Here is a 72,089-nt window from a genome sequence, read left to right as displayed (position 1 = left end):
GCCAAAATGCATGAATGTTGTGGAAATGATCATTCATTAGATTTTCTGCCTTAGTGAGCTGAGAAAGCGCGTTTGCTGCGTTCTTAGAGCTGTACGAGCTCAGGAAAGTGGTTTTCTCACACAACTAATGGATATTTATGTAAAACATACAAAATAAGTTTGTAAACATTTTTAAACAGCAAAATCTTAAAAATAATAAACAAAAATAGTTGTTTTTTAAGATGTATGCCAAAATGCATGAATGTTGTGGAAATGATCATTCATTCGATTTTCTAACTTAGTGAGCTGAGAAAGCGCGTTTGCTGCGTTCTTAGAGCTGTACGAGCTCAGGAAAGTGGTTTTCTCACACAACTAATGGATATTTATGTAAAACATACAAAATAAGTTTGTAAACATTTTTAAACAGCAAAATCTTAAAAATAATAAACAAAAATAGTTGTTTTTTAACATGTCATCCAAAATGCATGAATGTTGTGGAAATGATCATTCATTAGATTTTCTGCCTTAGTGAGCTGAGAAAGCGCGTTTGCTGCGTTCTTAGAGCTGTACGAGCTCAGGAAAGTGGTTTTCTCACACAACTAATGGATATTTATGTAAAACATACAAAATAAGTTTGTAAACATTTTTAAACAGCAAAATCTCAAAAATAATAAACAAAAAAGTTGTTTTTTAACATGTCATCCAAAATGCATGAATGTTGTGGAAATGATCATTCATTAGATTTTTTGCCTTGTTGAGCTGAGAAAACGCGTTTGCTGCGTTCTTAGAGCTGTACGAGCTCAGGAAAGTGGTTTTCTCACACAACTAATGGATATTTATGTAAAACATACAAAATAAGTTTGTAAACATTTTTAAACAGCAAAATCTCAAAAATAATAAACAAAAAAGTTGTTTTTTAACATGTCATCCAAAATGCATGAATGTTGTGGAAATGATCATTCATTAGATTTTTTGCCTTGTTGAGCTGAGAAAACGCGTTTGCTGCGTTCTTAGAGCTGTACGAGCTCAGGAAAGTGGTTTTCTCACACAACTAATGGATATTTATGTAAAACATACAAAATAAGTTTGTAAACATTTTTAAACAGCAAAATCTCAAAAATAATAAACAAAAAAGTTGTTTTTTAACATGTCATCCAAAATGCATGAATGTTGTGGAAATGATCATTCATTAGATTTTTTGCCTTGTTGAGCTGAGAAAACGCGTTTGCTGCGTTCTTAGAGCTGTACGAGCTCAGGAAAGTGGTTTTCTTACACAACTAATGGATATTTATGTAAAACATACAAAATAAGTTTGTAAACATTTTTAAACAGCAAAATCTCAAAAATAATAAACAAAAATAGTTGTTTTTTAAGATGTATGCCAAAATGCATGAATGTTGTGGAAATGATCATTCATTCGATTTTCTGCCTTAGTGAGCTGAGAAAGCGCGTTTGCTGCGTTCTTAGAGCTGTACGAGCTCAGGAAAGTGGTTTTCTCACACAACTAATGGATATTTATGTAAAACATACAAAATAAGTTTGTAAACATTTTTAAACAGCAAAATCTTAAAAATAATAAACAAAAATAGTTGTTTTTTAAGATGTATGCCAAAATGCATGAATGTTGTGGAAATGATCATTCATTCGATTTTCTGCCTTAGTGAGCTGAGAAAGCGCGTTTGCTGCGTTCTTAGAGCTGTACGAGCTCAGGAAAGTGGTTTTCTCACACAACTAATGGATATTTATGTAAAACATACAAAATAAGTTTGTAAACATTTTTAAACAGCAAAATCTTAAAAATAATAAACAAAAATAGTTGTTTTTTAAGATGTATGCCAAAATGCATGAATGTTGTGGAAATGATCATTCATTCGATTTTCTAACTTAGTGAGCTGAGAAAGCGCGTTTGCTGCGTTCTTAGAGCTGTACGAGCTCAGGAAAGTGGTTTTCTCACACAACTAATGGATATTTATGTAAAACATACAAAATAAGTTTGTAAACATTTTTAAACAGCAAAATCTTAAAAATAATAAACAAAAATAGTTGTTTTTTAACATGTCATCCAAAATGCATGAATGTTGTGGAAATGATCATTCATTAGATTTTCTGCCTTAGTGAGCTGAGAAAGCGCGTTTGCTGCGTTCTTAGAGCTGTACGAGCTCAGGAAAGTGGTTTTCTCACACAACTAATGGATATTTATGTAAAACATACAAAATAAGTTTGTAAACATTTTTAAACAGCAAAATCTTAAAAATAATAAACAAAAATAGTTGTTTTTTAAGATGTATGCCAAAATGCATGAATGTTGTGGAAATGATCATTCATTCGATTTTCTAACTTAGTGAGCTGAGAAAGCGCGTTTGCTGCGTTCTTAGAGCTGTACGAGCTCAGGAAAGTGGTTTTCTCACACAACTAATGGATATTTATGTAAAACATACAAAATAAGTTTGTAAACATTTTTAAACAGCAAAATCTTAAAAATAATAAACAAAAATAGTTGTTTTTTAAGATGTATGCCAAAATGCATGAATGTTGTGGAAATGATCATTCATTCGATTTTCTGCCTTAGTGAGCTGAGAAAGCGCGTTTGCTGCGTTCTTAGAGCTGTACGAGCTCAGGAAAGTGGTTTTCTCACACAACTAATGGATATTTATGTAAAACATACAAAATAAGTTTGTAAACATTTTTAAACAGCAAAATCTCAAAAATAATAAACAAAAAAGTTGTTTTTTAACATGTCATCCAAAATGCATGAATGTTGTGGAAATGATCATTCATTAGATTTTTTGCCTTGTTGAGCTGAGAAAACGCGTTTGCTGCGTTCTTAGAGCTGTACGAGCTCAGGAAAGTGGTTTTCTCACACAACTAATGGATATTTATGTAAAACATACAAAATAAGTTTGTAAACATTTTTAAACAGCAAAATCTCAAAAATAATAAACAAAAAAGTTGTTTTTTAACATGTCATCCAAAATGCATGAATGTTGTGGAAATGATCATTCATTAGATTTTTTGCCTTGTTGAGCTGAGAAAACGCGTTTGCTGCGTTCTTAGAGCTGTACGAGCTCAGGAAAGTGGTTTTCTTACACAACTAATGGATATTTATGTAAAACATACAAAATAAGTTTGTAAACATTTTTAAACAGCAAAATCTCAAAAATAATAAACAAAAATAGTTGTTTTTTAAGATGTATGCCAAAATGCATGAATATTGTGGAAATGATCATTCATTCGATTTTCTGCCTTAGTGAGCTGAGAAAGCGCGTTTGCTGCGTTCTTAGAGCTGTACGAGCTCAGGAAAGTGGTTTTCTCACACAACTAATGGATATTTATGTAAAACATACAAAATAAGTTTGTAAACATTTTTAAACAGCAAAATCTTAAAAATAATAAACAAAAATAGTTGTTTTTTAAGATGTATGCCAAAATGCATGAATGTTGTGGAAATGATCATTCATTCGATTTTCTGCCTTAGTGAGCTGAGAAAGCGCGTTTGCTGCGTTCTTAGAGCTGTACGAGCTCAGGAAAGTGGTTTTCTCACACAACTAATGGATATTTATGTAAAACATACAAAATAAGTTTGTAAACATTTTTAAACAGCAAAATCTTAAAAATAATAAACAAAAATAGTTGTTTTTTAAGATGTATGCCAAAATGCATGAATGTTGTGGAAATGATCATTCATTCGATTTTCTAACTTAGTGAGCTGAGAAAGCGCGTTTGCTGCGTTCTTAGAGCTGTACGAGCTCAGGAAAGTGGTTTTCTCACACAACTAATGGATATTTATGTAAAACATACAAAATAAGTTTGTAAACATTTTTAAACAGCAAAATCTTAAAAATAATAAACAAAAATAGTTGTTTTTTAACATGTCATCCAAAATGCATGAATGTTGTGGAAATGATCATTCATTAGATTTTCTGCCTTAGTGAGCTGAGAAAGCGCGTTTGCTGCGTTCTTAGAGCTGTACGAGCTCAGGAAAGTGGTTTTCTCACACAACTAATGGATATTTATGTAAAACATACAAAATAAGTTTGTAAACATTTTTAAACAGCAAAATCTTAAAAATAATAAACAAAAATAGTTGTTTTTTAAGATGTATGCCAAAATGCATGAATGTTGTGGAAATGATCATTCATTCGATTTTCTGCCTTAGTGAGCTGAGAAAGCGCGTTTGCTGCGTTCTTAGAGCTGTACGAGCTCAGGAAAGTGGTTTTCTCACACAACTAATGGATATTTATGTAAAACATACAAAATAAGTTTGTAAACATTTTTAAACAGCAAAATCTTAAAAATAATAAACAAAAATAGTTGTTTTTTAAGATGTATGCCAAAATGCATGAATGTTGTGGAAATGATCATTCATTCGATTTTCTGCCTTAGTGAGCTGAGAAAGCGCGTTTGCTGCGTTCTTAGAGCTGTACGAGCTCAGGAAAGTGGTTTTCTCACACAACTAATGGATATTTATGTAAAACATACAAAATAAGTTTGTAAACATTTTTAAACAGCAAAATCTCAAAAATAATAAACAAAAAAGTTGTTTTTTAACATGTCATCCAAAATGCATGAATGTTGTGGAAATGATCATTCATTAGATTTTTTGCCTTGTTGAGCTGAGAAAACGCGTTTGCTGCGTTCTTAGAGCTGTACGAGCTCAGGAAAGTGGTTTTCTCACACAACTAATGGATATTTATGTAAAACATACAAAATAAGTTTGTAAACATTTTTAAACAGCAAAAACTCAAAAATAATAAACAAAAAAGTTGTTTTTTAACATGTCATCCAAAATGCATGAATGTTGTGGAAATGATCATTCATTAGATTTTTTGCCTTGTTGAGCTGAAAAAACGCGTTTGCTGCGTTCTTAGAGCTGTACGAGCTCAGGAAAGTGGTTTTCTCACACAACTAATGGATATTTATGTAAAACATACAAAATAAGTTTGTAAACATTTTTAAACAGCAAAATCTCAAAAATAATAAACAAAAAAGTTGTTTTTTAACATGTCATCCAAAATGCATGAATGTTGTGGAAATGATCATTCATTAGATTTTTTGCCTTGTTGAGCTGAGAAAACGCGTTTGCTGCGTTCTTAGAGCTGTACGAGCTCAGGAAAGTGGTTTTCTTACACAACTAATGGATATTTATGTAAAACATACAAAATAAGTTTGTAAACATTTTTAAACAGCAAAATCTCAAAAATAATAAACAAAAATAGTTGTTTTTTAAGATGTATGCCAAAATGCATGAATGTTGTGGAAATGATCATTCATTCGATTTTCTGCCTTAGTGAGCTGAGAAAGCGCGTTTGCTGCGTTCTTAGAGCTGTACGAGCTCAGGAAAGTGGTTTTCTCACACAACTAATGGATACTTATGTAAAACATACAAAATAAGTTTGTAAACATTTTTAAACAGCAAAATCTCAAAAATAATAAACAAAAATAGTTGTTTTTTAAGATGTATGCCAAAATGCATGAATGTTGTGGAAATGATCATTCATTAGATTTTTTGCCTTGTTGAGCTGAGAAAACGCGTTTGCTGTGTTCTTAGAGCTGTACGAGCTCAGGAAAGTGGTTTTCTCTCACAACTAATGGATATTTATGTAAAACATACAAAATAAGTTTGTAAACATTTTTTAAACAGCAAAATCTCAAAAATAATAAACAAAAAAGTTGTTTTTTAACATGTCATCCAAAATGCATGAATGTTATGGAAATGATCATTTATTAGATTTTTTGCCTTGTTGAGCTGAGAAAACGCGTTTGCTGCGTTCTTAGAGCTGTACGAGCTCAGGAAAGTGGTTTTCTCTCACAACTAATGGATATTTATGTAAAACATACAAAATAAGTTTGTAAACATTTTTAAACAGCAAAATCTCAAAAATAATAAACAAAAAAGTTGTTTTTTAACATGTCATCCAAAATGCATGAATGTTATGGAAATGATCATTCATTTGATTTTTTGCCTTGTTGAGCTGAGAAAACGCGTTTGCTGCGTTCTTAGAGCTGTACGAGCTCAGGAAAGTGGTTTTCTCACACAACTAATGGATATTTATGTAAAACATACAAAATAAGTTTGTAAACATTTTTAAACAGCAAAATCTCAAAAATAATAAACAAAAAAGTTGTTTTTTAACATGTCATCCAAAATGCATGAATGTTGTGGAAATGATCATTCATTAGATTTTTTGCCTTGTTGAGCTGAGAAAACGCGTTTGCTGCGTTCTTAGAGCTGTACGAGCTCAGGAAAGTGGTTTTCTCACACAACTAATGGATATTTATGTAAAACATACAAAATAAGTTTGTAAACATTTTTAAAAAGCAAAATCTTAAAAATAATAAACAAAAATAGTTGTTTTTTAAGATGTATGCCAAAATGCATGAATGTTGTGGAAATGCTCATTCATTCGATTTTCTGCCTTAGTGAGCTGAGAAAGCGCGTTTGCTGCGTTCTTAGAGCTGTACGAGCTCAGGAAAGTGGTTTTCTCACACAACTAATGGATATTTATGTAAAACATACAAAATAAGTTTGTAAACATTTTTAAACAGCAAAATCTTAAAAATACTAAACAAAAATAGTTGTTTTTTAAGATGTATGCCAAAATGCATGAATGTTGTGGAAATGATCATTCATTCGATTTTCTGCCTTAGTGAGCTGAGAAAACGCGTTTGCTGCGTTCTTAGAGCTGTACGAGCTCAGGAAAGTGGTTTTCTCTCACAACTAATGGATATTTATGTAAAACATACAAAATAAGTTTGTAAACATTTTTAAACAGCAAAATCTCAAAAATAATAAACAAAAAAGTTGTTTTTTAACATGTCATCCAAAATGCATGAATGTTATGGAAATGATCATTCATTTGATTTTTTGCCTTGTTGAGCTGAGAAAACGCGTTTGCTGCGTTCTTAGAGCTGTACGAGCTCAGGAAAGTGGTTTTCTCACACAACTAATGGATATTTATGTAAAACATACAAAATAAGTTTGTAAACATTTTTAAACAGCAAAATCTCAAAAATAATAAACAAAAAAGTTGTTTTTTAACATGTCATCCAAAATGCATGAATGTTGTGGAAATGATCATTCATTAGATTTTTTGCCTTGTTGAGCTGAGAAAACGCGTTTGCTGCGTTCTTAGAGCTGTACGAGCTCAGGAAAGTGGTTTTCTCACACAACTAATGGATATTTATGTAAAACATACAAAATAAGTTTGTAAACATTTTTAAAAAGCAAAATCTTAAAAATAATAAACAAAAATAGTTGTTTTTTAAGATGTATGCCAAAATGCATGAATGTTGTGGAAATGCTCATTCATTCGATTTTCTGCCTTAGTGAGCTGAGAAAGCGCGTTTGCTGCGTTCTTAGAGCTGTACGAGCTCAGGAAAGTGGTTTTCTCACACAACTAATGGATATTTATGTAAAACATACAAAATAAGTTTGTAAACATTTTTAAACAGCAAAATCTTAAAAATACTAAACAAAAATAGTTGTTTTTTAAGATGTATGCCAAAATGCATGAATGTTGTGGAAATGATCATTCATTCGATTTTCTGCCTTAGTGAGCTGAGAAAGCGCGTTTGCTGCGTTCTTAGAGCTGTACGAGCTCAGGAAAGTGGTTTTCTCACACAACTAATGGATATTTATGTAAAACATACAAAATAAGTTTGTAAACATTTTTAAACAGCAAAATCTTAAAAATAATAAACAAAAATAGTTGTTTTTTAAGATGTATGCCAAAATGCATGAATGTTGTGGAAATGATCATTCATTCGATTTTCTGCCTTAGTGAGCTGAGAAAGCGCGTTTGCTGCGTTCTTAGAGCTGTACGAGCTCAGGAAAGTGGTTTTCTCACACAACTAATGGATATTTATGTAAAACATACAAAATAAGTTTGTAAACATTTTTAAACAGCAAAATCTTAAAAATAATAAACAAAAATAGTTGTTTTTTAACATGTCATCCAAAATGCATGAATGTTGTGGAAATGATCATTCATTAGATTTTTTGCCTTGTTGAGCTGAGAAAACGCGTTTGCTGCGTTCTTAGAGCTGTACGAGCTCAGGAAAGTGGTTTTCTCACACAACTAATGGATATTTATGTAAAACATACAAAATAAGTTTGTAAACATTTTTAAACAGCAAAATCTCAAAAATAATAAACAAAAAAGTTGTTTTTTAACATGTCATCCAAAATGCATGAATGTTGTGGAAATGATCATTCATTCGATTTTCAGCCTTAGTGAGCTGAGAAAGCGCGTTTGCTGCGTTCTTAGAGCTGTACGAGCTCAGGAAAGTGGTTTTCTCACACAACTAATGGATATTTATGTAAAACATACAAAATAAGTTTGTAAACATTTTTAAACAGCAAAATCTTAAAAATAATAAACAAAAATAGTTGTTTTTTAAGATGTATGCCAAAATGCATGAATGATGTGGAAATGATCATTCATTCGATTTTCTGCCTTAGTGAGCTGAGAAAGCGCGTTTGCTGCGTTCTTAGAGCTGTACGAGCTCAGGAAAGTGGTTTTCTCACACAACTAATGGATATTTATGTAAAACATACAAAATAAGTTTGTAAACATTTTTAAACAGCAAAATCTTAAAAATAATAAACAAAAATAGTTGTTTTTTAAGATGTATGCCAAAATGCATGAATGTTGTGGAAATGATCATTCATTCGATTTTCTGCCTTAGTGAGCTGAGAAAGCGCGTTTGCTGCGTTCTTAGAGCTGTACGAGCTCAGGAAAGTGGTTTTCTCACACAACTAATGGATATTTATGTAAAACATACAAAATAAGTTTGTAAACATTTTTAAACAGCAAAATCTTAAAAATAATAAACAAAAATAGTTGTTTTTTAAGATGTATGCCAAAATGCATGAATGTTGTGGAAATGATCATTCATTCGATTTTCTAACTTAGTGAGCTGAGAAAGCGCGTTTGCTGCGTTCTTAGAGCTGTACGAGCTCAGGAAAGTGGTTTTCTCACACAACTAATGGATATTTATGTAAAACATACAAAATAAGTTTGTAAACATTTTTAAACAGCAAAATCTTAAAAATAATAAACAAAAATAGTTGTTTTTTAACATGTCATCCAAAATGCATGAATGTTGTGGAAATGATCATTCATTCGATTTTCTGCCTTAGTGAGCTGAGAAAGCGCGTTTGCTGCGTTCTTAGAGCTGTACGAGCTCAGGAAAGTGGTTTTCTCACACAACTAATGGATATTTATGTAAAACATACAAAATAAGTTTGTAAACATTTTTAAACAGCAAAATCTTAAAAATAATAAACAAAAATAGTTGTTTTTTAAGATGTATGCCAAAATGCATGAATGATGTGGAAATGATCATTCATTCGATTTTCTGCCTTAGTGAGCTGAGAAAGCGCGTTTGCTGCGTTCTTAGAGCTGTACGAGCTCAGGAAAGTGGTTTTCTCACACAACTAATGGATATTTATGTAAAACATACAAAATAAGTTTGTAAACATTTTTAAACAGCAAAATCTTAAAAATAATAAACAAAAATAGTTGTTTTTTAAGATGTATGCCAAAATGCATGAATGTTGTGGAAATGATCATTCATTCGATTTTCTAACTTAGTGAGCTGAGAAAGCGCGTTTGCTGCGTTCTTAGAGCTGTACGAGCTCAGGAAAGTGGTTTTCTCACACAACTAATGGATATTTATGTAAAACATACAAAATAAGTTTGTAAACATTTTTAAACAGCAAAATCTTAAAAATAATAAACAAAAATAGTTGTTTTTTAACATGTCATCCAAAATGCATGAATGTTGTGGAAATGATCATTCATTCGATTTTCTGCCTTAGTGAGCTGAGAAAGCGCGTTTGCTGCGTTCTTAGAGCTGTACGAGCTCAGGAAAGTGGTTTTCTCACACAACTAATGGATATTTATGTAAAACATACAAAATAAGTTTGTAAACATTTTTAAACAGCAAAATCTTAAAAATAATAAACAAAAATAGTTGTTTTTTAAGATGTATGCCAAAATGCATGAATGTTGTGGAAATGATCATTCATTCGATTTTCTGCCTTAGTGAGCTGAGAAAGCGCGTTTGCTGCGTTCTTAGAGCTGTACGAGCTCAGGAAAGTGGTTTTCTCACACAACTAATGGATATTTATGTAAAACATACAAAATAAGTTTGTAAACATTTTTAAACAGCAAAATCTTAAAAATAATAAACAAAAATAGTTGTTTTTTAAGATGTATGCCAAAATGCATGAATGTTGTGGAAATGATCATTCATTCGATTTTCTGCCTTAGTGAGCTGAGAAAGCGCGTTTGCTGCGTTCTTAGAGCTGTACGAGCTCAGGAAAGTGGTTTTCTCACACAACTAATGGATATTTATGTAAAACATACAAAATAAGTTTGTAAACATTTTTAAACAGCAAAATCTCAAAAATAATAAACAAAAAAGTTGTTTTTTAACATGTCATCCAAAATGCATGAATGTTGTGGAAATGATCATTCATTAGATTTTTTGCCTTGTTGAGCTGAGAAAACGCGTTTGCTGCGTTCTTAGAGCTGTACGAGCTCAGGAAAGTGGTTTTCTCACACAACTAATGGATATTTATGTAAAACATACAAAATAAGTTTGTAAACATTTTTAAACAGCAAAATCTCAAAAATAATAAACAAAAAAGTTGTTTTTTAACATGTCATCCAAAATGCATGAATGTTGTGGAAATGATCATTCATTAGATTTTTTGCCTTGTTGAGCTGAGAAAACGCGTTTGCTGCGTTCTTAGAGCTGTACGAGCTCAGGAAAGTGGTTTTCTTACACAACTAATGGATATTTATGTAAAACATACAAAATAAGTTTGTAAACATTTTTAAACAGCAAAATCTCAAAAATAATAAACAAAAATAGTTGTTTTTTAAGATGTATGCCAAAATGCATGAATGTTGTGGAAATGATCATTCATTCGATTTTCTGCCTTAGTGAGCTGAGAAAGCGCGTTTGCTGCGTTCTTAGAGCTGTACGAGCTCAGGAAAGTGGTTTTCTCACACAACTAATGGATATTTATGTAAAACATACAAAATAAGTTTGTAAACATTTTTAAACAGCAAAATCTTAAAAATAATAAACAAAAATAGTTGTTTTTTAAGATGTATGCCAAAATGCATGAATGTTGTGGAAATTATCATTCATTCGATTTTCTGCCTTAGTGAGCTGAGAAAGCGCGTTTGCTGCGTTCTTAGAGCTGTACGAGCTCAGGAAAGTGGTTTTCTCACACAACTAATGGATATTTATGTAAAACATACAAAATAAGTTTGTAAACATTTTTAAACAGCAAAATCTTAAAAATAATAAACAAAAATAGTTGTTTTTTAAGATGTATGCCAAAATGCATGAATGTTGTGGAAATGATCATTCATTCGATTTTCTAACTTAGTGAGCTGAGAAAGCGCGTTTGCTGCGTTCTTAGAGCTGTACGAGCTCAGGAAAGTGGTTTTCTCACACAACTAATGGATATTTATGTAAAACATACAAAATAAGTTTGTAAACATTTTTAAACAGCAAAATCTTAAAAATAATAAACAAAAATAGTTGTTTTTTAACATGTCATCCAAAATGCATGAATGTTGTGGAAATGATCATTCATTAGATTTTCTGCCTTAGTGAGCTGAGAAAGCGCGTTTGCTGCGTTCTTAGAGCTGTACGAGCTCAGGAAAGTGGTTTTCTCACACAACTAATGGATATTTATGTAAAAAATACAAAATAAGTTTGTAAACATTTTTAAACAGCAAAATCTTAAAAATAATAAACAAAAATAGTTGTTTTTTAAGATGTATGCCAAAATGCATGAATGTTGTGGAAATGATCATTCATTCGATTTTCTGCCTTAGTGAGCTGAGAAAGCGCGTTTGCTGCGTTCTTAGAGCTGTACGAGCTCAGGAAAGTGGTTTTCTCACCCAACTAATGGATATTTATGTAAAACATACAAAATAAGTTTGTAAACATTTTTAAACAGCAAAATCTTAAAAATAATAAACAAAAATAGTTGTTTTTTAAGATGTATGCCAAAATGCATGAATGTTGTGGAAATGATCATTCATTCGATTTTCTGCCTTAGTGAGCTGAGAAAGCGCGTTTGCTGCGTTCTTAGAGCTGTACGAGCTCAGGAAAGTGGTTTTCTCACACAACTAATGGATATTTATGTAAAACATACAAAATAAGTTTGTAAACATTTTTAAACAGCAAAATCTCAAAAATAATAAACAAAAAAGTTGTTTTTTAACATGTCATCCAAAATGCATGAATGTTGTGGAAATGATCATTCATTAGATTTTTTGCCTTGTTGAGCTGAGAAAACGCGTTTGCTGCGTTCTTAGAGCTGTACGAGCTCAGGAAAGTGGTTTTCTCACACAACTAATGGATATTTATGTAAAACATACAAAATAAGTTTGTAAACATTTTTAAACAGCAAAATCTCAAAAATAATAAACAAAAAAGTTGTTTTTTAACATGTCATCCAAAATGCATGAATGTTGTGGAAATGATCATTCATTAGATTTTTTGCCTTGTTGAGCTGAGAAAACGCGTTTGCTGCGTTCTTAGAGCTGTACGAGCTCAGGAAAGTGGTTTTCTTACACAACTAATGGATATTTATGTAAAACATACAAAATAAGTTTGTAAACATTTTTAAACAGCAAAATCTCAAAAATAATAAACAAAAATAGTTGTTTTTTAAGATGTATGCCAAAATGCATGAATGTTGTGGAAATGATCATTCATTCGATTTTCTGCCTTAGTGAGCTGAGAAAGCGCGTTTGCTGCGTTCTTAGAGCTGTACGAGCTCAGGAAAGTGGTTTTCTCACACAACTAATGGATATTTATGTAAAACATACAAAATAAGTTTGTAAACATTTTTAAACAGCAAAATCTTAAAAATAATAAACAAAAAAGTTGTTTTTTAAGATGTATGCCAAAATGCATGAATGTTGTGGAAATGATCATTCATTCGATTTTCTGCCTTAGTGAGCTGAGAAAGCGCGTTTGCTGCGTTCTTAGAGCTGTACGAGCTCAGGAAAGTGGTTTTCTCACACAACTAATGGATATTTATGTAAAACATACAAAATAAGTTTGTAAACATTTTTAAACAGCAAAATCTCAAAAATAATAAACAAAAAAGTTGTTTTTTAACATGTCATCCAAAATGCATGAATGTTGTGGAAATGATCATTCATTAGATTTTTTGCCTTGTTGAGCTGAGAAAACGCGTTTGCTGCGTTCTTAGAGCTGTACGAGCTCAGGAAAGTGGTTTTCTTACACAACTAATGGATATTTATGTAAAACATACAAAATAAGTTTGTAAACATTTTTAAACAGCAAAATCTCAAAAATAATAAACAAAAATAGTTGTTTTTTAAGATGTATGCCAAAATGCATGAATATTGTGGAAATGATCATTCATTCGATTTTCTGCCTTAGTGAGCTGAGAAAGCGCGTTTGCTGCGTTCTTAGAGCTGTACGAGCTCAGGAAAGTGGTTTTCTCACACAACTAATGGATATTTATGTAAAACATACAAAATAAGTTTGTAAACATTTTTAAACAGCAAAATCTTAAAAATAATAAACAAAAATAGTTGTTTTTTAACATGTCATCCAAAATGCATGAATGTTGTGGAAATGATCATTCATTAGATTTTCTGCCTTAGTGAGCTGAGAAAGCGCGTTTGCTGCGTTCTTAGAGCTGTACGAGCTCAGGAAAGTGGTTTTCTCACACAACTAATGGATATTTATGTAAAACATACAAAATAAGTTTGTAAACATTTTTAAACAGCAAAATCTTAAAAATAATAAACAAAAATAGTTGTTTTTTAAGATGTATGCCAAAATGCATGAATGTTGTGGAAATGATCATTCATTCGATTTTCTGCCTTAGTGAGCTGAGAAAGCGCGTTTGCTGCGTTCTTAGAGCTGTACGAGCTCAGGAAAGTGGTTTTCTCACACAACTAATGGATATTTATGTAAAACATACAAAATAAGTTTGTAAACATTTTTAAACAGCAAAATCTTAAAAATAATAAACAAAAATAGTTGTTTTTTAAGATGTATGCCAAAATGCATGAATGTTGTGGAAATGATCATTCATTCGATTTTCTGCCTTAGTGAGCTGAGAAAGCGCGTTTGCTGCGTTCTTAGAGCTGTACGAGCTCAGGAAAGTGGTTTTCTCACACAACTAATGGATATTTATGTAAAACATACAAAATAAGTTTGTAAACATTTTTAAACAGCAAAATCTCAAAAATAATAAACAAAAAAGTTGTTTTTTAACATGTCATCCAAAATGCATGAATGTTGTGGAAATGATCATTCATTAGATTTTTTGCCTTGTTGAGCTGAGAAAACGCGTTTGCTGCGTTCTTAGAGCTGTACGAGCTCAGGAAAGTGGTTTTCTCACACAACTAATGGATATTTATGTAAAACATACAAAATAAGTTTGTAAACATTTTTAAACAGCAAAATCTCAAAAATAATAAACAAAAAAGTTGTTTTTTAACATGTCATCCAAAATGCATGAATGTTGTGGAAATGATCATTCATTAGATTTTTTGCCTTGTTGAGCTGAGAAAACGCGTTTGCTGCGTTCTTAGAGCTGTACGAGCTCAGGAAAGTGGTTTTCTCACACAACTAATGGATATTTATGTAAAACATACAAAATAAGTTTGTAAACATTTTTAAACAGCAAAATCTCAAAAATAATAAACAAAAAAGTTGTTTTTTAACATGTCATCCAAAATGCATGAATGTTGTGGAAATGATCATTCATTAGATTTTTTGCCTTGTTGAGCTGAGAAAACGCGTTTGCTGCGTTCTTAGAGCTGTACGAGCTCAGGAAAGTGGTTTTCTTACACAACTAATGGATATTTATGTAAAACATACAAAATAAGTTTGTAAACATTTTTAAACAGCAAAATCTCAAAAATAATAAACAAAAATAGTTGTTTTTTAAGATGTATGCCAAAATGCATGAATGTTGTGGAAATGATCATTCATTCGATTTTCTGCCTTAGTGAGCTGAGAAAGCGCGTTTGCTGCGTTCTTAGAGCTGTACGAGCTCAGGAAAGTGGTTTTCTCACACAACTAATGGATACTTATGTAAAACATACAAAATAAGTTTGTAAACATTTTTAAACAGCAAAATCTCAAAAATAATAAACAAAAATAGTTGTTTTTTAAGATGTATGCCAAAATGCATGAATGTTGTGGAAATGATCATTCATTAGATTTTTTGCCTTGTTGAGCTGAGAAAACGCGTTTGCTGTGTTCTTAGAGCTGTACGAGCTCAGGAAAGTGGTTTTCTCACACAACTAATGGATATTTATGTAAAACATACAAAATAAGTTTGTAAACATTTTTAAACAGCAAAATCTCAAAAATAATAAACAAAAAAGTTGTTTTTTAACATGTCATCCAAAATGCATGAATGTTGTGGAAATGATCATTCATTAGATTTTTTGCCTTGTTGAGCTGAGAAAACGCGTTTGCTGCGTTCTTAGAGCTGTACGAGCTCAGGAAAGTGGTTTTCTCACACAACTAATGGATATTTATGTAAAACATACAAAATAAGTTTGTAAACATTTTTAAAAAGCAAAATCTTAAAAATAATAAACAAAAATAGTTGTTTTTTAAGATGTATGCCAAAATGCATGAATGTTGTGGAAATGCTCATTCATTCGATTTTCTGCCTTAGTGAGCTGAGAAAGCGCGTTTGCTGCGTTCTTAGAGCTGTACGAGCTCAGGAAAGTGGTTTTCTCACACAACTAATGGATATTTATGTAAAACATACAAAATAAGTTTGTAAACATTTTTAAACAGCAAAATCTTAAAAATACTAAACAAAAATAGTTGTTTTTTAAGATGTATGCCAAAATGCATGAATGTTGTGGAAATGATCATTCATTTGATTTTCTGCCTTAGTGAGCTGAGAAAGCGCGTTTGCTGCGTTCTTAGAGCTGTACGAGCTCAGGAAAGTGGTTTTCTCACACAACTAATGGATATTTATGTAAAACATACAAAATAAGTTTGTAAACATTTTTAAACAGCAAAATCTTAAAAATACTAAACAAAAATAGTTGTTTTTTAAGATGTATGCCAAAATGCATGAATGTTGTGGAAATGATCATTCATTCGATTTTCTGCCTTAGTGAGCTGAGAAAGCGCGTTTGCTGCGTTCTTAGAGCTGTACGAGCTCAGGAAAGTGGTTTTCTCACACAACTAATGGATATTTATGTAAAACATACAAAATAAGTTTGTAAACATTTTTAAACAGCAAAATCTTAAAAATAATAAACAAAAATAGTTGTTTTTTAACATGTCATCCAAAATGCATGAATGTTGTGGAAATGATCATTCATTAGATTTTTTGCCTTGTTGAGCTGAGAAAACGCGTTTGCTGCGTTCTTAGAGCTGTACGAGCTCAGGAAAGTGGTTTTCTCACACAACTAATGGATATTTATGTAAAACATACAAAATAAGTTTGTAAACATTTTTAAACAGCAAAATCTTAAAAATAATAAACAAAAATAGTTGTTTTTTAAGATGTATGCCAAAATGCATGAATGTTGTGGAAATGCTCATTCATTCGATTTTCTGCCTTAGTGAGCTGAGAAAGCGCGTTTGCTGCGTTCTTAGAGCTGTACGAGCTCAGGAAAGTGGTTTTCTCACACAACTAATGGATATTTATGTAAAACATACAAAATAAGTTTGTAAACATTTTTAAACAGCAAAATCTTAAAAATAATAAACAAAAATAGTTGTTTTTTAAGATGTATGCCAAAATGCATGAATGTTGTGGAAATGCTCATTCATTCGATTTTCTGCCTTAGTGAGCTGAGAAAGCGCGTTTGCTGCGTTCTTAGAGCTGTACGAGCTCAGGAAAGTGGTTTTCTCACACAACTAATGGATATTTATGTAAAACATACAAAATAAGTTTGTAAACATTTTTAAACAGCAAAATCTTAAAAATAATAAACAAAAATAGTTGTTTTTTAAGATGTATGCCAAAATGCATGAATGTTGTGGAAATGATCATTCATTCGATTTTCTGCCTTAGTGAGCTGAGAAAGCGCGTATGCTGCGTTCTTAGAGCTGTACGAGCTCAGGAAAGTGGTTTTCTCACACAACTAATGGATATTTATGTAAAACATACAAAATAAGTTTGTAAACATTTTTAAACAGCAAAATCTCAAAAATAATAAACAAAAAAGTTGTTTTTTAACATGTCATCCAAAATGCATGAATGTTATGGAAATGATCATTCATTAGATTTTTTGCCTTGTTGAGCTGAGAAAACGCGTTTGCTGCGTTCTTAGAGCTGTACGAGCTCAGGAAAGTGGTTTTCTCTCACAACTAATGGATATTTATGTAAAACATACAAAATAAGTTTGTAAACATTTTTAAACAGCAAAATCTCAAAAATAATAAACAAAAAAGTTGTTTTTTAACATGTCATCCAAAATGCATGAATGTTATGGAAATGATCATTCATTAGATTTTTTGCCTTGTTGAGCTGAGAAAACGCGTTTGCTGCGTTCTTAGAGCTGTACGAGCTCAGGAAAGTGGTTTTCTCTCACAACTAATGGATATTTATGTAAAACATACAAAATAAGTTTGTAAACATTTTTAAACAGCAAAATCTCAAAAATAATAAACAAAAAAGTTGTTTTTTAACATGTCATCCAAAATGCATGAATGTTGTGGAAATGATCATTCATTAGATTTTTTGCCTTGTTGAGCTGAGAAAACGCGTTTGCTGCGTTCTTAGAGCTGTACGAGCTCAGGAAAGTGGTTTTCTCACACAACTAATGGATATTTATGTAAAACATACAAAATAAGTCTGTAAACATTTTTAAAAAGCAAAATCTTAAAAATAATAAACAAAAATAGTTGTTTTTTAAGATGTATGCCAAAATGCATGAATGTTGTGGAAATGCTCATTCATTCGATTTTCTGCCTTAGTGAGCTGAGAAAGCGCGTTTGCTGCGTTCTTAGAGCTGTACGAGCTCAGGAAAGTGGTTTTCTCACACAACTAATGGATATTTATGTAAAACATACAAAATAAGTTTGTAAACATTTTTAAACAGCAAAATCTTAAAAATAATAAACAAAAATAGTTGTTTTTTAACATGTCATCCAAAATGCATGAATGTTGTGGAAATGATCATTCATTAGATTTTTTGCCTTGTTGAGCTGAGAAAACGCGTTTGCTGCGTTCTTAGAGCTGTACGAGCTCAGGAAAGTGGTTTTCTCACACAACTAATGGATATTTATGTAAAACATACAAAATAAGTTTGTAAACATTTTTAAACAGCAAAATCTCAAAAATAATAAACAAAAAAGTTGTTTTTTAAGATGTATGCCAAAATGCATGAATGTTGTGGAAATGCTCATTCATTCGATTTTCTGCCTTAGTGAGCTGAGAAAGCGCGTTTGCTGCGTTCTTAGAGCTGTACGAGCTCAGGAAAGTGGTTTTCTCACACAACTAATGGATATTTATGTAAAACATACAAAATAAGTTTGTAAACATTTTTAAACAGCAAAATCTCAAAAATAATAAACAAAAAAGTTGTTTTTTAACATGTCATCCAAAATGCATGAATGTTGTGGAAATGATCATTCATTAGATTTTTTGCCTTGTTGAGCTGAGAAAACGCGTTTGCTGCGTTCTTAGAGCTGTACGAGCTCAGGAAAGTGGTTTTCTCACACAACTAATGGATATTTATGTAAAACATACAAAATAAGTTTGTAAACATTTTTAAAAAGCAAAATCTTAAAAATAATAAACAAAAATAGTTGTTTTTTAAGATGTATGCCAAAATGCATGAATGTTGTGGAAATGCTCATTCATTCGATTTTCTGCCTTAGTGAGCTGAGAAAGCGCGTTTGCTGCGTTCTTAGAGCTGTACGAGCTCAGGAAAGTGGTTTTCTCACACAACTAATGGATATTTATGTAAAACATACAAAATAAGTTTGTAAACATTTTTAAACAGCAAAATCTTAAAAATAATAAACAAAAATAGTTGTTTTTTAAGATGTATGCCAAAATGCATGAATGTTGTGGAAATGATCATTCATTCGATTTTCTGCCTTAGTGAGCTGAGAAAGCGCGTTTGCTGCGTTCTTAGAGCTGTACGAGCTCAGGAAAGTGGTTTTCTCACACAACTAATGGATATTTATGTAAAACATACAAAATAAGTTTGTAAACATTTTTAAACAGCAAAATCTCAAAAATAATAAACAAAAAAGTTGTTTTTTAACATGTCATCCAAAATGCATGAATGTTATGGAAATGATCATTCATTAGATTTTTTGCCTTGTTGAGCTGAGAAAACGCGTTTGCTGCGTTCTTAGAGCTGTACGAGCTCAGGAAAGTGGTTTTCTCTCACAACTAATGGATATTTATGTAAAACATACAAAATAAGTTTGTAAACATTTTTAAACAGCAAAATCTCAAAAATAATAAACAAAAAAGTTGTTTTTTAACATGTCATCCAAAATGCATGAATGTTATGGAAATGATCATTCATTAGATTTTTTGCCTTGTTGAGCTGAGAAAACGCGTTTGCTGCGTTCTTAGAGCTGTACGAGCTCAGGAAAGTGGTTTTCTCTCACAACTAATGGATATTTATGTAAAACATACAAAATAAGTTTGTAAACATTTTTAAACAGCAAAATCTCAAAAATAATAAACAAAAAAGTTGTTTTTTAACATGTCATCCAAAATGCATGAATGTTGTGGAAATGATCATTCATTAGATTTTTTGCCTTGTTGAGCTGAGAAAACGCGTTTGCTGCGTTCTTAGAGCTGTACGAGCTCAGGAAAGTGGTTTTCTCACACAACTAATGGATATTTATGTAAAACATACAAAATAAGTTTGTAAACATTTTTAAAAAGCAAAATCTTAAAAATAATAAACAAAAATAGTTGTTTTTTAAGATGTATGCCAAAATGCATGAATGTTGTGGAAATGCTCATTCATTCGATTTTCTGCCTTAGTGAGCTGAGAAAGCGCGTTTGCTGCGTTCTTAGAGCTGTACGAGCTCAGGAAAGTGGTTTTCTCACACAACTAATGGATATTTATGTAAAACATACAAAATAAGTTTGTAAACATTTTTAAACAGCAAAATCTTAAAAATAATAAACAAAAATAGTTGTTTTTTAACATGTCATCCAAAATGCATGAATGTTGTGGAAATGATCATTCATTAGATTTTTTGCCTTGTTGAGCTGAGAAAACGCGTTTGCTGCGTTCTTAGAGCTGTACGAGCTCAGGAAAGTGGTTTTCTCACACAACTAATGGATATTTATGTAAAACATACAAAATAAGTTTGTAAACATTTTTAAACAGCAAAATCTCAAAAATAATAAACAAAAAAGTTGTTTTTTAAGATGTATGCCAAAATGCATGAATGTTGTGGAAATGCTCATTCATTCGATTTTCTGCCTTAGTGAGCTGAGAAAGCGCGTTTGCTGCGTTCTTAGAGCTGTACGAGCTCAGGAAAGTGGTTTTCTCACACAACTAATGGATATTTATGTAAAACATGCAAAATAAGTTTGTAAACATTTTTAAACAGCAAAATCTCAAAAATAATAAACAAAAAAGTTGTTTTTTAACATGTCATCCAAAATGCATGAATGTTGTGGAAATGATCATTCATTAGATTTTTTGCCTTGTTGAGCTGAGAAAACGCGTTTGCTGCGTTCTTAGAGCTGTACGAGCTCAGGAAAGTGGTTTTCTCTCACAACTAATGGATATTTATGTAAAACATACAAAATAAGTTTGTAAACATTTTTAAACAGCAAAATCTCAAAAATAATAAACAAAAAAGTTGTTTTTTAACATGTCATCCAAAATGCATGAATGTTGTGGAAATGATCATTCATTAGATTTTTTGCCTTGTTGAGCTGAGAAAACGCGTTTGCTGCGTTCTTAGAGCTGTACGAGCTCAGGAAAGTGGTTTTCTCACACAACTAATGGATATTTATGTAAAACATACAAAATAAGTTTGTAAACATTTTTAAAAAGCAAAATCTTAAAAATAATAAACAAAAATAGTTGTTTTTTAAGATGTATGCCAAAATGCATGAATGTTGTGGAAATGCTCATTCATTCGATTTTCTGCCTTAGTGAGCTGAGAAAGCGCGTTTGCTGCGTTCTTAGAGCTGTACGAGCTCAGGAAAGTGGTTTTCTCACACAACTAATGGATATTTATGTAAAACATACAAAATAAGTTTGTAAACATTTTTAAACAGCAAAATCTTAAAAATAATAAACAAAAATAGTTGTTTTTTAAGATGTATGCCAAAATGCATGAATGTTGTGGAAATGATCATTCATTCGATTTTCTGCCTTAGTGAGCTGAGAAAGCGCGTTTGCTGCGTTCTTAGAGCTGTACGAGCTCAGGAAAGTGGTTTTCTCACACAACTAATGGATATTTATGTAAAACATACAAAATAAGTTTGTAAACATTTTTAAACAGCAAAATCTCAAAAATAATAAACAAAAAAGTTGTTTTTTAACATGTCATCCAAAATGCATGAATGTTATGGAAATGATCATTCATTAGATTTTTTGCCTTGTTGAGCTGAGAAAACGCGTTTGCTGCGTTCTTAGAGCTGTACGAGCTCAGGAAAGTGGTTTTCTCTCACAACTAATGGATATTTATGTAAAACATACAAAATAAGTTTGTAAACATTTTTAAACAGCAAAATCTCAAAAATAATAAACAAAAAAGTTGTTTTTTAACATGTCATCCAAAATGCATGAATGTTATGGAAATGATCATTCATTAGATTTTTTGCCTTGTTGAGCTGAGAAAACGCGTTTGCTGCGTTCTTAGAGCTGTACGAGCTCAGGAAAGTGGTTTTCTCTCACAACTAATGGATATTTATGTAAAACATACAAAATAAGTTTGTAAACATTTTTAAACAGCAAAATCTCAAAAATAATAAACAAAAAAGTTGTTTTTTAACATGTCATCCAAAATGCATGAATGTTGTGGAAATGATCATTCATTAGATTTTTTGCCTTGTTGAGCTGAGAAAACGCGTTTGCTGCGTTCTTAGAGCTGTACGAGCTCAGGAAAGTGGTTTTCTCACACAACTAATGGATATTTATGTAAAACATACAAAATAAGTTTGTAAACATTTTTAAAAAGCAAAATCTTAAAAATAATAAACAAAAATAGTTGTTTTTTAAGATGTATGCCAAAATGCATGAATGTTGTGGAAATGCTCATTCATTCGATTTTCTGCCTTAGTGAGCTGAGAAAGCGCGTTTGCTGCGTTCTTAGAGCTGTACGAGCTCAGGAAAGTGGTTTTCTCACACAACTAATGGATATTTATGTAAAACATACAAAATAAGTTTGTAAACATTTTTAAACAGCAAAATCTTAAAAATAATAAACAAAAATAGTTGTTTTTTAACATGTCATCCAAAATGCATGAATGTTGTGGAAATGATCATTCATTAGATTTTTTGCCTTGTTGAGCTGAGAAAACGCGTTTGCTGCGTTCTTAGAGCTGTACGAGCTCAGGAAAGTGGTTTTCTCACACAACTAATGGATATTTATGTAAAACATACAAAATAAGTTTGTAAACATTTTTAAACAGCAAAATCTCAAAAATAATAAACAAAAAAGTTGTTTTTTAAGATGTATGCCAAAATGCATGAATGTTGTGGAAATGCTCATTCATTCGATTTTCTGCCTTAGTGAGCTGAGAAAGCGCGTTTGCTGCGTTCTTAGAGCTGTACGAGCTCAGGAAAGTGGTTTTCTCACACAACTAATGGATATTTATGTAAAACATACAAAATAAGTTTGTAAACATTTTTAAACAGCAAAATCTCAAAAATAATAAACAAAAAAGTTGTTTTTTAACATGTCATCCAAAATGCATGAATGTTGTGGAAATGATCATTCATTAGATTTTTTGCCTTGTTGAGCTGAGAAAACGCGTTTGCTGCGTTCTTAGAGCTGTACGAGCTCAGGAAAGTGGTTTTCTCTCACAACTAATGGATATTTATGTAAAACATACAAAATAAGTTTGTAAACATTTTTAAACAGCAAAATCTCAAAAATAATAAACAAAAAAGTTGTTTTTTAACATGTCATCCAAAATGCATGAATGTTGTGGAAATGATCATTCATTAGATTTTTTGCCTTGTTGAGCTGAGAAAACGCGTTTGCTGCGTTCTTAGAGCTGTACGAGCTCAGGAAAGTGGTTTTCTCTCACAACTAATGGATATTTATGTAAAACATACAAAATAAGTTTGTAAACATTTTTTAAACAGCAAAATCTCAAAAATAATAAACAAAAAAGTTGTTTTTTAACATGTCATCCAAAATGCATGAATGTTATGGAAATGATCATTCATTAGATTTTTTGCCTTGTTGAGCTGAGAAAACGCGTTTGCTGCGTTCTTAGAGCTGTACGAGCTCAGGAAAGTGGTTTTCTCTCACGACTAATGGATATTTATGTAAAACATACAAAATAAGTTTGTAAACATTTTTAAACAGCAAAATCTCAAAAATAATAAACAAAAAAGTTGTTTTTTAACATGTCATCCAAAATGCATGAATGTTATGGAAATGATCATTCATTAGATTTTTTGCCTTGTTGAGCTGAGAAAACGCGTTTGCTGCGTTCTTAGAGCTGTACGAGCTCAGGAAAGTGGTTTTCTCTCACAACTAATGGATATTTATGTAAAACATACAAAATAAGTTTGTAAACATTTTTAAACAGCAAAATCTCAAAAATAATAAACAAAAAAGTTGTTTTTTAACATGTCATCCAAAATGCATGAATGTTATGGAAATGATCATTCATTTGATTTTTTGCCTTGTTGAGCTGAGAAAACGCGTTTGCTGCGTTCTTAGAGCTGTACGAGCTCAGGAAAGTGGTTTTCTCACACAACTAATGAATATTTATGTAAAACATACAAAATAAGTTTGTAAACATTTTTAAACAGCAAAATCTCAAAAATAATAAACAAAAAAGTTGTTTTTTAACATGTCATCCAAAATGCATGAATGTTGTGGAAATGATCATTCATTAGATTTTTTGCCTTGTTGAGCTGAGAAAACGCGTTTGCTGCTTTCTTAGAGCTGTACGAGCTCAGGAAAGTGGTTTTCTCACACAACTAATGGATATTTATGTAAAACATACAAAATAAGTTTGTAAACATTTTTAAACAGCAAAATCTTAAAAATAATAAACAAAAATAGTTGTTTTTTAAGATGTATGCCAAAATGCATGAATGTTGTGGAAATGATCATTCATTCGATTTTCTGCCTTAGTGAGCTGAGAAAGCGCGTTTGCTGCGTTCTTAGAGCTGTACGAGCTCAGGAAAGTGGTTTTCTCACACAACTAATGGATATTTATGTAAAACATACAAAATAAGTTTGTAAACATTTTTAAACAGCAAAATCTTAAAAATAATAAACAAAAATAGTTGTTTTTTAAGATGTATGCCAAAATGCATGAATGTTGTGGAAATTATCATTCATTCGATTTTCTGCCTTAGTGAGCTGAGAAAGCGCGTTTGCTGCGTTCTTAGAGCTGTACGAGCTCAGGAAAGTGGTTTTCTCACACAACTAATGGATACTTATGTAAAACATACAAAATAAGTTTGTAAACATTTTTAAACAGCAAAATCTCAAAAATAATAAACAAAAAAGTTGTTTTTTAACATGTCATCCAAAATGCATGAATGTTGTGGAAATGATCATTCATTAGATTTTTTGCCTTGTTGAGCTGAGAAAACGCGTTTGCTGCGTTCTTAGAGCTGTACGAGCTCAGGAAAGTGGTTTTCTCTCACAACTAATGGATATTTATGTAAAACATACAAAATAAGTTTGTAAACATTTTTTAAACAGCAAAATCTCAAAAATAATAAACAAAAAAGTTGTTTTTTAACATGTCATCCAAAATGCATGAATGTTATGGAAATGATCATTCATTAGATTTTTTGCCTTGTTGAGCTGAGAAAACGCGTTTGCTGCGTTCTTAGAGCTGTACGAGCTCAGGAAAGTGGTTTTCTCTCACAACTAATGGATATTTATGTAAAACATACAAAATAAGTTTGTAAACATTTTTAAACAGCAAAATCTCAAAAATAATAAACAAAAAAGTTGTTTTTTAACATGTCATCCAAAATGCATGAATGTTGTGGAAATGATCATTCATTAGATTTTTTGCCTTGTTGAGCTGAGAAAACGCGTTTGCTGCTTTCTTAGAGCTGTACGAGCTCAGGAAAGTGGTTTTCTCTCACAACTAATGGATATTTATGTAAAACATACAAAATAAGTTTGTAAACATTTTTTAAACAGCAAAATCTCAAAAATAATAAACAAAAAAGTTGTTTTTTAACATGTCATCCAAAATGCATGAATGTTGTGGAAATGATCATTCATTCGATTTTCTGCCTTAGTGAGCTGAGAAAGCGCGTTTGCTGCTTTCTTAGAGCTGTACGAGCTCAGGAAAGTGGTTTTCTCACACAACTAATGGATATTTATGTAAAACATACAAAATAAGTTTGTAAACATTTTTAAACAGCAAAATCTTAAAAATAATAAACAAAAATAGTTGTTTTTTAAGATGTATGCCAAAATGCATGAATGTTGTGGAAATGATCATTCATTCGATTTTCTGCCTTAGTGAGCTGAGAAAGCGCGTTTGCTGCGTTCTTAGAGCTGTACGAGCTCAGGAAAGTGGTTTTCTCACACAACTAATGGATACTTATGTAAAACATACAAAATAAGTTTGTAAACATTTTTAAACAGCAAAATCTCAAAAATAATAAACAAAAAAGTTGTTTTTTAACATGTCATCCAAAATGCATGAATGTTGTGGAAATGATCATTCATTAGAATTTTTGCCTTGTTGAGCTGAGAAAACGCGTTTGCTGCGTTCTTAGAGCTGTACGAGCTCAGGAAAGTGGTTTTCTCTCACAACTAATGGATATTTATGTAAAACATACAAAATAAGTTTGTAAACATTTTTTAAACAGCAAAATCTCAAAAATAATAAACAAAAAAGTTGTTTTTTAACATGTCATCCAAAATGCATGAATGTTATGGAAATGATCATTCATTAGATTTTTTGCCTTGTTGAGCTGAGAAAACGCGTTTGCTGCGTTCTTAGAGCTGTACGAGCTCAGGAAAGTGGTTTTCTCTCACAACTAATGGATATTTATGTAAAACATACAAAATAAGTTTGTAAACATTTTTAAACAGCAAAATCTCAAAAATAATAAACAAAAAAGTTGTTTTTTAACATGTCATCCAAAATGCATGAATGTTGTGGAAATGATCATTCATTAGATTTTTTGCCTTGTTGAGCTGAGAAAACGCGTTTGCTGCTTTCTTAGAGCTGTACGAGCTCAGGAAAGTGGTTTTCTCTCACAACTAATGGATATTTATGTAAAACATACAAAATAAGTTTGTAAACATTTTTTAAACAGCAAAATCTCAAAAATAATAAACAAAAAAGTTGTTTTTTAACATGTCATCCAAAATGCATGAATGTTGTGGAAATGATCATTCATTCGATTTTCTGCCTTAGTGAGCTGAGAAAGCGCGTTTGCTGCTTTCTTAGAGCTGTACGAGCTCAGGAAAGTGGTTTTCTCACACAACTAATGGATATTTATGTAAAACATACAAAATAAGTTTGTAAACATTTTTAAACAGCAAAATCTTAAAAATAATAAACAAAAATAGTTGTTTTTTAAGATGTATGCCAAAATGCATGAATGTTGTGGAAATGATCATTCATTCGATTTTCTGCCTTAGTGAGCTGAGAAAGCGCGTTTGCTGCGTTCTTAGAGCTGTACGAGCTCAGGAAAGTGGTTTTCTCACACAACTAATGGATATTTATGTAAAACATACAAAATAAGTTTGTAAACATTTTTAAACAGCAAAATCTTAAAAATAATAAACAAAAATAGTTGTTTTTTAAGATGTATGCCAAAATGCATGAATGTTGTGGAAATTATCATTCATTCGATTTTCTGCCTTAGTGAGCTGAGAAAGCGCGTTTGCTGCGTTCTTAGAGCTGTACGAGCTCAGGAAAGTGGTTTTCTCACACAACTAATGGATACTTATGTAAAACATACAAAATAAGTTTGTAAACATTTTTAAACAGCAAAATCTCAAAAATAATAAACAAAAAAGTTGTTTTTTAACATGTCATCCAAAATGCATGAATGTTGTGGAAATGATCATTCATTAGATTTTTTTGCCTTGTTGAGCTGAGAAAACGCGTTTGCTGCGTTCTTAGAGCTGTACGAGCTCAGGAAAGTGGTTTTCTTACACAACTAATGGATATTTATGTAAAACATACAAAATAAGTTTGTAAACATTTTTAAACAGCAAAATCTCAAAAATAATAAACAAAAATAGTTGTTTTTTAAGATGTATGCCAAAATGCATGAATGTTGTGGAAATGATCATTCATTCGATTTTCTGCCTTAGTGAGCTGAGAAAGCGCGTTTGCTGCGTTCTTAGAGCTGTACGAGCTCAGGAAAGTGGTTTTCTCACACAACTAATGGATATTTATGTAAAACATACAAAATAAGTTTGTAAACATTTTTAAACAGCAAAATCTTAAAAATAATAAACAAAAATAGTTGTTTTTTAAGATGTATGCCAAAATGCATGAATGTTGTGGAAATTATCATTCATTCGATTTTCTGCCTTAGTGAGCTGAGAAAGCGCGTTTGCTGCGTTCTTAGAGCTGTACGAGCTCAGGAAAGTGGTTTTCTCACACAACTAATGGATACTTATGTAAAACATACAAAATAAGTTTGTAAACATTTTTAAACAGCAAAATCTCAAAAATAATAAACAAAAAAGTTGTTTTTTAACATGTCATCCAAAATGCATGAATGTTGTGGAAATGATCATTCATTAGATTTTTTGCCTTGTTGAGCTGAGAAAACGCGTTTGCTGCGTTCTTAGAGCTGTACGAGCTCAGGAAAGTGGTTTTCTCTCACAACTAATGGATATTTATGTAAAACATACAAAATAAGTTTGTAAACATTTTTTAAACAGCAAAATCTCAAAAATAATAAACAAAAAAGTTGTTTTTTAACATGTCATCCAAAATGCATGAATGTTATGGAAATGATCATTCATTAGATTTTTTGCCTTGTTGAGCTGAGAAAACGCGTTTGCTGCGTTCTTAGAGCTGTACGAGCTCAGGAAAGTGGTTTTCTCTCACAACTAATGGATATTTATGTAAAACATACAAAATAAGTTTGTAAACATTTTTAAACAGCAAAATCTCAAAAATAATAAACAAAAAAGTTGTTTTTTAACATGTCATCCAAAATGCATGAATGTTGTGGAAATGATCATTCATTAGATTTTTTGCCTTGTTGAGCTGAGAAAACGCGTTTGCTGCGTTCTTAGAGCTGTACGAGCTCAGGAAAGTGGTTTTCTCTCACAACTAATGGATATTTATGTAAAACATACAAAATAAGTTTGTAAACATTTTTTAAACAGCAAAATCTCAAAAATAATAAACAAAAAAGTTGTTTTTTAACATGTCATCCAAAATGCATGAATGTTATGGAAATGATCATTCATTAGATTTTTTGCCTTGTTGAGCTGAGAAAACGCGTTTGCTGCGTTCTTAGAGCTGTACGAGCTCAGGAAAGTGGTTTTCTCTCACAACTAATGGATATTTATGTAAAACATACAAAATAAGTTTGTAAACATTTTTAAACAGCAAAATCTCAAAAATAATAAACAAAAAAGTTGTTTTTTAACATGTCATCCAAAATGCATGAATGTTATGGAGATGATCATTCATTAGATTTTTTGCCTTGTTGAGCTGAGAAAACGCGTTTGCTGCGTTCTTAGAGCTGTACGAGCTCAGGAAAGTGGTTTTCTCTCACAACTAATGGATATTTATGTAAAACATACAAAATAAGTTTGTAAACATTTTTAAACAGCAAAATCTCAAAAATAATAAACAAAAAAGTTGTTTTTTAACATGTCATCCAAAATGCATGAATGTTATGGAAATGATCATTCATTTGATTTTTTGCCTTGTTGAGCTGAGAAAACGCGTTTGCTGCGTTCTTAGAGCTGTACGAGCTCAGGAAAGTGGTTTTCTCACACAACTAATGGATATTTATGTAAAACATACAAAATAAGTTTGTAAACATTTTTAAACAGCAAAATCTCAAAAATAATAAACAAAAAAGTTGTTTTTTAACATGTCATCCAAAATGCATGAATGTTGTGGAAATGATCATTCATTAGATTTTTTGCCTTGTTAAGCTGAGAAAACGCGTTTGCTGCTTTCTTAGAGCTGTACGAGCTCAGGAAAGTGGTTTTCTCACACAACTAATGGATATTTATGTAAAACATACAAAATAAGTTTGTAAACATTTTTAAACAGCAAAATCTCAAAAATAATAAACAAAAAAGTTGTTTTTTAACATGTCATCCAAAATGCATGAATGTTGTGGAAATGATCATTCATTAGATTTTTTGCCTTGTTGAGCTGAGAAAACGCGTTTGCTGCGTTCTTAGAGCTGTACGAGCTCAGGAAAGTGGTTTTCTCTCACAACTAATGGATATTTATGTAAAACATACAAAATAAGTTTGTAAACATTTTTTAAACAGCAAAATCTCAAAAATAATAAACAAAAAAGTTGTTTTTTAACATGTCATCCAAAATGCATGAATGTTATGGAAATGATCATTCATTAGATTTTTTGCCTTGTTGAGCTGAGAAAACGCGTTTGCTGCGTTCTTAGAGCTGTACGAGCTCAGGAAAGTGGTTTTCTCTCACAACTAATGGATATTTATGTAAAACATACAAAATAAGTTTGTAAACATTTTTTAAACAGCAAAATCTCAAAAATAATAAACAAAAAAGTTGTTTTTTAACATGTCATCCAAAATGCATGAATGTTATGGAGATGATCATTCATTAGATTTTTTGCCTTGTTGAGCTGAGAAAACGCGTTTGCTGCGTTCTTAGAGCTGTACGAGCTCAGGAAAGTGGTTTTCTCTCACAACTAATGGATATTTATGTAAAACATACAAAATAAGTTTGTAAACATTTTTAAACAGCAAAATCTCAAAAATAATAAACAAAAAAGTTGTTTTTTAACATGTCATCCAAAATGCATGAATGTTGTGGAAATGATCATTCATTAGATTTTTTGCCTTGTTGAGCTGAGAAAACGCGTTTGCTGCTTTCTTAGAGCTGTACGAGCTCAGGAAAGTGGTTTTCTCTCACAACTAATGGATATTTATGTAAAACATACAAAATAAGTTTGTAAACATTTTTTAAACAGCAAAATCTCAAAAATAATAAACAAAAAAGTTGTTTTTTAACATGTCATCCAAAATGCATGAATGTTGTGGAAATGATCATTCATTCGATTTTCTGCCTTAGTGAGCTGAGAAAGCGCGTTTGCTGCTTTCTTAGAGCTGTACGAGCTCAGGAAAGTGGTTTTCTCACACAACTAATGGATATTTATGTAAAACATACAAAATAAGTTTGTAAACATTTTTAAACAGCAAAATCTCAAAAATAATAAACAAAAATAGTTGTTTTTTAAGATGTATGCCAAAATGCATGAATGTTGTGGAAATGATCATTCATTCGATTTTCTGCCTTAGTGAGCTGAGAAAGCGCGTTTGCTGCGTTCTTAGAGCTGTACGAGCTCAGGAAAGTGGTTTTCTCACACAACTAATGGATATTTATGTAAAACATACAAAATAAGTTTGTAAACATTTTTAAACAGCAAAATCTTAAAAATAATAAACAAAAATAGTTGTTTTTTAAGATGTATGCCAAAATGCATGAATGTTGTGGAAATGATCATTCATTCGATTTTCTGCCTTAGTGAGCTGAGAAAGCGCGTTTGCTGCGTTCTTAGAGCTGTACGAGCTCAGGAAAGTGGTTTTCTCACACAACTAATGGATACTTATGTAAAACATACAAAATAAGTTTGTAAACATTTTTAAACAGCAAAATCTCAAAAATAATAAACAAAAAAGTTGTTTTTTAACATGTCATCCAAAATGCATGAATGTTGTGGAAATGATCATTCATTAGATTTTTTTGCCTTGTTGAGCTGAGAAAACGCGTTTGCTGCGTTCTTAGAGCTGTACGAGCTCAGGAAAGTGGTTTTCTTACACAACTAATGGATATTTATGTAAAACATACAAAATAAGTTTGTAAACATTTTTAAACAGCAAAATCTCAAAAATAATAAACAAAAATAGTTGTTTTTTAAGATGTATGCCAAAATGCATGAATGTTGTGGAAATGATCATTCATTCGATTTTCTGCCTTAGTGAGCTGAGAAAGCGCGTTTGCTGCGTTCTTAGAGCTGTACGAGCTCAGGAAAGTGGTTTTCTCACACAACTAATGGATATTTATGTAAAACATACAAAATAAGTTTGTAAACATTTTTAAACAGCAAAATCTTAAAAATAATAAACAAAAATAGTTGTTTTTTAAGATGTATGCCAAAATGCATGAATGTTGTGGAAATTATCATTCATTCGATTTTCTGCCTTAGTGAGCTGAGAAAGCGCGTTTGCTGCGTTCTTAGAGCTGTACGAGCTCAGGAAAGTGGTTTTCTCACACAACTAATGGATACTTATGTAAAACATACAAAATAAGTTTGTAAACATTTTTAAACAGCAAAATCTCAAAAATAATAAACAAAAAAGTTGTTTTTTAACATGTCATCCAAAATGCATGAATGTTGTGGAAATGATCATTCATTAGATTTTTTGCCTTGTTGAGCTGAGAAAACGCGTTTGCTGCGTTCTTAGAGCTGTACGAGCTCAGGAAAGTGGTTTTCTCTCACAACTAATGGATATTTATGTAAAACATACAAAATAAGTTTGTAAACACTTTTTAAACAGCAAAATCTCAAAAATAATAAACAAAAAAGTTGTTTTTTAACATGTCATCCAAAATGCATGAATGTTATGGAAATGATCATTCATTAGATTTTTTGCCTTGTTGAGCTGAGAAAACGCGTTTGCTGCGTTCTTAGAGCTGTACGAGCTCAGGAAAGTGGTTTTCTCTCACAACTAATGGATATTTATGTAAAACATACAAAATAAGTTTGTAAACATTTTTAAACAGCAAAATCTCAAAAATAATAAACAAAAAAGTTGTTTTTTAACATGTCATCCAAAATGCATGAATGTTGTGGAAATGATCATTCATTAGATTTTTTGCCTTGTTGAGCTGAGAAAACGCGTTTGCTGCGTTCTTAGAGCTGTACGAGCTCAGGAAAGTGGTTTTCTCTCACAACTAATGGATCTTTATGTAAAACATACAAAATAAGTTTGTAAACATTTTTAAACAGCAAAATCTCAAAAATAATAAACAAAAAAGTTGTTTTTTAACATGTCATCCAAAATGCATGAATGTTATGGAAATGATCATTCATTTGATTTTTTGCCTTGTTGAGCTGAGAAAACGCGTTTGCTGCGTTCTTAGAGCTGTACGAGCTCAGGAAAGTGGTTTTCTCACACAACTAATGGATATTTATGTAAAACATACAAAATAAGTTTGTAAACATTTTTAAACAGCAAAATCTCAAAAATAATAAACAAAAAAGTTGTTTTTTAACATGTCATCCAAAATGCATGAATGTTGTGGAAATGATCATTCATTAGATTTTTTGCCTTGTTGAGCTGAGAAAACGCGTTTGCTGCTTTCTTAGAGCTGTACGAGCTCAGGAAAGTGGTTTTCTCACACAACTAATGGATATTTATGTAAAACATACAAAATAAGTTTGTAAACATTTTTAAACAGCAAAATCTCAAAAATAATAAACAAAAAAGTTGTTTTTTAACATGTCATCCAAAATGCATGAATGTTGTGGAAATGATCATTCATTAGATTTTTTGCCTTGTTGAGCTGAGAAAACGCGTTTGCTGCGTTCTTAGAGCTGTACGAGCTCAGGAAAGTGGTTTTCTCTCACAACTAATGGATATTTATGTAAAACATACAAAATAAGTTTGTAAACATTTTTTAAACAGCAAAATCTCAAAAATAATAAACAAAAAAGTTGTTTTTTAACATGTCATCCAAAATGCATGAATGTTATGGAAATGATCATTCATTAGATTTTTTGCCTTGTTGAGCTGAGAAAACGCGTTTGCTGCGTTCTTAGAGCTGTACGAGCTCAGGAAAGTGGTTTTTTTTTCTCACAACTAATGGATATTTATGTAAAACATACAAAATAAGTTTGTAAACATTTTTAAACAGCAAAATCTCAAAAATAATAAACAAAAAAGTTGTTTTTTAAGATGTATGCCAAAATGCATGAATGTTGTGGAAATGCTCATTCATTCGATTTTCTGCCTTAGTGAGCTGAGAAAGCGCGTTTGCTGCGTTCTTAGAGCTGTACGAGCTCAGGAAAGTGGTTTTCTCACACAACTAATGGATATTTATGTAAAACATACAAAATAAGTTTGTAAACATTTTTAAACAGCAAAATCTCAAAAATAATAAACAAAAAAGTTGTTTTTTAACATGTCATCCAAAATGCATGAATGTTGTGGAAATGATCATTCATTAGATTTTTTGCCTTGTTGAGCTGAGAAAACGCGTTTGCTGCGTTCTTAGAGCTGTACGAGCTCAGGAAAGTGGTTTTCTCACACAACTAATGGATATTTATGTAAAACATACAAAATAAGTTTGTAAACATTTTTAAACAGCAAAATCTCAAAAATAATAAACAAAAAAGTTGTTTTTTAACATGTCATCCAAAATGCATGAATGTTATGGAAATGATCATTCATTTGATTTTTTGCCTTGTTGAGCTGAGAAAACGCGTTTGCTGCGTTCTTAGAGCTGTACGAGCTCAGGAAAGTGGTTTTCTCACACAACTAATGGATATTTATGTAAAACATACAAAATAAGTTTGTAAACATTTTTAAACAGCAAAATCTCAAAAATAATAAACAAAAAAGTTGTTTTTTAACATGTCATCCAAAATGCATGAATGTTGTGGAAATGATCATTCATTCGATTTTCTGCCTTAGTGAGCCGAGAAAGCGCGTTTGCTGCGTTCTTAGAGCTGTACGAGCTCAGGAAAGTGGTTTTCTCACACAACTAATGGATATTTATGTAAAACATACAAAATAAGTTTGTAAACATTTTTAAACAGCAAAATTTTAAAAATAATAAACAAAAATAGTTGTTTTTTAACATGTCATCCAAAATGCATGAATGTTGTGGAAATGATCATTCATTAGATTTTTTGCCTTGTTGAGCTGAGAAAACGCGTTTGCTGCGTTCTTAGAGCTGTACGAGCTCAGGAAAGTGGTTTTCTCTCACAACTAATGGATATTTATGTAAAACATACAAAATAAGTTTGTAAACATTTTTTAAACAGCAAAATCTCAAAAATAATAAACAAAAAAGTTGTTTTTTAACATGTCATCCAAAATGCATGAATGTTGTGGAAATGATCATTCATTAGATTTTTTTGCCTTGTTGAGCTGAGAAAACGCGTTTGCTGCGTTCTTAGAGCTGTACGAGCTCAGGAAAGTGGTTTTCTTACACAACTAATGGATATTTATGTAAAACATACAAAATAAGTTTGTAAACATTTTTAAACAGCAAAATCTCAAAAATAATAAACAAAAATAGTTGTTTTTTAAGATGTATGCCAAAATGCATGAATGTTGTGGAAATGATCATTCATTCGATTTTCTGCCTTAGTGAGCTGAGAAAGCGCGTTTGCTGCGTTCTTAGAGCTGTACGAGCTCAGGAAAGTGGTTTTCTCACACAACTAATGGATATTTATGTAAAACATACAAAATAAGTTTGTAAACATTTTTAAACAGCAAAATCTTAAAAATAATAAACAAAAATAGTTGTTTTTTAAGATGTATGCCAAAATGCATGAATGTTGTGGAAATTATCATTCATTCGATTTTCTGCCTTAGTGAGCTGAGAAAGCGCGTTTGCTGCGTTCTTAGAGCTGTACGAGCTCAGGAAAGTGGTTTTCTCACACAACTAATGGATACTTATGTAAAACATACAAAATAAGTTTGTAAACATTTTTAAACAGCAAAATCTCAAAAATAATAAACAAAAAAGTTGTTTTTTAACATGTCATCCAAAATGCATGAATGTTGTGGAAATGATCATTCATTAGATTTTTTGCCTTGTTGAGCTGAGAAAACGCGTTTGCTGCGTTCTTAGAGCTGTACGAGCTCAGGAAAGTGGTTTTCTCTCACAACTAATGGATATTTATGTAAAACATACAAAATAAGTTTGTAAACATTTTTTAAACAGCAAAATCTCAAAAATAATAAACAAAAAAGTTGTTTTTTAACATGTCATCCAAAATGCATGAATGTTATGGAAATGATCATTCATTAGATTTTTTGCCTTGTTGAGCTGAGAAAACGCGTTTGCTGCGTTCTTAGAGCTGTACGAGCTCAGGAAAGTGGTTTTCTCTCACAACTAATGGATATTTATGTAAAACATACAAAATAAGTTTGTAAACATTTTTAAACAGCAAAATCTCAAAAATAATAAACAAAAAAGTTGTTTTTTAACATGTCATCCAAAATGCATGAATGTTGTGGAAATGATCATTCATTAGATTTTTTGCCTTGTTGAGCTGAGAAAACGCGTTTGCTGCGTTCTTAGAGCTGTACGAGCTCAGGAAAGTGGTTTTCTCTCACAACTAATGGATATTTATGTAAAACATACAAAATAAGTTTGTAAACATTTTTTAAACAGCAAAATCTCAAAAATAATAAACAAAAAAGTTGTTTTTTAACATGTCATCCAAAATGCATGAATGTTATGGAAATGATCATTCATTAGATTTTTTGCCTTGTTGAGCTGAGAAAACGCGTTTGCTGCGTTCTTAGAGCTGTACGAGCTCAGGAAAGTGGTTTTCTCTCACAACTAATGGATATTTATGTAAAACATACAAAATAAGTTTGTAAACATTTTTAAACAGCAAAATCTCAAAAATAATAAACAAAAAAGTTGTTTTTTAACATGTCATCCAAAATGCATGAATGTTATGGAGATGATCATTCATTAGATTTTTTGCCTTGTTGAGCTGAGAAAACGCGTTTGCTGCGTTCTTAGAGCTGTACGAGCTCAGGAAAGTGGTTTTCTCTCACAACTAATGGATATTTATGTAAAACATACAAAATAAGTTTGTAAACATTTTTAAACAGCAAAATCTCAAAAATAATAAACAAAAAAGTTGTTTTTTAACATGTCATCCAAAATGCATGAATGTTATGGAAATGATCATTCATTTGATTTTTTGCCTTGTTGAGCTGAGAAAACGCGTTTGCTGCGTTCTTAGAACTGTACGAGCTCAGGAAAGTGGTTTTCTCACACAACTAATGGATATTTATGTAAAACATACAAAATAAGTTTGTAAACATTTTTAAACAGCAAAATCTCAAAAATAATAAACAAAAAAGTTGTTTTTTAACATGTCATCCAAAATGCATGAATGTTGTGGAAATGATCATTCATTAGATTTTTTGCCTTGTTGAGCTGAGAAAACGCGTTTGCTGCTTTCTTAGAGCTGTACGAGCTCAGGAAAGTGGTTTTCTCACACAACTAATGGATATTTATGTAAAACATACAAAATAAGTTTGTAAACATTTTTAAACAGCAAAATCTCAAAAATAATAAACAAAAAAGTTGTTTTTTAACATGTCATCCAAAATGCATGAATGTTGTGGAAATGATCATTCATTAGATTTTTTGCCTTGTTGAGCTGAGAAAACGCGTTTGCTGCGTTCTTAGAGCTGTACGAGCTCAGGAAAGTGGTTTTCTCTCACAACTAATGGATATTTATGTAAAACATACAAAATAAGTTTGTAAACATTTTTTAAACAGCAAAATCTCAAAAATAATAAACAAAAAAGTTGTTTTTTAACATGTCATCCAAAATGCATGAATGTTATGGAAATGATCATTCATTAGATTTTTTGCCTTGTTGAGCTGAGAAAACGCGTTTGCTGCGTTCTTAGAGCTGTACGAGCTCAGGAAAGTGGTTTTCTCTCACAACTAATGGATATTTATGTAAAACATACAAAATAAGTTTGTAAACATTTTTAAACAGCAAAATCTCAAAAATAATAAACAAAAAAGTTGTTTTTTAACATGTCATCCAAAATGCATGAATGTTATGGAGATGATCATTCATTAGATTTTTTGCCTTGTTGAGCTGAGAAAACGCGTTTGCTGCGTTCTTAGAGCTGTACGAGCTCAGGAAAGTGGTTTTCTCACACAACTAATGGATATTTATGTAAAACATACAAAATAAGTTTGTAAACATTTTTAAACAGCAAAATCTCAAAAATAATAAACAAAAAAGTTGTTTTTTAACATGTCATCCAAAATGCATGAATGTTGTGGAAATGATCATTCATTAGATTTTTTGCCTTGTTGAGCTGAGAAAACGCGTTTGCTGCTTTCTTAGAGCTGTACGAGCTCAGGAAAGTGGTTTTCTCACACAACTAATGGATATTTATGTAAAACATACAAAATAAGTTTGTAAACATTTTTAAACAGCAAAATCTCAAAAATAATAAACAAAAAAGTTGTTTTTTAACATGTCATCCAAAATGCATGAATGTTGTGGAAATGATCATTCATTCGATTTTCTGCCTTAGTGAGCCGAGAAAGCGCGTTTGCTGCGTTCTTAGAGCTGTACGAGCTCAGGAAAGTGGTTTTCTCACACAACTAATGGATATTTATGTAAAACATACAAAATAAGTTTGTAAACATTTTTAAACAGCAAAATCTTAAAAATAATAAACAAAAATAGTTGTTTTTTAAGATGTATGCCAAAATGCATGAATGTTGTGGAAATGATCATTCATTCGATTTTCTGCCTTAGTGAGCTGAGAAAGCGCGTTTGCTGCGTTCTTAGAGCTGTACGAGCTCAGGAAAGTGGTTTTCTCACACAACTAATGGATACTTATGTAAAACATACAAAATAAGTTTGTAAACATTTTTAAACAGCAAAATCTCAAAAATAATAAACAAAAAAGTTGTTTTTTAACATGTCATCCAAAATGCATGAATGTTGTGGAAATGATCATTCATTAGATTTTTTGCCTTGTTGAGCTGAGAAAACGCGTTTGCTGCGTTCTTAGAGCTGTACGAGCTCAGGAAAGTGGTTTTCTCTCACAACTAATGGATATTTATGTAAAACATACAAAATAAGTTTGTAAACATTTTTTAAACAGCAAAATCTCAAAAATAATAAACAAAAAAGTTGTTTTTTAACATGTCATCCAAAATGCATGAATGTTATGGAAATGATCATTCATTAGATTTTTTGCCTTGTTGAGCTGAGAAAACGCGTTTGCTGCGTTCTTAGAGCTGTACGAGCTCAGGAAAGTGGTTTTCTCTCACAACTAATGGATATTTATGTAAAACATACAAAATAAGTTTGTAAACATTTTTAAACAGCAAAATCTCAAAAATAATAAACAAAAAAGTTGTTTTTTAACATGTCATCCAAAATGCATGAATGTTGTGGAAATGATCATTCATTAGATTTTTTGCCTTGTTGAGCTGAGAAAACGCGTTTGCTGCGTTCTTAGAGCTGTACGAGCTCAGGAAAGTGGTTTTCTCTCACAACTAATGGATATTTATGTAAAACATACAAAATAAGTTTGTAAACATTTTTTAAACAGCAAAATCTCAAAAATAATAAACAAAAAAGTTGTTTTTTAACATGTCATCCAAAATGCATGAATGTTATGGAAATGATCATTCATTAGATTTTTTGCCTTGTTGAGCTGAGAAAACGCGTTTGCTGCGTTCTTAGAGCTGTACGAGCTCAGGAAAGTGGTTTTCTCTCACAACTAATGGATATTTATGTAAAACATACAAAATAAGTTTGTAAACATTTTTAAACAGCAAAATCTCAAAAATAATAAACAAAAAAGTTGTTTTTTAACATGTCATCCAAAATGCATGAATGTTATGGAAATGATCATTCATTAGATTTTTTGCCTTGTTGAGCTGAGAAAACGCGTTTGCTGCGTTCTTAGAGCTGTACGAGCTCAGGAAAGTGGTTTTCTCTCACAACTAATGGATATTTATGTAAAACATACAAAATAAGTTTGTAAACATTTTTTAAACAGCAAAATCTCAAAAATAATAAACAAAAAAGTTGTTTTTTAACATGTCATCCAAAATGCATGAATGTTATGGAAATGATCATTCATTAGATTTTTTGCCTTGTTGAGCTGAGAAAACGCGTTTGCTGCGTTCTTAGAGCTGTACGAGCTCAGGAAAGTGGTTTTCTCTCACAACTAATGGATATTTATGTAAAACATACAAAATAAGTTTGTAAACATTTTTAAACAGCAAAATCTCAAAAATAATAAACAAAAAAGTTGTTTTTTAACATGTCATCCAAAATGCATGAATGTTGTGGAAATGATCATTCATTAGATTTTTTGCCTTGTTGAGCTGAGAAAACGCGTTTGCTGCTTTCTTAGAGCTGTACGAGCTCAGGAAAGTGGTTTTCTCTCACAACTAATGGATATTTATGTAAAACATACAAAATAAGTTTGTAAACATTTTTTAAACAGCAAAATCTCAAAAATAATAAACAAAAAAGTTGTTTTTTAACATGTCATCCAAAATGCATGAATGTTGTGGAAATGATCATTCATTCGATTTTCTGCCTTAGTGAGCTGAGAAAGCGCGTTTGCTGCTTTCTTAGAGCTGTACGAGCTCAGGAAAGTGGTTTTCTCACACAACTAATGGATATTTATGTAAAACATACAAAATAAGTTTGTAAACATTTTTAAACAGCAAAATCTTAAAAATAATAAACAAAAATAGTTGTTTTTTAAGATGTATGCCAAAATGCATGAATGTTGTGGAAATGATCATTCATTCGATTTTCTGCCTTAGTGAGCTGAGAAAGCGCGTTTGCTGCGTTCTTAGAGCTGTACGAGCTCAGGAAAGTGGTTTTCTCACACAACTAATGGATATTTATGTAAAACATACAAAATAAGTTTGTAAACATTTTTAAACAGCAAAATCTTAAAAATAATAAACAAAAATAGTTGTTTTTTAAGATGTATGCCAAAATGCATGAATGTTGTGGAAATTATCATTCATTCGATTTTCTGCCTTAGTGAGCTGAGAAAGCGCGTTTGCTGCGTTCTTAGAGCTGTACGAGCTCAGGAAAGTGGTTTTCTCACACAACTAATGGATACTTATGTAAAACATACAAAATAAGTTTGTAAACATTTTTAAACAGCAAAATCTCAAAAATAATAAACAAAAAAGTTGTTTTTTAACATGTCATCCAAAATGCATGAATGTTGTGGAAATGATCATTCATTAGATTTTTTTGCCTTGTTGAGCTGAGAAAACGCGTTTGCTGCGTTCTTAGAGCTGTACGAGCTCAGGAAAGTGGTTTTCTTACACAACTAATGGATATTTATGTAAAACATACAAAATAAGTTTGTAAACATTTTTAAACAGCAAAATCTCAAAAATAATAAACAAAAATAGTTGTTTTTTAAGATGTATGCCAAAATGCATGAATGTTGTGGAAATGATCATTCATTCGATTTTCTGCCTTAGTGAGCTGAGAAAGCGCGTTTGCTGCGTTCTTAGAGCTGTACGAGCTCAGGAAAGTGGTTTTCTCACACAACTAATGGATATTTATGTAAAACATACAAAATAAGTTTGTAAACATTTTTAAACAGCAAAATCTTAAAAATAATAAACAAAAATAGTTGTTTTTTAACATGTCATCCAAAATGCATGAATGTTGTGGAAATGATCATTCATTAGATTTTTTGCCTTGTTGAGCTGAGAAAACGCGTTTGCTGCGTTCTTAGAGCTGTACGAGCTCAGGAAAGTGGTTTTCTCTCACAACTAATGGATATTTATGTAAAACATACAAAATAAGTTTGTAAACATTTTTTAAACAGCAAAATCTCAAAAATAATAAACAAAAAAGTTGTTTTTTAACATGTCATCCAAAATGCATGAATGTTATGGAAATGATCATTCATTAGATTTTTTGCCTTGTTGAGCTGAGAAAACGCGTTTGCTGCGTTCTTAGAGCTGTACGAGCTCAGGAAAGTGGTTTTCTCTCACAACTAATGGATATTTATGTAAAACATACAAAATAAGTTTGTAAACATTTTTAAACAGCAAAATCTCAAAAATAATAAACAAAAAAGTTGTTTTTTAACATGTCATCCAAAATGCATGAATGTTGTGGAAATGATCATTCATTAGATTTTTTGCCTTGTTGAGCTGAGAAAACGCGTTTGCTGCTTTCTTAGAGCTGTACGAGCTCAGGAAAGTGGTTTTCTCTCACAACTAATGGATATTTATGTAAAACATACAAAATAAGTTTGTAAACATTTTTTAAACAGCAAAATCTCAAAAATAATAAACAAAAAAGTTGTTTTTTAACATGTCATCCAAAATGCATGAATGTTGTGGAAATGATCATTCATTCGATTTTCTGCCTTAGTGAGCTGAGAAAGCGCGTTTGCTGCTTTCTTAGAGCTGTACGAGCTCAGGAAAGTGGTTTTCTCACACAACTAATGGATATTTATGTAAAACATACAAAATAAGTTTGTAAACATTTTTAAACAGCAAAATCTTAAAAATAATAAACAAAAATAGTTGTTTTTTAAGATGTATGCCAAAATGCATGAATGTTGTGGAAATGATCATTCATTCGATTTTCTGCCTTAGTGAGCTGAGAAAGCGCGTTTGCTGCGTTCTTAGAGCTGTACGAGCTCAGGAAAGTGGTTTTCTCACACAACTAATGGATATTTATGTAAAACATACAAAATAAGTTTGTAAACATTTTTAAACAGCAAAATCTTAAAAATAATAAACAAAAATAGTTGTTTTTTAAGATGTATGCCAAAATGCATGAATGTTGTGGAAATTATCATTCATTCGATTTTCTGCCTTAGTGAGCTGAGAAAGCGCGTTTGCTGCGTTCTTAGAGCTGTACGAGCTCAGGAAAGTGGTTTTCTCACACAACTAATGGATACTTATGTAAAACATACAAAATAAGTTTGTAAACATTTTTAAACAGCAAAATCTCAAAAATAATAAACAAAAAAGTTGTTTTTTAACATGTCATCCAAAATGCATGAATGTTGTGGAAATGATCATTCATTAGATTTTTTTGCCTTGTTGAGCTGAGAAAACGCGTTTGCTGCGTTCTTAGAGCTGTACGAGCTCAGGAAAGTGGTTTTCTTACACAACTAATGGATATTTATGTAAAACATACAAAATAAGTTTGTAAACATTTTTAAACAGCAAAATCTCAAAAATAATAAACAAAAATAGTTGTTTTTTAAGATGTATGCCAAAATGCATGAATGTTGTGGAAATGATCATTCATTCGATTTTCTGCCTTAGTGAGCTGAGAAAGCGCGTTTGCTGCGTTCTTAGAGCTGTACGAGCTCAGGAAAGTGGTTTTCTCACACAACTAATGGATATTTATGTAAAACATACAAAATAAGTTTGTAAACATTTTTAAACAGCAAAATCTTAAAAATAATAAACAAAAATAGTTGTTTTTTAAGATGTATGCCAAAATGCATGAATGTTGTGGAAATTATCATTCATTCGATTTTCTGCCTTAGTGAGCTGAGAAAGCGCGTTTGCTGCGTTCTTAGAGCTGTACGAGCTCAGGAAAGTGGTTTTCTCACACAACTAATGGATACTTATGTAAAACATACAAAATAAGTTTGTAAACATTTTTAAACAGCAAAATCTCAAAAATAATAAACAAAAAAGTTGTTTTTTAACATGTCATCCAAAATGCATGAATGTTGTGGAAATGATCATTCATTAGATTTTTTGCCTTGTTGAGCTGAGAAAACGCGTTTGCTGCGTTCTTAGAGCTGTACGAGCTCAGGAAAGTGGTTTTCTCTCACAACTAATGGATATTTATGTAAAACATACAAAATAAGTTTGTAAACATTTTTTAAACAGCAAAATCTCAAAAATAATAAACAAAAAAGTTGTTTTTTAACATGTCATCCAAAATGCATGAATGTTATGGAAATGATCATTCATTAGATTTTTTGCCTTGTTGAGCTGAGAAAACGCGTTTGCTGCGTTCTTAGAGCTGTACGAGCTCAGGAAAGTGGTTTTCTCTCACAACTAATGGATATTTATGTAAAACATACAAAATAAGTTTGTAAACATTTTTTAAACAGCAAAATCTCAAAAATAATAAACAAAAAAGTTGTTTTTTAACATGTCATCCAAAATGCATGAATGTTGTGGAAATGATCATTCATTAGATTTTTTGCCTTGTTGAGCTGAGAAAACGCGTTTGCTGCGTTCTTAGAGCTGTACGAGCTCAGGAAAGTGGTTTTCTCTCACAACTAATGGATATTTATGTAAAACATACAAAATAAGTTTGTAAACATTTTTTAAACAGCAAAATCTCAAAAATAATAAACAAAAAAGTTGTTTTTTAACATGTCATCCAAAATGCATGAATGTTATGGAAATGATCATTCATTAGATTTTTTGCCTTGTTGAGCTGAGAAAACGCGTTTGCTGCGTTCTTAGAGCTGTACGAGCTCAGGAAAGTGGTTTTCTCTCACAACTAATGGATATTTATGTAAAACATACAAAATAAGTTTGTAAACATTTTTAAACAGCAAAATCTCAAAAATAATAAACAAAAAAGTTGTTTTTTAACATGTCATCCAAAATGCATGAATGTTATGGAAATGATCATTCATTAGATTTTTTGCCTTGTTGAGCTGAGAAAACGCGTTTGCTGCGTTCTTAGAGCTGTACGAGCTCAGGAAAGTGGTTTTCTCTCACAACTAATGGATATTTATGTAAAACATACAAAATAAGTTTGTAAACATTTTTAAACAGCAAAATCTCAAAAATAATAAACAAAAAAGTTGTTTTTTAACATGTCATCCAAAATGCATGAATGTTATGGAAATGATCATTCATTAGATTTTTTGCCTTGTTGAGCTGAGAAAACGCGTTTGCTGCGTTCTTAGAGCTGTACGAGCTCAGGAAAGTGGTTTTCTCTCACAACTAATGGATATTTATGTAAAACATACAAAATAAGTTTGTAAACATTTTTAAACAGCAAAATCTCAAAAATAATAAACAAAAAAGTTGTTTTTTAACATGTCATCCAAAATGCATGAATGTTGTGGAAATGATCATTCATTAGATTTTTTGCCTTGTTGAGCTGAGAAAACGCGTTTGCTGCGTTCTTAGAGCTGTACGAGCTCAGGAAAGTGGTTTTCTCACACAACTAATGGATATTTATGTAAAACATACAAAATAAGTTTGTAAACATTTTTAAAAAGCAAAATCTTAAAAATAATAAACAAAAATAGTTGTTTTTTAAGATGTATGCCAAAATGCATGAATGTTGTGGAAATGCTCATTCATTCGATTTTCTGCCTTAGTGAGCTGAGAAAGCGCGTTTGCTGCGTTCTTAGAGCTGTACGAGCTCAGGAAAGTGGTTTTCTCACACAACTAATGGATATTTATGTAAAACATACAAAATAAGTTTGTAAACATTTTTAAACAGCAAAATCTCAAAAATAATAAACAAAAAAGTTGTTTTTTAACATGTCATCCAAAATGCATGAATGTTGTGGAAATGATCATTCATTAGATTTTTTGCCTTGTTGAGCTGAGAAAACGCGTTTGCTGCTTTCTTAGAGCTGTACGAGCTCAGGAAAGTGGTTTTCTCTCACAACTAATGGATATTTATGTAAAACATACAAAATAAGTTTGTAAACATTTTTTAAACAGCAAAATCTCAAAAATAATAAACAAAAAAGTTGTTTTTTAACATGTCATCCAAAATGCATGAATGTTGTGGAAATGATCATTCATTAGATTTTTTGCCTTGTTGAGCTGAGAAAACGCGTTTGCTGCGTTCTTAGAGCTGTACGAGCTCAGGAAAGTGGTTTTCTCTCACAACTAATGGATATTTATGTAAAACATACAAAATAAGTTTGTAAACATTTTTTAAACAGCAAAATCTCAAAAATAATAAACAAAAAAGTTGTTTTTTAACATGTCATCCAAAATGCATGAATGTTATGGAAATGATCATTCATTAGATTTTTTGCCTTGTTGAGCTGAGAAAACGCGTTTGCTGCGTTCTTAGAGCTGTACGAGCTCAGGAAAGTGGTTTTCTCTCACAACTAATGGATATTTATGTAAAACATACAAAATAAGTTTGTAAACATTTTTAAACAGCAAAATCTTAAAAATAATAAACAAAAATAGTTGTTTTTTAAGATGTATGCCAAAATGCATGAATGTTGTGGAAATTATCATTCATTCGATTTTCTGCCTTAGTGAGCTGAGAAAGCGCGTTTGCTGCGTTCTTAGAGCTGTACGAGCTCAGGAAAGTGGTTTTCTCACACAACTAATGGATACTTATGTAAAACATACAAAATAAGTTTGTAAACATTTTTAAACAGCAAAATCTCAAAAATAATAAACAAAAAAGTTGTTTTTTAACATGTCATCCAAAATGCATGAATGTTGTGGAAATGATCATTCATTAGATTTTTTGCCTTGTTGAGCTGAGAAAACGCGTTTGCTGCGTTCTTAGAGCTGTACGAGCTCAGGAAAGTGGTTTTCTCTCACAACTAATGGATATTTATGTAAAACATACAAAATAAGTTTGTAAACATTTTTAAACAGCAAAATCTCAAAAATAATAAACAAAAATAGTTGTTTTTTAAGATGTATGCCAAAATGCATGAATGTTGTGGAAATGATCATTCATTCGATTTTCTGCCTTAGTGAGCTGAGAAAGCGCGTTTGCTGCGTTCTTAGAGCTGTACGAGCTCAGGAAAGTGGTTTTCTCACACAACTAATGGATATTTATGTAAAACATACAAAATAAGTTTGTAAACATTTTTAAACAGCAAAATCTTAAAAATAATAAACAAAAATAGTTGTTTTTTAAGATGTATGCCAAAATGCATGAATGTTGTGGAAATTATCATTCATTCGATTTTCTGCCTTAGTGAGCTGAGAAAGCGCGTTTGCTGCGTTCTTAGAGCTGTACGAGCTCAGGAAAGTGGTTTTCTCACACAACTAATGGATACTTATGTAAAACATACAAAATAAGTTTGTAAACATTTTTAAACAGCAAAATCTCAAAAATAATAAACAAAAAAGTTGTTTTTTAACATGTCATCCAAAATGCATGAATGTTGTGGAAATGATCATTCATTAGATTTTTTGCCTTGTTGAGCTGAGAAAACGCGTTTGCTGCGTTCTTAGAGCTGTACGAGCTCAGGAAAGTGGTTTTCTCTCACAACTAATGGATATTTATGTAAAACATACAAAATAAGTTTGTAAACATTTTTAAACAGCAAAATCTCAAAAATAATAAACAAAAAAGTTGTTTTTTAACATGTCATCCAAAATGCATGAATGTTATGGAAATGATCGATCATTCATTCGATTTTCTGCCTTAGTGAGCTGAGAAAGCGCGTTTGCTGCGTTCTTAGAGCTGTACGAGCTCAGGAAAGTGGTTTTCTCACACAACTAATGGATACTTATGTAAAACATACAAAATAAGTTTGTAAACATTTTTAAACAGCAAAATCTCAAAAATAATAAACAAAAAAGTTGTTTTTTAACATGTCATCCAAAATGCATGAATGTTGTGGAAATGATCATTCATTAGATTTTTTTGCCTTGTTGAGCTGAGAAAACGCGTTTGCTGCGTTCTTAGAGCTGTACGAGCTCAGGAAAGTGGTTTTCTTACACAACTAATGGATATTTATGTAAAACATACAAAATAAGTTTGTAAACATTTTTAAACAGCAAAATCTCAAAAATAATAAACAAAAATAGTTGTTTTTTAAGATGTATGCCAAAATGCATGAATGTTGTGGAAATGATCATTCATTCGATTTTCTGCCTTAGTGAGCTGAGAAAGCGCGTTTGCTGCGTTCTTAGAGCTGTACGAGCTCAGGAAAGTGGTTTTCTCACACAACTAATGGATATTTATGTAAAACATACAAAATAAGTTTGTAAACATTTTTAAACAGCAAAATCTTAAAAATAATAAACAAAAATAGTTGTTTTTTAAGATGTATGCCAAAATGCATGAATGTTGTGGAAATTATCATTCATTCGATTTTCTGCCTTAGTGAGCTGAGAAAGCGCGTTTGCTGCGTTCTTAGAGCTGTACGAGCTCAGGAAAGTGGTTTTCTCACACAACTAATGGATACTTATGTAAAACATACAAAATAAGTTTGTAAACATTTTTAAACAGCAAAATCTCAAAAATAATAAACAAAAAAGTTGTTTTTTAACATGTCATCCAAAATGCATGAATGTTGTGGAAATGATCATTCATTAGATTTTTTGCCTTGTTGAGCTGAGAAAACGCGTTTGCTGCGTTCTTAGAGCTGTACGAGCTCAGGAAAGTGGTTTTCTCTCACAACTAATGGATATTTATGTAAAACATACAAAATAAGTTTGTAAACATTTTTTAAACAGCAAAATCTCAAAAATAATAAACAAAAAAGTTGTTTTTTAACATGTCATCCAAAATGCATGAATGTTATGGAAATGATCATTCATTAGATTTTTTGCCTTGTTGAGCTGAGAAAACGCGTTTGCTGCGTTCTTAGAGCTGTACGAGCTCAGGAAAGTGGTTTTCTCTCACAACTAATGGATATTTATGTAAAACATACAAAATAAGTTTGTAAACATTTTTAAACAGCAAAATCTCAAAAATAATAAACAAAAAAGTTGTTTTTTAACATGTCATCCAAAATGCATGAATGTTGTGGAAATGATCATTCATTAGATTTTTTGCCTTGTTGAGCTGAGAAAACGCGTTTGCTGCGTTCTTAGAGCTGTACGAGCTCAGGAAAGTGGTTTTCTCTCACAACTAATGGATATTTATGTAAAACATACAAAATAAGTTTGTAAACATTTTTTAAACAGCAAAATCTCAAAAATAATAAACAAAAAAGTTGTTTTTTAACATGTCATCCAAAATGCATGAATGTTATGGAAATGATCATTCATTAGATTTTTTGCCTTGTTGAGCTGAGAAAACGCGTTTGCTGCGTTCTTAGAGCTGTACGAGCTCAGGAAAGTGGTTTTCTCTCACAACTAATGGATATTTATGTAAAACATACAAAATAAGTTTGTAAACATTTTTAAACAGCAAAATCTCAAAAATAATAAACAAAAAAGTTGTTTTTTAACATGTCATCCAAAATGCATGAATGTTATGGAAATGATCATTCATTAGATTTTTTGCCTTGTTGAGCTGAGAAAACGCGTTTGCTGCGTTCTTAGAGCTGTACGAGCTCAGGAAAGTGGTTTTCTCTCACAACTAATGGATATTTATGTAAAACATACAAAATAAGTTTGTAAACATTTTTAAACAGCAAAATCTCAAAAATAATAAACAAAAAAGTTGTTTTTTAACATGTCATCCAAAATGCATGAATGTTATGGAAATGATCATTCATTAGATTTTTTGCCTTGTTGAGCTGAGAAAACGCGTTTGCTGCGTTCTTAGAGCTGTACGAGCTCAGGAAAGTGGTTTTCTCTCACAACTAATGGATATTTATGTAAAACATACAAAATAAGTTTGTAAACATTTTTAAACAGCAAAATCTCAAAAATAATAAACAAAAAAGTTGTTTTTTAACATGTCATCCAAAATGCATGAATGTTGTGGAAATGATCATTCATTAGATTTTTTGCCTTGTTGAGCTGAGAAAACGCGTTTGCTGCGTTCTTAGAGCTGTACGAGCTCAGGAAAGTGGTTTTCTCACACAACTAATGGATATTTATGTAAAACATACAAAATAAGTTTGTAAACATTTTTAAAAAGCAAAATCTTAAAAATAATAAACAAAAATAGTTGTTTTTTAAGATGTATGCCAAAATGCATGAATGTTGTGGAAATGCTCCTTCATTCGATTTTCTGCCTTAGTGAGCTGAGAAAGCGCGTTTGCTGCGTTCTTAGAGCTGTACGAGCTCAGGAAAGTGGTTTTCTCACACAACTAATGGATATTTATGTAAAACATACAAAATAAGTTTGTAAACATTTTTAAACAGCAAAATCTCAAAAATAATAAACAAAAAAGTTGTTTTTTAACATGTCATCCAAAATGCATGAATGTTGTGGAAATGATCATTCATTAGATTTTTTGCCTTGTTGAGCTGAGAAAACGCGTTTGCTGCTTTCTTAGAGCTGTACGAGCTCAGGAAAGTGGTTTTCTCTCACAACTAATGGATATTTATGTAAAACATACAAAATAAGTTTGTAAACATTTTTTAAACAGCAAAATCTCAAAAATAATAAACAAAAAAGTTGTTTTTTAACATGTCATCCAAAATGCATGAATGTTGTGGAAATGATCATTCATTAGATTTTTTGCCTTGTTGAGCTGAGAAAACGCGTTTGCTGCGTTCTTAGAGCTGTACGAGCTCAGGAAAGTGGTTTTCTCTCACAACTAATGGATATTTATGTAAAACATACAAAATAAGTTTGTAAACATTTTTTAAACAGCAAAATCTCAAAAATAATAAACAAAAAAGTTGTTTTTTAACATGTCATCCAAAATGCATGAATGTTATGGAAATGATCATTCATTAGATTTTTTGCCTTGTTGAGCTGAGAAAACGCGTTTGCTGCGTTCTTAGAGCTGTACGAGCTCAGGAAAGTGGTTTTCTCTCACAACTAATGGATATTTATGTAAAACATACAAAATAAGTTTGTAAACATTTTTAAACAGCAAAATCTCAAAAATAATAAACAAAAAAGTTGTTTTTTAACATGTCATCCAAAATGCATGAATGTTATGGAAATGATCATTCATTAGATTTTTTGCCTTGTTGAGCTGAGAAAACGCGTTTGCTGCGTTCTTAGAGCTGTACGAGCTCAGGAAAGTGGTTTTCTCTCACAACTAATGGATATTTATGTAAAACATACAAAATAAGTTTGTAAACATTTTTAAACAGCAAAATCTCAAAAATAATAAACAAAAAAGTTGTTTTTTAACATGTCATCCAAAATGCATGAATGTTATGGAAATGATCATTCATTAGATTTTTTGCCTTGTTGAGCTGAGAAAACGCGTTTGCTGCGTTCTTAGAGCTGTACGAGCTCAGGAAAGTGGTTTTCTCTCACAACTAATGGATATTTATGTAAAACATACAAAATAAGTTTGTAAACATTTTTAAACAGCAAAATCTCAAAAATAATAAACAAAAAAGTTGTTTTTTAACATGTCATCCAAAATGCATGAATGTTGTGGAAATGATCATTCATTAGATTTTTTGCCTTGTTGAGCTGAGAAAACGCGTTTGCTGCGTTCTTAGAGCTGTACGAGCTCAGGAAAGTGGTTTTCTCACACAACTAATGGATATTTATGTAAAACATACAAAATAAGTTTGTAAACATTTTTAAAAAGCAAAATCTTAAAAATAATAAACAAAAATAGTTGTTTTTTAAGATGTATGCCAAAATGCATGAATGTTGTGAAAATGCTCATTCATTCGATTTTCTGCCTTAGTGAGCTGAGAAAGCGCGTTTGCTGCGTTCTTAGAGCTGTACGAGCTCAGGAAAGTGGTTTTCTCACACAACTAATGGATATTTATGTAAAACATACAAAATAAGTTTGTAAACATTTTTAAACAGCAAAATCTTAAAAATAATAAACAAAAATAGTTGTTTTTTAACATGTCATCCAAAATGCATGAATGTTGTGGAAATGATCATTCATTAGATTTTTTGCCTTGTTGAGCTGAGAAAACGCGTTTGCTGCGTTCTTAGAGCTGTACGAGCTCAGGAAAGTGGTTTTCTCTCACAACTAATGGATATTTATGTAAAACATACAAAATAAGTTTGTAAACATTTTTTAAACAGCAAAATCTCAAAAATAATAAACAAAAAAGTTGTTTTTTAACATGTCATCCAAAATGCATGAATGTTATGGAAATGATCATTCATTAGATTTTTTGCCTTGTTGAGCTGAGAAAACGCGTTTGCTGCGTTCTTAGAGCTGTACGAGCTCAGGAAAGTGGTTTTCTCTCACAACTAATGGATATTTATGTAAAACATACAAAATAAGTTTGTAAACATTTTTAAACAGCAAAATCTCAAAAATAATAAACAAAAAAGTTGTTTTTTAACATGTCATCCAAAATGCATGAATGTTGTGGAAATGATCATACAAAATAAGTTTGTAAACATTTTTAAACAGCAAAATCTCAAAAATAATAAACAAAAAAGTTGTTTTTTAACATGTCATCCAAAATGCATGAATGTTGTGGAAATGATCATTCATTAGATTTTTTGCCTTGTTGAGCTGAGAAAACGCGTTTGCTGCTTTCTTAGAGCTGTACGAGCTCAGGAAAGTGGTTTTCTCTCACAACTAATGGATATTTATGTAAAACATACAAAATAAGTTTGTAAACATTTTTTAAACAGCAAAATCTCAAAAATAATAAACAAAAAAGTTGTTTTTTAACATGTCATCCAAAATGCATGAATGTTGTGGAAATGATCATTCATTCGATTTTCTGCCTTAGTGAGCTGAGAAAGCGCGTTTGCTGCTTTCTTAGAGCTGTACGAGCTCAGGAAAGTGGTTTTCTCACACAACTAATGGATATTTATGTAAAACATACAAAATAAGTTTGTAAACATTTTTAAACAGCAAAATCTTAAAAATAATAAACAAAAATAGTTGTTTTTTAAGATGTATGCCAAAATGCATGAATGTTGTGGAAATGATCATTCATTCGATTTTCTGCCTTAGTGAGCTGAGAAAGCGCGTTTGCTGCGTTCTTAGAGCTGTACGAGCTCAGGAAAGTGGTTTTCTCACACAACTAATGGATATTTATGTAAAACATACAAAATAAGTTTGTAAACATTTTTAAACAGCAAAATCTTAAAAATAATAAACAAAAATAGTTGTTTTTTAAGATGTATGCCAAAATGCATGAATGTTGTGGAAATTATCATTCATTCGATTTTCTGCCTTAGTGAGCTGAGAAAGCGCGTTTGCTGCGTTCTTAGAGCTGTACGAGCTCAGGAAAGTGGTTTTCTCACACAACTAATGGATACTTATGTAAAACATACAAAATAAGTTTGTAAACATTTTTAAACAGCAAAATCTCAAAAATAATAAACAAAAAAGTTGTTTTTTAACATGTCATCCAAAATGCATGAATGTTGTGGAAATGATCATTCATTAGATTTTTTTGCCTTGTTGAGCTGAGAAAACGCGTTTGCTGCGTTCTTAGAGCTGTACGAGCTCAGGAAAGTGGTTTTCTTACACAACTAATGGATATTTATGTAAAACATACAAAATAAGTTTGTAAACATTTTTAAACAGCAAAATCTCAAAAATAATAAACAAAAATAGTTGTTTTTTAAGATGTATGCCAAAATGCATGAATGTTGTGGAAATGATCATTCATTCGATTTTCTGCCTTAGTGAGCTGAGAAAGCGCGTTTGCTGCGTTCTTAGAGCTGTACGAGCTCAGGAAAGTGGTTTTCTCACACAACTAATGGATATTTATGTAAAACATACAAAATAAGTTTGTAAACATTTTTAAACAGCAAAATCTTAAAAATAATAAACAAAAATAGTTGTTTTTTAAGATGTATGCCAAAATGCATGAATGTTGTGGAAATTATCATTCATTCGATTTTCTGCCTTAGTGAGCTGAGAAAGCGCGTTTGCTGCGTTCTTAGAGCTGTACGAGCTCAGGAAAGTGGTTTTCTCACACAACTAATGGATACTTATGTAAAACATACAAAATAAGTTTGTAAACATTTTTAAACAGCAAAATCTCAAAAATAATAAACAAAAAAGTTGTTTTTTAACATGTCATCCAAAATGCATGAATGTTGTGGAAATGATCATTCATTAGATTTTTTGCCTTGTTGAGCTGAGAAAACGCGTTTGCTGCGTTCTTAGAGCTGTACGAGCTCAGGAAAGTGGTTTTCTCTCACAACTAATGGATATTTATGTAAAACATACAAAATAAGTTTGTAAACATTTTTTAAACAGCAAAATCTCAAAAATAATAAACAAAAAAGTTGTTTTTTAACATGTCATCCAAAATGCATGAATGTTATGGAAATGATCATTCATTAGATTTTTTGCCTTGTTGAGCTGAGAAAACGCGTTTGCTGCGTTCTTAGAGCTGTACGAGCTCAGGAAAGTGGTTTTCTCTCACAACTAATGGATATTTATGTAAAACATACAAAATAAGTTTGTAAACATTTTTAAACAGCAAAATCTCAAAAATAATAAACAAAAAAGTTGTTTTTTAACATGTCATCCAAAATGCATGAATGTTGTGGAAATGATCATTCATTAGATTTTTTGCCTTGTTGAGCTGAGAAAACGCGTTTGCTGCGTTCTTAGAGCTGTACGAGCTCAGGAAAGTGGTTTTCTCTCACAACTAATGGATATTTATGTAAAACATACAAAATAAGTTTGTAAACATTTTTTAAACAGCAAAATCTCAAAAATAATAAACAAAAAAGTTGTTTTTTAACATGTCATCCAAAATGCATGAATGTTATGGAAATGATCATTCATTAGATTTTTTGCCTTGTTGAGCTGAGAAAACGCGTTTGCTGCGTTCTTAGAGCTGTACGAGCTCAGGAAAGTGGTTTTCTCTCACAACTAATGGATATTTATGTAAAACATACAAAATAAGTTTGTAAACATTTTTAAACAGCAAAATCTCAAAAATAATAAACAAAAAAGTTGTTTTTTAACATGTCATCCAAAATGCATGAATGTTATGGAAATGATCATTCATTAGATTTTTTGCCTTGTTGAGCTGAGAAAACGCGTTTGCTGCGTTCTTAGAGCTGTACGAGCTCAGGAAAGTGGTTTTCTCTCACAACTAATGGATATTTATGTAAAACATACAAAATAAGTTTGTAAACATTTTTAAACAGCAAAATCTCAAAAATAATAAACAAAAAAGTTGTTTTTTAACATGTCATCCAAAATGCATGAATGTTATGGAAATGATCATTCATTAGATTTTTTGCCTTGTTGAGCTGAGAAAACGCGTTTGCTGCGTTCTTAGAGCTGTACGAGCTCAGGAAAGTGGTTTTCTCTCACAACTAATGGATATTTATGTAAAACATACAAAATAAGTTTGTAAACATTTTTAAACAGCAAAATCTCAAAAATAATAAACAAAAAAGTTGTTTTTTAACATGTCATCCAAAATGCATGAATGTTGTGGAAATGATCATTCATTAGATTTTTTGCCTTGTTGAGCTGAGAAAACGCGTTTGCTGCGTTCTTAGAGCTGTACGAGCTCAGGAAAGTGGTTTTCTCACACAACTAATGGATATTTATGTAAAACATACAAAATAAGTTTGTAAACATTTTTAAAAAGCAAAATCTTAAAAATAATAAACAAAAATAGTTGTTTTTTAAGATGTATGCCAAAATGCATGAATGTTGTGGAAATGCTCATTCATTCGATTTTCTGCCTTAGTGAGCTGAGAAAGCGCGTTTGCTGCGTTCTTAGAGCTGTACGAGCTCAGGAAAGTGGTTTTCTCACACAACTAATGGATATTTATGTAAAACATACAAAATAAGTTTGTAAACATTTTTAAACAGCAAAATCTCAAAAATAATAAACAAAAAAGTTGTTTTTTAACATGTCATCCAAAATGCATGAATGTTGTGGAAATGATCATTCATTAGATTTTTTGCCTTGTTGAGCTGAGAAAACGCGTTTGCTGCTTTCTTAGAGCTGTACGAGCTCAGGAAAGTGGTTTTCTCTCACAACTAATGGATATTTATGTAAAACATACAAAATAAGTTTGTAAACATTTTTTAAACAGCAAAATCTCAAAAATAATAAACAAAAAAGTTGTTTTTTAACATGTCATCCAAAATGCATGAATGTTGTGGAAATGATCATTCATTAGATTTTTTGCCTTGTTGAGCTGAGAAAACGCGTTTGCTGCGTTCTTAGAGCTGTACGAGCTCAGGAAAGTGGTTTTCTCTCACAACTAATGGATATTTATGTAAAACATACAAAATAAGTTTGTAAACATTTTTTAAACAGCAAAATCTCAAAAATAATAAACAAAAAAGTTGTTTTTTAACATGTCATCCAAAATGCATGAATGTTATGGAAATGATCATTCATTAGATTTTTTGCCTTGTTGAGCTGAGAAAACGCGTTTGCTGCGTTCTTAGAGCTGTACGAGCTCAGGAAAGTGGTTTTCTCTCACAACTAATGGATATTTATGTAAAACATACAAAATAAGTTTGTAAACATTTTTAAACAGCAAAATCTCAAAAATAATAAACAAAAAAGTTGTTTTTTAACATGTCATCCAAAATGCATGAATGTTGTGGAAATGATCATTCATTAGATTTTTTGCCTTGTTGAGCTGAGAAAACGCGTTTGCTGCGTTCTTAGAGCTGTACGAGCTCAGGAAAGTGGTTTTCTCTCACAACTAATGGATATTTATGTAAAACATACAAAATAAGTTTGTAAACATTTTTTAAACAGCAAAATCTCAAAAATAATAAACAAAAAAGTTGTTTTTTAACATGTCATCCAAAATGCATGAATGTTATGGAAATGATCATTCATTAGATTTTTTGCCTTGTTGAGCTGAGAAAACGCGTTTGCTGCGTTCTTAGAGCTGTACGAGCTCAGGAAAGTGGTTTTCTCTCACAACTAATGGATATTTATGTAAAACATACAAAATAAGTTTGTAAACATTTTTAAACAGCAAAATCTCAAAAATAATAAACAAAAAAGTTGTTTTTTAACATGTCATCCAAAATGCATGAATGTTGTGGAAATGATCATTCATTAGATTTTTTGCCTTGTTGAGCTGAGAAAACGCGTTTGCTGCGTTCTTAGAGCTGTACGAGCTCAGGAAAGTGGTTTTCTCTCACAACTAATGGATATTTATGTAAAACATACAAAATAAGTTTGTAAACATTTTTTAAACAGCAAAATCTCAAAAATAATAAACAAAAAAGTTGTTTTTTAACATGTCATCCAAAATGCATGAATGTTATGGAAATGATCATTCATTAGATTTTTTGCCTTGTTGAGCTGAGAAAACGCGTTTGCTGCGTTCTTAGAGCTGTACGAGCTCAGGAAAGTGGTTTTCTCTCACAACTAATGGATATTTATGTAAAACATACAAAATAAGTTTGTAAACATTTTTAAACAGCAAAATCTCAAAAATAATAAACAAAAAAGTTGTTTTTTAACATGTCATCCAAAATGCATGAATGTTATGGAAATGATCATTCATTAGATTTTTTGCCTTGTTGAGCTGAGAAAACGCGTTTGCTGCGTTCTTAGAGCTGTACGAGCTCAGGAAAGTGGTTTTCTCTCACAACTAATGGATATTTATGTAAAACATACAAAATAAGTTTGTAAACATTTTTAAACAGCAAAATCTCAAAAATAATAAACAAAAAAGTTGTTTTTTAACATGTCATCCAAAATGCATGAATGTTGTGGAAATGATCATTCATTAGATTTTTTGCCTTGTTGAGCTGAGAAAACGCGTTTGCTGCGTTCTTAGAGCTGTACGAGCTCAGGAAAGTGGTTTTCTCTCACAACTAATGGATATTTATGTAAAACATACAAAATAAGTTTGTAAACATTTTTTAAACAGCAAAATCTCAAAAATAATAAACAAAAAAGTTGTTTTTTAACATGTCATCCAAAATGCATGAATGTTATGGAAATGATCATTCATTAGATTTTTTGCCTTGTTGAGCTGAGAAAACGCGTTTGCTGCGTTCTTAGAGCTGTACGAGCTCAGGAAAGTGGTTTTCTCTCACAACTAATGGATATTTATGTAAAACATACAAAATAAGTTTGTAAACATTTTTAAACAGCAAAATCTCAAAAATAATAAACAAAAAAGTTGTTTTTTAACATGTCATCCAAAATGCATGAATGTTATGGAAATGATCATTCATTAGATTTTTTGCCTTGTTGAGCTGAGAAAACGCGTTTGCTGCGTTCTTAGAGCTGTACGAGCTCAGGAAAGTGGTTTTCTCTCACAACTAATGGATATTTATGTAAAACATACAAAATAAGTTTGTAAACATTTTTAAACAGCAAAATCTCAAAAATAATAAACAAAAAAGTTGTTTTTTAACATGTCATCCAAAATGCATGAATGTTATGGAAATGATCATTCATTAGATTTTTTGCCTTGTTGAGCTGAGAAAACGCGTTTGCTGCGTTCTTAGAGCTGTACGAGCTCAGGAAAGTGGTTTTCTCTCACAACTAATGGATATTTATGTAAAACATACAAAATAAGTTTGTAAACATTTTTAAACAGCAAAATCTCAAAAATAATAAACAAAAAAGTTGTTTTTTAACATGTCATCCAAAATGCATGAATGTTGTGGAAATGATCATTCATTAGATTTTTTGCCTTGTTGAGCTGAGAAAACGCGTTTGCTGCGTTCTTAGAGCTGTACGAGCTCAGGAAAGTGGTTTTCTCACACAACTAATGGATATTTATGTAAAACATACAAAATAAGTTTGTAAACATTTTTAAAAAGCAAAATCTTAAAAATAATAAACAAAAATAGTTGTTTTTTAAGATGTATGCCAAAATGCATGAATGTTGTGGAAATGCTCATTCATTCGATTTTCTGCCTTAGTGAGCTGAGAAAGCGCGTTTGCTGCGTTCTTAGAGCTGTACGAGCTCAGGAAAGTGGTTTTCTCACACAACTAATGGATATTTATGTAAAACATACAAAATAAGTTTGTAAACATTTTTAAACAGCAAAATCTTAAAAATAATAAACAAAAATAGTTGTTTTTTAACATGTCATCCAAAATGCATGAATGTTGTGGAAATGATCATTCATTAGATTTTTTGCCTTGTTGAGCTGAGAAAACGCGTTTGCTGCGTTCTTAGAGCTGTACGAGCTCAGGAAAGTGGTTTTCTCTCACAACTAATGGATATTTATGTAAAACATACAAAATAAGTTTGTAAACATTTTTTAAACAGCAAAATCTCAAAAATAATAAACAAAAAAGTTGTTTTTTAACATGTCATCCAAAATGCATGAATGTTATGGAAATGATCATTCATTAGATTTTTTGCCTTGTTGAGCTGAGAAAACGCGTTTGCTGCGTTCTTAGAGCTGTACGAGCTCAGGAAAGTGGTTTTCTCTCACAACTAATGGATATTTATGTAAAACATACAAAATAAGTTTGTAAACATTTTTAAACAGCAAAATCTCAAAAATAATAAACAAAAAAGTTGTTTTTTAACATGTCATCCAAAATGCATGAATGTTGTGGAAATGATCATTCATTAGATTTTTTGCCTTGTTGAGCTGAGAAAACGCGTTTGCTGCGTTCTTAGAGCTGTACGAGCTCAGGAAAGTGGTTTTCTCTCACAACTAATGGATATTTATGTAAAACATACAAAATAAGTTTGTAAACATTTTTTAAACAGCAAAATCTCAAAAATAATAAACAAAAAAGTTGTTTTTTAACATGTCATCCAAAATGCATGAATGTTATGGAAATGATCATTCATTAGATTTTTTGCCTTGTTGAGCTGAGAAAACGCGTTTGCTGCGTTCTTAGAGCTGTACGAGCTCAGGAAAGTGGTTTTCTCTCACAACTAATGGATATTTATGTAAAACATACAAAATAAGTTTGTAAACATTTTTAAACAGCAAAATCTCAAAAATAATAAACAAAAAAGTTGTTTTTTAACATGTCATCCAAAATGCATGAATGTTGTGGAAATGATCATTCATTAGATTTTTTGCCTTGTTGAGCTGAGAAAACGCGTTTGCTGCGTTCTTAGAGCTGTACGAGCTCAGGAAAGTGGTTTTCTCTCACAACTAATGGATATTTATGTAAAACATACAAAATAAGTTTGTAAACATTTTTTAAACAGCAAAATCTCAAAAATAATAAACAAAAAAGTTGTTTTTTAACATGTCATCCAAAATGCATGAATGTTATGGAAATGATCATTCATTAGATTTTTTGCCTTGTTGAGCTGAGAAAACGCGTTTGCTGCGTTCTTAGAGCTGTACGAGCTCAGGAAAGTGGTTTTCTCTCACAACTAATGGATATTTATGTAAAACATACAAAATAAGTTTGTAAACATTTTTAAACAGCAAAATCTCAAAAATAATAAACAAAAAAGTTGTTTTTTAACATGTCATCCAAAATGCATGAATGTTATGGAAATGATCATTCATTAGATTTTTTGCCTTGTTGAGCTGAGAAAACGCGTTTGCTGCGTTCTTAGAGCTGTACGAGCTCAGGAAAGTGGTTTTCTCTCACAACTAATGGATATTTATGTAAAACATACAAAATAAGTTTGTAAACATTTTTAAACAGCAAAATCTCAAAAATAATAAACAAAAAAGTTGTTTTTTAACATGTCATCCAAAATGCATGAATGTTATGGAAATGATCATTCATTAGATTTTTTGCCTTGTTGAGCTGAGAAAACGCGTTTGCTGCGTTCTTAGAGCTGTACGAGCTCAGGAAAGTGGTTTTCTCTCACAACTAATGGATATTTATGTAAAACATACAAAATAAGTTTGTAAACATTTTTAAACAGCAAAATCTCAAAAATAATAAACAAAAAAGTTGTTTTTTAACATGTCATCCAAAATGCATGAATGTTGTGGAAATGATCATTCATTAGATTTTTTGCCTTGTTGAGCTGAGAAAACGCGTTTGCTGCGTTCTTAGAGCTGTACGAGCTCAGGAAAGTGGTTTTCTCTCACAACTAATGGATATTTATGTAAAACATACAAAATAAGTTTGTAAACATTTTTTAAACAGCAAAATCTCAAAAATAATAAACAAAAAAGTTGTTTTTTAACATGTCATCCAAAATGCATGAATGTTATGGAAATGATCATTCATTAGATTTTTTGCCTTGTTGAGCTGAGAAAACGCGTTTGCTGCGTTCTTAGAGCTGTACGAGCTCAGGAAAGTGGTTTTCTCTCACAACTAATGGATATTTATGTAAAACATACAAAATAAGTTTGTAAACATTTTTAAACAGCAAAATCTCAAAAATAATAAACAAAAAAGTTGTTTTTTAACATGTCATCCAAAATGCATGAATGTTATGGAAATGATCATTCATTAGATTTTTTGCCTTGTTGAGCTGAGAAAACGCGTTTGCTGCGTTCTTAGAGCTGTACGAGCTCAGGAAAGTGGTTTTCTCTCACAACTAATGGATATTTATGTAAAACATACAAAATAAGTTTGTAAACATTTTTAAACAGCAAAATCTCAAAAATAATAAACAAAAAAGTTGTTTTTTAACATGTCATCCAAAATGCATGAATGTTATGGAAATGATCATTCATTAGATTTTTTGCCTTGTTGAGCTGAGAAAACGCGTTTGCTGCGTTCTTAGAGCTGTACGAGCTCAGGAAAGTGGTTTTCTCTCACAACTAATGGATATTTATGTAAAACATACAAAATAAGTTTGTAAACATTTTTAAACAGCAAAATCTCAAAAATAATAAACAAAAAAGTTGTTTTTTAACATGTCATCCAAAATGCATGAATGTTGTGGAAATGATCATTCATTAGATTTTTTGCCTTGTTGAGCTGAGAAAACGCGTTTGCTGCGTTCTTAGAGCTGTACGAGCTCAGGAAAGTGGTTTTCTCACACAACTAATGGATATTTATGTAAAACATACAAAATAAGTTTGTAAACATTTTTAAAAAGCAAAATCTTAAAAATAATAAACAAAAATAGTTGTTTTTTAAGATGTATGCCAAAATGCATGAATGTTGTGGAAATGCTCATTCATTCGATTTTCTGCCTTAGTGAGCTGAGAAAGCGCGTTTGCTGCGTTCTTAGAGCTGTACGAGCTCAGGAAAGTGGTTTTCTCACACAACTAATGGATATTTATGTAAAACATACAAAATAAGTTTGTAAACATTTTTAAACAGCAAAATCTTAAAAATAATAAACAAAAATAGTTGTTTTTTAACATGTCATCCAAAATGCATGAATGTTGTGGAAATGATCATTCATTAGATTTTTTGCCTTGTTGAGCTGAGAAAACGCGTTTGCTGCGTTCTTAGAGCTGTACGAGCTCAGGAAAGTGGTTTTCTCTCACAACTAATGGATATTTATGTAAAACATACAAAATAAGTTTGTAAACATTTTTTAAACAGCAAAATCTCAAAAATAATAAACAAAAAAGTTGTTTTTTAACATGTCATCCAAAATGCATGAATGTTATGGAAATGATCATTCATTAGATTTTTTGCCTTGTTGAGCTGAGAAAACGCGTTTGCTGCGTTCTTAGAGCTGTACGAGCTCAGGAAAGTGGTTTTCTCTCACAACTAATGGATATTTATGTAAAACATACAAAATAAGTTTGTAAACATTTTTAAACAGCAAAATCTCAAAAATAATAAACAAAAAAGTTGTTTTTTAACATGTCATCCAAAATGCATGAATGTTGTGGAAATGATCATTCATTAGATTTTTTGCCTTGTTGAGCTGAGAAAACGCGTTTGCTGCTTTCTTAGAGCTGTACGAGCTCAGGAAAGTGGTTTTCTCTCACAACTAATGGATATTTATGTAAAACATACAAAATAAGTTTGTAAACATTTTTTAAACAGCAAAATCTCAAAAATAATAAACAAAAAAGTTGTTTTTTAACATGTCATCCAAAATGCATGAATGTTGTGGAAATGATCATTCATTCGATTTTCTGCCTTAGTGAGCTGAGAAAGCGCGTTTGCTGCTTTCTTAGAGCTGTACGAGCTCAGGAAAGTGGTTTTCTCACACAACTAATGGATATTTATGTAAAACATACAAAATAAGTTTGTAAACATTTTTAAACAGCAAAATCTTAAAAATAATAAACAAAAATAGTTGTTTTTTAAGATGTATGCCAAAATGCATGAATGTTGTGGAAATGATCATTCATTCGATTTTCTGCCTTAGTGAGCTGAGAAAGCGCGTTTGCTGCGTTCTTAGAGCTGTACGAGCTCAGGAAAGTGGTTTTCTCACACAACTAATGGATATTTATGTAAAACATACAAAATAAGTTTGTAAACATTTTTAAACAGCAAAATCTTAAAAATAATAAACAAAAATAGTTGTTTTTTAAGATGTATGCCAAAAGGCATGAATGTTGTGGAAATTATCATTCATTCGATTTTCTGCCTTAGTGAGCTGAGAAAGCGCGTTTGCTGCGTTCTTAGAGCTGTACGAGCTCAGGAAAGTGGTTTTCTCACACAACTAATGGATACTTATGTAAAACATACAAAATAAGTTTGTAAACATTTTTAAACAGCAAAATCTCAAAAATAATAAACAAAAAAGTTGTTTTTTAACATGTCATCCAAAATGCATGAATGTTGTGGAAATGATCATTCATTAGATTTTTTTGCCTTGTTGAGCTGAGAAAACGCGTTTGCTGCGTTCTTAGAGCTGTACGAGCTCAGGAAAGTGGTTTTCTTACACAACTAATGGATATTTATGTAAAACATACAAAATAAGTTTGTAAACATTTTTAAACAGCAAAATCTCAAAAATAATAAACAAAAATAGTTGTTTTTTAAGATGTATGCCAAAATGCATGAATGTTGTGGAAATGATCATTCATTCGATTTTCTGCCTTAGTGAGCTGAGAAAGCGCGTTTGCTGCGTTCTTAGAGCTGTACGAGCTCAGGAAAGTGGTTTTCTCACACAACTAATGGATATTTATGTAAAACATACAAAATAAGTTTGTAAACATTTTTAAACAGCAAAATCTTAAAAATAATAAACAAAAATAGTTGTTTTTTAAGATGTATGCCAAAATGCATGAATGTTGTGGAAATTATCATTCATTCGATTTTCTGCCTTAGTGAGCTGAGAAAGCGCGTTTGCTGCGTTCTTAGAGCTGTACGAGCTCAGGAAAGTGGTTTTCTCACACAACTAATGGATACTTATGTAAAACATACAAAATAAGTTTGTAAACATTTTTAAACAGCAAAATCTCAAAAATAATAAACAAAAAAGTTGTTTTTTAACATGTCATCCAAAATGCATGAATGTTGTGGAAATGATCATTCATTAGATTTTTTGCCTTGTTGAGCTGAGAAAACGCGTTTGCTGCGTTCTTAGAGCTGTACGAGCTCAGGAAAGTGGTTTTCTCTCACAACTAATGGATATTTATGTAAAACATACAAAATAAGTTTGTAAACATTTTTTAAACAGCAAAATCTCAAAAATAATAAACAAAAAAGTTGTTTTTTAACATGTCATCCAAAATGCATGAATGTTATGGAAATGATCATTCATTAGATTTTTTGCCTTGTTGAGCTGAGAAAACGCGTTTGCTGCGTTCTTAGAGCTGTACGAGCTCAGGAAAGTGGTTTTCTCTCACAACTAATGGATATTTATGTAAAACATACAAAATAAGTTTGTAAACATTTTTAAACAGCAAAATCTCAAAAATAATAAACAAAAAAGTTGTTTTTTAACATGTCATCCAAAATGCATGAATGTTGTGGAAATGATCATTCATTAGATTTTTTGCCTTGTTGAGCTGAGAAAACGCGTTTGCTGCGTTCTTAGAGCTGTACGAGCTCAGGAAAGTGGTTTTCTCTCACAACTAATGGATATTTATGTAAAACATACAAAATAAGTTTGTAAACATTTTTTAAACAGCAAAATCTCAAAAATAATAAACAAAAAAGTTGTTTTTTAACATGTCATCCAAAATGCATGAATGTTATGGAAATGATCATTCATTAGATTTTTTGCCTTGTTGAGCTGAGAAAACGCGTTTGCTGCGTTCTTAGAGCTGTACGAGCTCAGGAAAGTGGTTTTCTCTCACAACTAATGGATATTTATGTAAAACATACAAAATAAGTTTGTAAACATTTTTAAACAGCAAAATCTCAAAAATAATAAACAAAAAAGTTGTTTTTTAACATGTCATCCAAAATGCATGAATGTTATGGAGATGATCATTCATTAGATTTTTTGCCTTGTTGAGCTGAGAAAACGCGTTTGCTGCGTTCTTAGAGCTGTACGAGCTCAGGAAAGTGGTTTTCTCTCACAACTAATGGATATTTATGTAAAACATACAAAATAAGTTTGTAAACATTTTTAAACAGCAAAATCTCAAAAATAATAAACAAAAAAGTTGTTTTTTAACATGTCATCCAAAATGCATGAATGTTATGGAAATGATCATTCATTTGATTTTTTGCCTTGTTGAGCTGAGAAAACGCGTTTGCTGCGTTCTTAGAGCTGTACGAGCTCAGGAAAGTGGTTTTCTCACACAACTAATGGATATTTATGTAAAACATACAAAATAAGTTTGTAAACATTTTTAAACAGCAAAATCTCAAAAATAATAAACAAAAAAGTTGTTTTTTAACATGTCATCCAAAATGCATGAATGTTGTGGAAATGATCATTCATTAGATTTTTTGCCTTGTTGAGCTGAGAAAACGCGTTTGCTGCTTTCTTAGAGCTGTACGAGCTCAGGAAAGTGGTTTTCTCACACAACTAATGGATATTTATGTAAAACATACAAAATAAGTTTGTAAACATTTTTAAACAGCAAAATCTCAAAAATAATAAACAAAAATAGTTGTTTTTTAAGATGTATGCCAAAATGCATGAATGTTGTGGAAATGATCATTCATTCGATTTTCTGCCTTAGTGAGCTGAGAAAGCGCGTTTGCTGCGTTCTTAGAGCTGTACGAGCTCAGGAAAGTGGTTTTCTCACACAACTAATGGATATTTATGTAAAACATACAAAATAAGTTTGTAAACATTTTTAAACAGCAAAATCTTAAAAATAATAAACAAAAATAGTTGTTTTTTAAGATGTATGCCAAAATGCATGAATGTTGTGGAAATTATCATTCATTCGATTTTCTGCCTTAGTGAGCTGAGAAAGCGCGTTTGCTGCGTTCTTAGAGCTGTACGAGCTCAGGAAAGTGGTTTTCTCACACAACTAATGGATACTTATGTAAAACATACAAAATAAGTTTGTAAACATTTTTAAACAGCAAAATCTCAAAAATAATAAACAAAAAAGTTGTTTTTTAACATGTCATCCAAAATGCATGAATGTTGTGGAAATGATCATTCATTAGATTTTTTGCCTTGTTGAGCTGAGAAAACGCGTTTGCTGCGTTCTTAGAGCTGTACGAGCTCAGGAAAGTGGTTTTCTCTCACAACTAATGGATATTTATGTAAAACATACAAAATAAGTTTGTAAACATTTTTTAAACAGCAAAATCTCAAAAATAATAAACAAAAAAGTTGTTTTTTAACATGTCATCCAAAATGCATGAATGTTATGGAAATGATCATTCATTAGATTTTTTGCCTTGTTGAGCTGAGAAAACGCGTTTGCTGCGTTCTTAGAGCTGTACGAGCTCAGGAAAGTGGTTTTCTCTCACAACTAATGGATATTTATGTAAAACATACAAAATAAGTTTGTAAACATTTTTAAACAGCAAAATCTCAAAAATAATAAACAAAAAAGTTGTTTTTTAACATGTCATCCAAAATGCATGAATGTTATGGAGATGATCATTCATTAGATTTTTTGCCTTGTTGAGCTGAGAAAACGCGTTTGCTGCGTTCTTAGAGCTGTACGAGCTCAGGAAAGTGGTTTTCTCTCACAACTAATGGATATTTATGTAAAACATACAAAATAAGTTTGTAAACATTTTTAAACAGCAAAATCTCAAAAATAATAAACAAAAAAGTTGTTTTTTAACATGTCATCCAAAATGCATGAATGTTATGGAAATGATCATTCATTTGATTTTTTGCCTTGTTGAGCTGAGAAAACGCGTTTGCTGCGTTCTTAGAGCTGTACGAGCTCAGGAAAGTGGTTTTCTCACACAACTAATGGATATTTATGTAAAACATACAAAATAAGTTTGTAAACATTTTTAAACAGCAAAATCTCAAAAATAATAAACAAAAAAGTTGTTTTTTAACATGTCATCCAAAATGCATGAATGTTGTGGAAATGATCATTCATTAGATTTTTTGCCTTGTTGAGCTGAGAAAACGCGTTTGCTGCTTTCTTAGAGCTGTACGAGCTCAGGAAAGTGGTTTTCTCACACAACTAATGGATATTTATGTAAAACATACAAAATAAGTTTGTAAACATTTTTAAACAGCAAAATCTCAAAAATAATAAACAAAAATAGTTGTTTTTTAAGATGTATGCCAAAATGCATGAATGTTGTGGAAATGATCATTCATTCGATTTTCTGCCTTAGTGAGCTGAGAAAGCGCGTTTGCTGCGTTCTTAGAGCTGTACGAGCTCAGGAAAGTGGTTTTCTCACACAACTAATGGATATTTATGTAAAACATACAAAATAAGTTTGTAAACATTTTTAAACAGCAAAATCTTAAAAATAATAAACAAAAATAGTTGTTTTTTAAGATGTATGCCAAAATGCATGAATGTTGTGGAAATTATCATTCATTCGATTTTCTGCCTTAGTGAGCTGAGAAAGCGCGTTTGCTGCGTTCTTAGAGCTGTACGAGCTCAGGAAAGTGGTTTTCTCACACAACTAATGGATACTTATGTAAAACATACAAAATAAGTTTGTAAACATTTTTAAACAGCAAAATCTCAAAAATAATAAACAAAAAAGTTGTTTTTTAACATGTCATCCAAAATGCATGAATGTTGTGGAAATGATCATTCATTAGATTTTTTGCCTTGTTGAGCTGAGAAAACGCGTTTGCTGCGTTCTTAGAGCTGTACGAGCTCAGGAAAGTGGTTTTCTCTCACAACTAATGGATATTTATGTAAAACATACAAAATAAGTTTGTAAACATTTTTTAAACAGCAAAATCTCAAAAATAATAAACAAAAAAGTTGTTTTTTAACATGTCATCCAAAATGCATGAATGTTATGGAAATGATCATTCATTAGATTTTTTGCCTTGTTGAGCTGAGAAAACGCGTTTGCTGCGTTCTTAGAGCTGTACGAGCTCAGGAAAGTGGTTTTCTCTCACAACTAATGGATATTTATGTAAAACATACAAAATAAGTTTGTAAACATTTTTAAACAGCAAAATCTCAAAAATAATAAACAAAAAAGTTGTTTTTTAACATGTCATCCAAAATGCATGAATGTTGTGGAAATGATCATTCATTAGATTTTTTGCCTTGTTGAGCTGAGAAAACGCGTTTGCTGCGTTCTTAGAGCTGTACGAGCTCAGGAAAGTGGTTTTCTCTCACAACTAATGGATATTTATGTAAAACATACAAAATAAGTTTGTAAACATTTTTTAAACAGCAAAATCTCAAAAATAATAAACAAAAAAGTTGTTTTTTAACATGTCATCCAAAATGCATGAATGTTATGGAAATGATCATTCATTAGATTTTTTGCCTTGTTGAGCTGAGAAAACGCGTTTGCTGCTTTCTTAGAGCTGTACGAGCTCAGGAAAGTGGTTTTCTCTCACAACTAATGGATATTTATGTAAAACATACAAAATAAGTTTGTAAACATTTTTAAACAGCAAAATCTCAAAAATAATAAACAAAAAAGTTGTTTTTTAACATGTCATCCAAAATGCATGAATGTTATGGAGATGATCATTCATTAGATTTTTTGCCTTGTTGAGCTGAGAAAACGCGTTTGCTGCGTTCTTAGAGCTGTACGAGCTCAGGAAAGTGGTTTTCTCTCACAACTAATGGATATTTATGTAAAACATACAAAATAAGTTTGTAAACATTTTTAAACAGCAAAATCTCAAAAATAATAAACAAAAAAGTTGTTTTTTAACATGTCATCCAAAATGCATGAATGTTATGGAAATGATCATTCATTTGATTTTTTGCCTTGTTGAGCTGAGAAAACGCGTTTGCTGCGTTCTTAGAGCTGTACGAGCTCAGGAAAGTGGTTTTCTCACACAACTAATGGATATTTATGTAAAACATACAAAATAAGTTTGTAAACATTTTTAAACAGCAAAATCTCAAAAATAATAAACAAAAAAGTTGTTTTTTAACATGTCATCCAAAATGCATGAATGTTGTGGAAATGATCATTCATTAGATTTTTTGCCTTGTTGAGCTGAGAAAACGCGTTTGCTGCTTTCTTAGAGCTGTACGAGCTCAGGAAAGTGGTTTTCTCACACAACTAATGGATATTTATGTAAAACATACAAAATAAGTTTGTAAACATTTTTAAACAGCAAAATCTCAAAAATAATAAACAAAAAAGTTGTTTTTTAACATGTCATCCAAAATGCATGAATGTTGTGGAAATGATCATTCATTCGATTTTCTGCCTTAGTGAGCTGAGAAAGCGCGTTTGCTGCGTTCTTAGAGCTGTACGAGCTCAGGAAAGTGGTTTTCTCACACAACTAATGGATATTTATGTAAAACATACAAAATAAGTTTGTAAACATTTTTAAACAGCAAAATCTTAAAAATAATAAACAAAAATAGTTGTTTTTTAAGATGTATGCCAAAATGCATGAATGTTGTGGAAATGATCATTCATTCGATTTTCTGCCTTAGTGAGCTGAGAAAACGCGTTTGCTGCGTTCTTAGAGCTGTACGAGCTCAGGAAAGTGGTTTTCTCTCACAACTAATGGATATTTATGTAAAACATACAAAATAAGTTTGTAAACATTTTTAAACAGCAAAATCTCAAAAATAATAAACAAAAAAGTTGTTTTTTAACATGTCATCCAAAATGCATGAATGTTGTGGAAATGATCATTCATTAGATTTTTTGCCTTGTTGAGCTGAGAAAACGCGTTTGCTGCGTTCTTAGAGCTGTACGAGCTCAGGAAAGTGGTTTTCTCTCACAACTAATGGATATTTATGTAAAACATACAAAATAAGTTTGTAAACATTTTTTAAACAGCAAAATCTCAAAAATAATAAACAAAAAAGTTGTTTTTTAACATGTCATCCAAAATGCATGAATGTTATGGAAATGATCATTCATTAGATTTTTTGCCTTGTTGAGCTGAGAAAACGCGTTTGCTGCGTTCTTAGAGCTGTACGAGCTCAGGAAAGTGGTTTTCTCTCACAACTAATGGATATTTATGTAAAACATACAAAATAAGTTTGTAAACATTTTTAAACAGCAAAATCTCAAAAATAATAAACAAAAAAGTTGTTTTTTAACATGTCATCCAAAATGCATGAATGTTATGGAGATGATCATTCATTAGATTTTTTGCCTTGTTGAGCTGAGAAAACGCGTTTGCTGCGTTCTTAGAGCTGTACGAGCTCAGGAAAGTGGTTTTCTCTCACAACTAATGGATATTTATGTAAAACATACAAAATAAGTTTGTAAACATTTTTAAACAGCAAAATCTCAAAAATAATAAACAAAAAAGTTGTTTTTTAACATGTCATCCAAAATGCATGAATGTTATGGAAATGATCATTCATTTGATTTTTTGCCTTGTTGAGCTGAGAAAACGCGTTTGCTGCGTTCTTAGAGCTGTACGAGCTCAGGAAAGTGGTTTTCTCACACAACTAATGGATATTTATGTAAAACATACAAAATAAGTTTGTAAACATTTTTAAACAGCAAAATCTCAAAAATAATAAACAAAAAAGTTGTTTTTTAACATGTCATCCAAAATGCATGAATGTTGTGGAAATGATCATTCATTAGATTTTTTGCCTTGTTGAGCTGAGAAAACGCGTTTGCTGCTTTCTTAGAGCTGTACGAGCTCAGGAAAGTGGTTTTCTCACACAACTAATGGATATTTATGTAAAACATACAAAATAAGTTTGTAAACATTTTTAAACAGCAAAATCTCAAAAATAATAAACAAAAAAGTTGTTTTTTAACATGTCATCCAAAATGCATGAATGTTGTGGAAATGATCATTCATTCGATTTTCTGCCTTAGTGAGCTGAGAAAGCGCGTTTGCTGCGTTCTTAGAGCTGTACGAGCTCAGGAAAGTGGTTTTCTCACACAACTAATGGATATTTATGTAAAACATACAAAATAAGTTTGTAAACATTTTTAAACAGCAAAATCTTAAAAATAATAAACAAAAATAGTTGTTTTTTAAGATGTATGCCAAAATGCATGAATGTTGTGGAAATGATCATTCATTCGATTTTCTGCCTTAGTGAGCTGAGAAAGCGCGTTTGCTGCGTTCTTAGAGCTGTACGAGCTCAGGAAAGTGGTTTTCTCACACAACTAATGGATACTTATGTAAAACATACAAAATAAGTTTGTAAACATTTTTAAACAGCAAAATCTCAAGAATAATAAACAAAAAAGTTGTTTTTTAACATGTCATCCAAAATGCATGAATGTTGTGGAAATGATCATTCATTAGATTTTTTGCCTTGTTGAGCTGAGAAAACGCGTTTGCTGCGTTCTTAGAGCTGTACGAGCTCAGGAAAGTGGTTTTCTCTCACAACTAATGGATATTTATGTAAAACATACAAAATAAGTTTGTAAACATTTTTAAACAGCAAAATCTCAAAAATAATAAACAAAAAAGTTGTTTTTTAACATGTCATCCAAAATGCATGAATGTTATGGAAATGATCATTCATTTGATTTTTTGCCTTGTTGAGCTGAGAAAACGCGTTTGCTGCGTTCTTAGAGCTGTACGAGCTCAGGAAAGTGGTTTTCTCACACAACTAATGGATATTTATGTAAAACATACAAAATAAGTTTGTAAACATTTTTAAACAGCAAAATCTCAAAAATAATAAACAAAAAAGTTGTTTTTTAACATGTCATCCAAAATGCATGAATGTTGTGGAAATGATCATTCATTAGATTTTTTGCCTTGTTGAGCTGAGAAAACGCGTTTGCTGCTTTCTTAGAGCTGTACGAGCTCAGGAAAGTGGTTTTCTCACACAACTAATGGATATTTATGTAAAACATACAAAATAAGTTTGTAAACATTTTTAAACAGCAAAATCTCAAAAATAATAAACAAAAAAGTTGTTTTTTAACATGTCATCCAAAATGCATGAATGTTGTGGAAATGATCATTCATTCGATTTTCTGCCTTAGTGAGCTGAGAAAGCGCGTTTGCTGCGTTCTTAGAGCTGTACGAGCTCAGGAAAGTGGTTTTCTCACACAACTAATGGATATTTATGTAAAACATACAAAATAAGTTTGTAAACATTTTTAAACAGCAAAATCTTAAAAATAATAAACAAAAATAGTTGTTTTTTAAGATGTATGCCAAAATGCATGAATGTTGTGGAAATGATCATTCATTCGATTTTCTGCCTTAGTGAGCTGAGAAAGCGCGTTTGCTGCGTTCTTAGAGCTGTACGAGCTCAGGAAAGTGGTTTTCTCACACAACTAATGGATACTTATGTAAAACATACAAAATAAGTTTGTAAACATTTTTAAACAGCAAAATCTCAAAAATAATAAACAAAAAAGTTGTTTTTTAACATGTCATCCAAAATGCATGAATGTTGTGGAAATGATCATTCATTAGATTTTTTGCCTTGTTGAGCTGAGAAAACGCGTTTGCTGCGTTCTTAGAGCTGTACGAGCTCAGGAAAGTGGTTTTCTCTCACAACTAATGGATATTTATGTAAAACATACAAAATAAGTTTGTAAACATTTTTTAAACAGCAAAATCTCAAAAATAATAAACAAAAAAGTTGTTTTTTAACATGTCATCCAAAATGCATCAATGTTATGGAAATGATCATTCATTAGATTTTTTGCCTTGTTGAGCTGAGAAAACGCGTTTGCTGCGTTCTTAGAGCTGTACGAGCTCAGGAAAGTGGTTTTCTCTCACAACTAATGGATATTTATGTAAAACATACAAAATAAGTTTGTAAACATTTTTAAACAGCAAAATCTCAAAAATAATAAACAAAAAAGTTGTTTTTTAACATGTCATCCAAAATGCATGAATGTTGTGGAAATGATCATTCATTAGATTTTTTGCCTTGTTGAGCTGAGAAAACGTGTTTGCTGCTTTCTTAGAGCTGTACGAGCTCAGGAAAGTGGTTTTCTCTCACAACTAATGGATATTTATGTAAAACATACAAAA

Source organism: Clarias gariepinus, chromosome 9, assembly GCF_024256425.1.
Source record: "Clarias gariepinus isolate MV-2021 ecotype Netherlands chromosome 9, CGAR_prim_01v2, whole genome shotgun sequence".
Taxonomy (NCBI): domain Eukaryota; kingdom Metazoa; phylum Chordata; class Actinopteri; order Siluriformes; family Clariidae; genus Clarias; species Clarias gariepinus.
Note: the sequence above shows the minus strand (reverse complement) of the source record.